The 72,089-nt window shown below is 36.0% G+C and overlaps 2 long non-coding RNA genes across 2 annotated transcripts in view; both read left to right on the top strand.

Annotated features, from left to right (window-relative positions):
- The first annotated feature begins 42,746 nt into the window (after nucleotides 1-42,746).
- LOC140619962 (uncharacterized) lies at nucleotides 42,747-54,144 on the top strand. Its single transcript, XR_012019719.1, has 5 exons — nucleotides 42,747-42,941; nucleotides 48,578-48,794; nucleotides 49,200-49,432; nucleotides 50,740-50,827; nucleotides 53,976-54,144. It is a non-coding gene; the product is annotated as an uncharacterized lncRNA (long non-coding RNA).
- A 16,638-nt stretch (nucleotides 54,145-70,782) lies between these two features.
- LOC140619963 (uncharacterized) overlaps nucleotides 70,783-72,089 on the top strand; it is a 4,350-nt gene continuing 3,043 nt past the window's right edge. The window contains exon 1 of the long non-coding RNA XR_012019720.1: nucleotides 70,783-71,647. This is a non-coding gene — a long non-coding RNA (uncharacterized lncRNA). The remainder of the gene's footprint in view (nucleotides 71,648-72,089) is intronic.

The following is a 72,089-nucleotide window of genomic DNA, read 5'->3' on the forward strand; positions in this document are numbered from 1 at the left end:
TATTCTCATCCTATATTTGCATTTGCAGTTTTTTGAACTTCTCTGCATTAAGTAGGTTAACTGCAGCCTAAGAAAACTTGACAAATATGGGAAGCAAAGCATTTAGCAAGACTCTTTGAAAATAAAACCAGATAATCATTTCAGTGATCAACAGAATTAATCTTAGTCTAGGGATAAAGTTAATAATAGTGAGACAGCAATTGAATGATGTTCGAATTTGATGTGTTCATATTAATTCTTCTTACGTTAGCTTTCTTGACAATGTCATAGCTGAAGAGCCTACATGCTTATGATCAAAATGCAGAAGTAAATATTGAGCCATATTTGACTGCATAGGAGTAAGTACCACACAGATGTTAAAACAAGAATGTCTATAGTTACCAGTTTTTTAAAAAAACTGTGTCTTTGTTTTGTACGTAAGTATATTAGCCATTTATTCTCTATTACAAATATTTCCCCCAGTTTGTTGCTTTAAAATTTTTTTGTTTATGTTTTATCTAAAGTTTGATTATATTCCATTCATGACTATTTTTTCTTTCTTTTCATTTTCCAACAAACATTAATTAACCACTTGTAACATGTCAGGCACTGTGGGAACATGGGGATGTGTGATATGCTAAGAAAATCTAAGAGTAAGATCCCTTTTATTTTCCAAGGCTTAGATCTATGAGTAGATTTTCATATCTTTGTAAATTGAGTAAAAGAGATTATAGCTATTTATTCAGGTAACCATATACTAGGGATAGGGAATATATGTAACTTTTTCAAGGATTATTGGATTTTGGGTCCAAGTTGTCTCAAATACCTTAGGACTCAATGTACCAGTGTAGATCCCTATTAGAGTAGGGCCACATGTGAATAAAGTAACAAAGGGAGTCCTTATCCAGGTACACCTCACTGTGAGAAATTTGACAGTCATTTCCAATTTTCCAAATGTATCATTGCAACAGACCTACTTACCAGTTGACAAAATTCTCATACTGGTTGCTTGACTTAACAATAAGAGACATTACAATAAAGTAAAAGCTATTATAGTAGAAAGGCTACATGAAACTCCCTGAAACAGCCCTAACCCTCTCAGCCAAAATGGTGCATCAAAGAAGTATTCTGTGCTGTATGTTGGTATTTTTATTAGAGTAGATTTACATAGTAATCTAGTTAACCATGGTATGTGGTATGTAAGTAGCAATCAATTGAGTGAGTGCCTAATGTGTTTAATACCCATCAAGAATTTATCAGAAGCAGTTCATATTCACAGAATTTATTCATGGTCTTATCCAAGAGGACTTGAACTATATTTCAACATTCTACAGAACAACACATTGATGCCATTGATGACAAATTAACTGGAGCAGATGGGCAAGAAGTGGCAAGTATTCTAGATGTTATACTGCAACCATGTTTGAGTAGCTGGGAGAGAAGTGGTAAGTAGAAATCTTGTCAATGCATCAGGCTGCAGACAAGGCAGCTGGTCATCTGTTCTGTAGAAAGAGGAAAGTGGCCTGAAGTAAAGACATTTAGAAATTCATGGGTGATGGTGTATAGCATAGCTAGTTAGTTGGGGAAGATGAGGCAGGGAAGTCCGAAGAAGTGGCATCTAAGTAGACCAATGGGAATGAACAAAATACCTTTTTTTTTAAATCACACCAGAGAGAATCCACTGTGGAAGAGACACTAAACAGCCAAGCGATAAGGATGAGATGGATAGTTGATGTCAATCCACCAGCTATCCACATAACTTACATCAATAGAAGTTCTATCTGAAGGGAAGGGAGTTTCTGATGGGTGGGGGTAGGAAAGACTTGATGACTATTAGTTTGGCCTCAAGACCAATTACAGCAATGGTAGCTGGAGTTTGCCTAACTAACCCTCCTCTCATAAATTCCCCTAAAATTTTGATAATCAGAAATTATCATCACATGTTTCAAACCCTGTAAGTATATACAATGTGCACAAAAAATGCTATGGCATATAAAATACTATTACATGTTTATTCAGGTCATATATCACGTTACGTTACATTACATGATTAATAGTCAATTGTTTTGTTTACCTTCTTGAATTTCATGAGCATTTGGAGGGATAAGTTATATATATATATATATATATATATATATATATATATATATATGTCAAAAGAAGCATCAGAAAATGGAAGCCATAAAGGCTAAACAAGCAGAAGCTCTCAGTAAGAGACAAGGGGAAAGAAACAAAGCTTTTATTCCACCTAAGGAAAAACCAGTTGTGAAACCAAAGGATATTTAAATCATACTTCTCCAATCTTCAAATACAATATGAGGTGGCTTTATAAAATAAGAAACAGATATAGAAGGTACTTAAAATAAAGATAAGAGAAGGCTTGGAAATAATAAAGAATAATGGAACTGGTTGGATCAGGAATTTGAAACAGTTATTGCACTGGCTACTAACACCTGAACTAGAATGTTTCTTTGAGAAAGAGAAATTTTTGACAACTGGGGCCTAAATGATGAGGAAAGTTTTATGTGACACCAGATACCATGCATTTGTATAAAAAAATCAAAAAATAATTTAGGGTGCCTGGGCAGCTCAATCGATCAACAGTCTGCCTTCTGCTCAGATCATGATCCTGGAGTCCCAGGATCCCTGCTCAGTGGAGAGTCTGCTTCTCCCACTACCCCTCTCTCTACTCATGCTCACTCACTCTCTCAAATAGACAAATAAATAAATCTTTAAAAAGTATTTTAAAACATATTCTTTAGGAAGAGTTCTTTATGATAATTACACAGTGAACTTTGAACAAACATAATGGAGATTGTCTTAAGTTGCAGACTTACAGGAAAGGAAATAATACTAATTTTTATTGAATGATTAGTATTTTTTAGGCATGTAAGGAACGATTAGGCATGTTTTATAAGTGATCTTAAAAAGAGTTAGAGAGATTATATGACTTATCCGATGTTATATAATTAATATGTTGTAGTTCTGAACTTGAATTCAGTCATCCAAAGCCTCTATGTGTTCTTTCTACTATATCAGGCTGTAGAATATAGATCGTGTTCTTGATATGAACCTTTTGTATATTGATTCTTTATTAAAAATAGCATCCTGAACTTAAATTTTGTAATAAAACAAAGGCATACTTGGTATATTTTAAGTTAGTGTTGACTAAGTATAACATCCTCTTCATCTAAGTTAATGTTGGTTGAACCATATGAAATTGTCAATATTAATCATTTTTTTTAAATTTTTTTTTAATTTTTTTTTTAAATTTATTTATGATAGTCACAGAGAGAGAGAGAGGCGCAGAGACACAGGCAGAGGGAGAAGCAGGCTCCATGCACCGGGAGCCCGATGTGGGATTCGATCCCGGGTCTCCAGGATCACGCCCTGGGCCAAAGGCAGGCGCCAAACCGCTGCGCCACCCAGGGATCCCATATTAATCATTTTTGATGCATATAAATGGTTCTATAATGTTTCAAGCTGATAGAAATATAGAGCTTTGAGAAGGAAAAAAGCAATACCTAATAGCTGAGCCTAGTATATGTGCCTCGAGGTTACAAGAAGCTGGCCTGGCCTTTACAGGTTGTCTGGAGGTTACCCATGGAACATAATCTACGTAGAGTCAGACAAGGTTCTTTTTGTGAACATGGTGAATTGATACAAAAACAAGCCCGCTCTTGATATTCATTTGAGCACAATCAGGTAGAAGGTCATTGTGTAGGGCATCTAGGTGGCTCAATTGATTAAGTGTTTGACTCCCGGTTTCAGCTCAGGTCATGACCTCAGGGTTGTGGGATTGGGCTGTGTAGGGCTCCATGCTTAGGGAGGAGTTGGCTTATCACTCCCTCTCTGCTTCTCTCTTTTCTCTCTCTGTCTTTCTAGAATGAGTAAATAAAATCCCCCCCCCCAAAAAAAAAGAAGGCCATTGTGCAAACCTCAAACATTATCAAATATCCCTACCTATCACCTAAGAGTGCAGAATGCTGCTTCTTTACCTATCACAGCCTCAGCTCTTCTTTACTGCCCCCCCTCTTTGTTTATAAAAATTATTAAGATACCTAATCATAATATTGCCTCCCCTTTCTAAGAGCACCCGAACTAGAACAAACTCTGCTTCCTTCAACACTCCTCCCAAATCACCTGAGACCCAAATCCTGGAAGTCCCTTCCAATTCCTTCTCAGTAAGACACCCCACAGTTCCCCACCATATGTGGTTTCCCTTGTTACGTACAGTGAATGAATAATCCCAACTTTGACTTTCAGGTGTATTGTTAGCAGGCTCTGGCTGCAGGGCATGGGCAGAAGAGGAGGTGCCCAAAATTCACCTGAGATTTGCTGCTTTAGACCAGGATCCACAAATGAGGAATAGCATACATGTCTGAGACTTCTTGGATGTCTAGCTGTGTGAGGCCCTGCTCTGTTCCCAATGATTTGGTCTGGATTGCTGATCATCATTAGCTCAGAGAATCTGGAAATATGTGACCCCCTTCAAGCAGTCTCCATCACATTGCTGCTGGGTACTGGTTAGTTTAAAGTGGATCTCTTTGACAAATATCTCAAATCATGTTTCCGAGTTGATTATAGAAAGATATTGTGGTGAGATGGGAGAAACAGAAAAAGGGATTAAGAGTTAAAAAAAAAAAAGGACACCATACTTTAAAACCAATGTAAACACATACTGAGATGACATTGGGAATTAAAATTAGGAATCCTAAGATATGCAGTCTGTAGGAATATGAGCTATGCAGACAAAGTTCAAACTGAGGAGGTAAAGCTACTTGTTAGTAACCCAAATGTAAATGGGATGCTGGTGTCTTGCCTTAAAAAAGCATAGAAGGTTTTATTTTGGCCTAAAAATAATTTAAAAGTGAGGGAATATTATTACTGACTATTTTGACCATAAAATGATTTCATTATGAAGTATAGAAAACATTTGGGGCAGCCTGGGTGGCTCAGTGGTTTAGCCCCTGCCTTCAGCTCAGGGCATGATCCTGGAGACTGGAGATCGAGTCCAATGTCGGGCTCCCTGCATGGAGCCTGCTTCTCCCTCTGCCTGTGTCTCTGCTTCTCTTTCTCTCTCTCTCTGTGTCTCTCATGATTAAGTAAATAAAATCTTAAAAAAAATATTCCAAACATAATATTTGTATATTGAACCCAAAGAGAGTGGTATATATCTATCACTCAACTTTGGCATTATACCATCTTGTTTTATCTGTTCTCCTATCCTTTTCCCCTCCCTGATGGATCAGCTTAAAACAAATCCAAGACATGATTTAAATTTAACACTTTAGGGGATCCCTGGGTGGCTCAGCGGTTTAGCGCCTGCCTTTGGCCCAGGGCGCGATCTTGGAGTCCCAGGATCGAGTCCCACGTCGGGCTCCCGGCATGGAGCCTGCTTCTCCCTCCTCCTGTCTCTCTCTCCCTCTCTCTCTCTCTCTGTCATGAATAAATAAATTTTAAAAATTAATTAAATTTAACACTTTATTTCTGAGATGAAATGTATGACCCTGAAGATAATTAGCCAAATGTCTCCATGTATTTGGAAGCTGTCTATTATCACATATAAGTGAAATAGTTTCATTAGTCTAGAAGAGGCTTTTACCTTCCTCCACAGGCCTATCTGCTAGGAAGGAGGGGGAAACAGTCACATTATTCAGATATAAACTATTTATTTATTTTTGTTTTGTTTTCAGTTTTTATATCCTATTATACTTTTTTCTTTCAAGTTTTTATTTAAATTCTAGTTGGTTAACATATAGTGTAATATTAGTTTCAAGAGTAGAATTTAGTGATTCATCACTTACATACAACATCCAGTGCCCATCACAAGTGCCCTCCTTAGTGCCCATCACCTTTTTAACCCATTGCCCCCATCTTTATTCTCACCAGCAACCCTCAGTTTGTTCCCTATAGTTAAGAGCTTATTTTGTGGTTTGCCTCTCTTTTCTTCCTTTACTATGTTCATCTGTTTTGTTTCTTAAATTCCACACATGAATGAAATCATATGGTATTTGTCTTTCTCCGAGTTATTTCACTTAGCATAATACACGTTAGCTCCATCCACATTGTTGCAAATGACAAGATTCCATTTTTTATGGCTGACTAATATTCCATTGTATATATACCACATCTTTATCCATTCATCAGTTGATAGACATTTGGGTTCTTCTCATTACTTGACTATGGTTGATAATGCTGCTATAAATATAGAGGTGTATGTATCCCTTCGAATCAGTATTTTTGTATCCTTTCGGTAAATACCTAGTAGTGCAATTGCTGGATTAGGGAGTAGTTAGTTCTATATTTAACTTTTTAAGGAAATCCATACTGTTTTCCAGAGTGGCTGCACCAGGTTGCATTCCCAACAACCATGTAAGAGGGTTCCCCTTTCTCCACATCCTTGCCAACATCTGTTGTTTCCTGAATTTTTCATTTTAGCCATTCTGACAGGTGTGAGGTGATATTTCATTGTAGTTTTGATTTGTATTTTCCTAATGATAAGTGCTGTTGAGTATTTTTTCATGTGTCTGTTGTATAGCTGTATGTCTTCTTTGGAAAAATGTCTTCATATCTTCTGCCCATTTCTTAACCAGATTATTTGTTTTTTTGGGTTTTGATTTTGATAAATTCTTGATACATTTTGGGTACTGACCCTTTATCAGAGGTATCATTTGCAAATATCTTCTCCCATTTTGAAGATTGCCTTTTAGTTTTGTGGATTGTTTCCTTTGCTGTGCAGAAGCTTTTTATTTTGATGAAGTCCCAATGGTTTATTTTTGCTTTAGTTTCCCTTGTCTCTGGAGATGTATCTAGTAAGAAGTTGCATGGCCAATGTCAAACAGGCTGCTGCTGTATTCTCCTCTATGATTTTGATGGTTTCCTGTCTCACATGTAGGTCTTTTATCCATTTTGAATTTATTTTTGTGTATGGTGTAAGAAGGTGGTCCAGTTTCATTCTTCTACGTGCTTCTAGATGCTGTCCAGTTTTCCCAACACCATTTATTGAAGAGCTGTCTTTTTTCCACTGGATGTTCTTTCCTGCTTTGTTGAAAATTAATTGGCAATATAGTTTTGTGTCCATTTCTGGCTTTTCTATTGTGTTCCATCTATCTATATGTCTGTTTTTGTGCCAGTACCATACTGCCTTCATGACTAAAGCTTTGTAATATAACTTGAAGTCTAGAATTGTGATGTCTCCAGATTTTTCTTTTTTAAGATTGCTTTGGCTATTTGGGATCCTAAAATGCATATTTTAGGATCGTTTGTTCTAGCTCTGTGAAAAATGCTGGTAGTATTTGAATAGAAATGCATTGAACGCATAGAAAGCTCTGGGTAGTATAGACATTTTAACAATATTTGATTTTCCAATCCATGAGGATGGAATGGTTTTCCATTTCTTAGTGTCATTTTTAATGTCTTTCCTCAGCATTTTATAGTTTTCAGAGTACAGATCTTTTAAAATAAACCTTTTGAATAGGTTTATTCCTATGTATCTTATGGATTTAGGTGCAAATATCAATTGGGTCAGTTATTTAATTTCTCTTTTTATTGCTTTATTATTGATATATAGAGATGCAACAGATTTCTGTACATTGATTTTGTATCCTGCAACTGAATTCATGTATCAGTTCTAGCAATTTTTTTGTGGACTCCTTCAGGTGTTTTTACATGGAGTATCATGTTGTCTGCAAATAGTGGAAATTTGACTTCTTTCTTGCTGATTAGGATGACTTTTATTTCTTTGTATTGTCTGATTGCTGAGGTTATGATTTCCCATCCTATATTGACCAATGGTGAGTGGATAGCCTTGTCTTATTCCTGACTGTAGAGTTTTCCTCCACTGATGATGATATTAGTTGTGGGTCTTTTGTACATGGCCTTTGTGATGTTGAGTATGTTCTCTCTATCCCTACCTTATTAAGGGTTTTTATCAAAAATGGATGCTGTACTTTTTCAAATGCTTTTTCTGCATCTATTGAGTGGATCATATAGTTTTTATCCTTTCTTTTTTTTAATGGTATACCAAGTTGATTGACTTACAAATATTGAAACACCCTCGCAGCCCAGGAATAAATCCCACTTGATCATGGTGAATAACTCTTAATGTACTTTTGGATTAAGTTTGTTAGTATGTTGTTAAGAATTTTTGCATCCATGTTCATCAGGGATATTGGCTGTAATTCTTTTTTTTTTTTTTTTTTTGGTTGATTCTTTTTTTTTTTTTTTTTTTTTTTTTAATTTTTATTTATTTATGATAGTCATACAGAGAGAGAGAGAGAGAGGCAGAGACACAGGCAGAGGGAGAAGCAGGCTCCATGCACCGGGAGCCCGATGTGGGATTCGATCCCGGGTCTCCAGGATCGCGCCCTGGGCCAAAGGCAGGCGCTAAACCGCTGCGCCACCCAGGGATCCCTTTTTGGTTGATTCTTTATCTGGTTTTGGAATCGTTATGCTGGACTTTTAGAAAGAGTTTGGAGGTTTTCTTTCCATTTCTATTTTTTGGAACGGTTTGAGAAGAATAGATATTAACTCTTCCTTAAATGTTTGGTAGAATTCCTCTGGGAAGCCACCTGGCCCTGGACTTTTGTTTGTGGGGAGATTTTTGATTATTGATTCAATTTCTTTACTGATTATTGGTCTGTTAAATATAGTTATATATTTCTAGAAATTTATCCATTTCTTCCATTTTATCCAGTTTGTTGGCATATAAGTTTTCATAATATTCTGTTATAATTGTATTGTGGTGCTGGTTATTATTTATCTCTCTTGTTTGTGAATTTTTAAAAATTTGGGTCCTTTCTCTTTTCTTTTTGATAAGTCTGGTTAGAGGTTTGTCAATTTTATTAATTCTTTCAAATGACTAGTTCCTAAAAAAAAAAAGACTAGTTCCTGGTTTCATTGATCTATTCTACTGAGTGTTTGTTTCTATATCATTTATTTCTGCTCTAATTTTAATTATTTTCCTTCTTCTGCTTGTTTTAGGCTTCAGTTGTTCTTTTTCTAGCTCTTTTAGATGTAAGGTTAGGTTGTGTATTTGAGATTTCACTTGCTTCTTGAGGTAGCCATGTATTGCTATATAGTCCCTTCTTGTAACCGCTTCTGCTGCATTCCAAATGTTTTGGAGTGTTGTGTTTTCATTATCATTTATTTCCATGCATTTTTTAAACGTTTTCTTTAATTTCCTGATTGGCTCATTCATTCTTTAGTAGGATGCTCTTTAACCTCCATATATTGGTGGTCTTTTCAAATTGTTTCTTGTGGTTGACTTTAAGTTTCATAGTGTTGTGGTTGGAAAATATGCATGGTATGATCTCCATGTTTTGTACTTGTTGAGGCCTGGTTTATGACCTAATATGTGGTCTATTCCAGAGAATGTCCCATGTGCACTTGAAAAAAATGTGTATTCTGCTGCTTTAGGAAGAAATGTTCTGAATGTATCTATTAAGTCCATCTGTCCAGTGGGTCATTCAGAGCCATTGTTTCCTTGTTGACTTTCTGCTTAGATAAACTGTCTAGTGCTGTAAGTGGGGTGTTAAAATCCTCTATTATTATTGTATTATTGGCAATGAATTCCTTTATGTTTATTATTAATTGTCATATATTTGGGTGCTCTCAAGTTGGGAGCATATTTATAATTGTTATATTTTCTTTTTGGATAGAACCCTTCATTATGACACATGCCCTTCTTCATCTCTTGTTACAGTTCTTTGGTTTAGATCTGGTTTGTCTCATATAAGAATGGCTACTCCAGCTTTCTTTTGATGTCCATTATGTGATAAGTGGTTTTCTATCCTCTCACTTTCAATCTGCAGGTGTCTTTAGATCTAAATGAGTCTCTTGTGGGCAGCCTATAGATTTTACTTATTTATTCATGAGAGATACAGAGAGAGAGGCAGAGACATAGGTAGAGGAAGAGGCAGGCTCGCTGCAGGGAGGCTAATGTGGGACTCGATCCCAGGACCCAGGGATCATGACCTGAGCCAAAGGCAGAAACTCAACCACTGAGCCACCCAGGTGTTCCAAATATTGTTTTTTTTTTTTTTTTAAATCCATTATGTCATCATCTGTCTTTTGATTGGAGCATTTACTCCATTCACATTCAGAGTTATTATTGATAGATATGAATTTAGGGACATTGTATTACTTGTAAAGTCATTGTTTCTGGAGATTATCTCTGTTCCTTTCCAGTCTTTGTCATTTCTGGTCTTTCTTTCCTACTCAGAAAGGCCTTTTTAGTATTTCTCACAGGGTGGTTTAGTGGTCATGAACTTCTTTAGTCTTTGTTTGTCTGGGAAACTCTTTATCTTTTCCTATTCTGAATGACAGTCCTGCTGGATAGAATATTCTTGGCTGCATATGTTTTCCATTCAGCATGTTGAATATATCATGTCACTCTCTTCTGGCCGGCTAAGTTTCTGTGGAGAGGTCTGCTGCTAACCTTTATTGTCTTCCTTTGTAAATTAGGGACTTTTCTCTTGCTGCTCTTAGGATTTTTCTTTATCTCTATATTCTGCAAATTTAACCATAATATGTCTTAGTGTTGGTCTGATTTTGTTAATTTTGACATTGCCCACAGTGGGGAGTGTTTGGACTTGGCCAGAGTGTGATGAGTTTTAACTAGGTATGCTCTGGTCTGCTTTTTAAAAGACACCTGATGCTATTTCCACTAGAGCTGAAGCTTAGCAACATTCTATGGTCAGTAGATGTGGTGCATGTGGGGGTTTGTGCTGATCTTCTGGGGACTGGCCTGCAACTCTGGTTGTCAGGCATACTTTTCCTAGTAAAGTAACACCTGCAGGGTAAAGGAGGGCAAGGCTTAGTTTAAGCAGGGTAGACTTCCACTGTTGGTGCTGTGCTGTTTATTGAGGTCAGTGTATGCTTACCTTGAGAGACTTGGTTGATGGATAGAGGGAATGGTCTCATCTTTCTCCCTTGATCCAGGCCCAGGGCATCTCTACCCATTGCTATCCAGAGAGCTCTCTCAGAAGAGTGAATCTCCCCTCATGTGTCCCAGGTGTCCCTCAGATCCCTGCCTTCACATTTTCTGTGCCTGGGTCATTTGCCTGCCAGGCAGTACAGTACATATGCATTCTATTTTAGGCAGGCTGGCTGAATTTTAAAACTCCAAACTTCAGGGATCTGGTATGGTGCAAACCTGTACTGTCCTCTGGAGGTCTCACTGCTCTGGGGATTGGTGATGGTTTGTGCCAGAAGGGCTGTTGCACCAAGGTGCAAGTGCTTAAGAGTTTGGAGTAAGGCACAGCAAAAAGGCGGTGCCTAGTTTAGCTGCCCACAACAGGAGTCTCTGCCCCTATGCTGAGAGGCAGGGGTGTTTAATGGCACCCATGGGCTCTTTTGTTCCCAGAGAGGCAAAGGCACCCACTTCTTCTAGCTGTCTTCCAAGAAGAGGGAACGGTCTCTCCCAGTGCATCCCAGGAGATTCTCAGATCACTCCATCAGCTCCCTGGGCTAGCCACCCTCCTTCTCCACAGGGGGAGCATGCAACACCTGCTAGACTCAACACCATCCATGGCACAGATCTCTAAAACTCCAGGCTTTGAGCTCTGCTGGTTGTAAAAACTCACAATAATCAGCCCCTTTCATTTTCCCAGTCAATGGCTTTCAGGGAAGTGTTCTCCTTGTGTGATCCCCATGTGCTCCCCCCCTCCAACCTCCTTTTCCTGTCTATCTCCTCTTTCCCCACCCAGCACCCATGGTCCTTTTCTCCCACAAATCATGTCTCCACACCTTCTATCATCCATGATGTGGCATCTTCTCTCCTTCTAGTTGTGAGGTTGTTCTATCAGTTCTCAGGTCGACTCTTCAGTGTTCAGAATGAATTTATATTTATCTAACAGTTTTGAGGGACAAAGCAAGCCTAGAGTCCTCCTACTACTCTGCCATCTTATCTCCCCACTCCTATTTAGATATAAACTTTAAAAGAAAGTAGCAATGTCATTATTTTTATTTATACTATTCGTTACTTAACTTACAAAAGACAGATATCTTACCTGGGTAAGTAACAATATTCTACAGAATCTGGGAAAAATAAAAAACCTTCTTAAATTGATTCCTTAATTCATAGCTTGGTCCCATTGTTATTGTCTGACTGAATAATCAAAGACTGATGAGAGATCAATAAGCAGTGAGTCATAACATTTTATTTTCTGTCTTTAAAAGTTGTACATGTTTGAGGTGCCTGGATGGTTCAATCAGTAAAGCCTCCAACTCTTGATTTCGGCTCGGGTCATGATCTCTGGGGCCTGGGATTGAGTTCTTCATTGGGCTCTCTGGTCAGTGGGAAACTGCTTCTTCCTCTCCCTCTACACCTCCCCGCACTTGCTTGCATGCTATCCCCCTCTCTTTTTCTCTCTCAAATGAATAAATAAATATTTTTTTAAAAAAGCTGTACATATTTATTCTAAACCATTTGGTAAGTAAATAAGAAAAATGTTGCTCATACAGTCTTTCTATAAGGATTTTGGTGTATTTCCATTGCTGATAAAATCTACTCTTGGGCAATTCTTTTGAAATTCCACTATGCATACTCTGTCATCCTCCCCATCTGTTGGTGATATTTCCAATTTTCTGACTCTGCCCTCTTATCCCATAGCACTTATCACTTTTAATTTACTATATATGTAAATATATTCAGACAATTTCTACTTTAACATTTTTTATACAAATCTATCATCTACCAATCATCGTCTATCATATATTTATCTTCTCACTTAGCCACTTCTTGCTTTAGACTTTAAGCTTGAGGGCAGAGAATTTTGCCAATTCTAACTAATATATCTCAAACCCTTAGAAGAGTGCTCAGCATCAAGTAGGCATTCAATAAATATTTTATTATTTTATTTTATTTTTTAAGATTTTATTTATTCACTCATGAGAGACACAGAGAGAGAGAGGCAGAGACACAGGCAGAGGGAGAAGCAAGCTCCATGCAGGGAGCCTGACATGGGACTCGATCCAGGGACTCCAGGACCACGCCCTGGACCGAAGGCAGGCGCTAAACCACTGAGCCACCCAGGGATCCCCCAATAAATATTTTAAAAAGACTTTCCCTAGATTCTTTTCTTCCATGTATATATGTAAACAAACGTGCACACACACTCACACACATGCACAAATCATTTCAAAATTAGAATCACAATGAGGTTTTAATTTGACTGGTTTTGTCTGGTGATATTTTATTTCATCATTAACTTTTCTACAAAAGGCATAATTTTAATGGATGCACAATAATCCAAATTATGCATTTATCATTATAATATCATTATCATGATACTTTCTAATCTTGGACAATTCCTATTTCAACACCTCTTTATGTAAGTCAAAATGCATATTTCCTATCATTTCCTCAAATGGCTACATGGATCATTCAGCTGTTCTGCATTATAATCATAATAAATCTCAATATCCTTTGTAGGACACTTAGACCTGTAATAATTAGCCTCTTCTCCCTCCCAATTTTATTTTTCCCTCTCTCTACATGATCTACCCTCCACTAATGTCAGGTTGCTTCTTTCCTCTTCTGACATGCCTCAGCTCACTGAGATGCATACACATTTTCTGAATATCTACCATGTGGCATGCATTTTGCTATATACTGGCATTCAAAGATAAATAAATATTTACAGTTTTAAAAGCTTTCTTTAACAATGTACTCAAATTCCACCTCGGGGCAAACAGGAAACCCTATTCCTGGCCAATCACAGCACTATTATAGCAATTAGCCATTTGTGATTTGTTTTGTCACCTGATTTTACCATATATTGTAAATTCTCAGAGAGCACTGCCTCAATCCATTTGGGCTGCGATCACAAAAATGCCATTTACTGGCTGGCTTCTAAACCACAGAAATTTGTTTCTCATAGTTCTGTAGCCTGGGAAATCCAAGATTGATGTGCTAGCAGATTTGGTGTCCAGTGAGAGCCTGCTTCCTGATTCAGAGACAGCCGTCTTATGCTGTGCCCTCACAAGGTTGGAGGGACAAGGGAGCTTCCTGGGGTCTCTTTTATAAGGATGCCCTAATGTTATTCATGAGGACTAACCTTTCATGACCTAATCACCTCCCCAAAACCCATCCCCTAATACTACCACACAGAGGTTAGATTTCAACATGTGAATTTTGGGGGGGACATATTCGGTCCTTGGCAAGCAGTGATTGCATTTTGTTCATTTGTGTGTCCTCATCACAACACATAGTGCCTGACATATAATAGACCTCAATTCATATTCACTGAATTATTGAATGAATGGATAAATAAATGAATAAAAGAATCAATGAATACTGTTCATAAGTTACTGTTTTTCAAAGCTCAACTGAAATGCATCTCTTCTAGTCCTTTCTGTGTTCCTCCTTTACCCCACAGCTACTGTCCTGTTTTTCCTCTCCTCTCCTCCTTATGCTTAGAGAGCACTTAGAACATTCTCAGCAGCATGTGCAGTACCTTTGACATTGGAGCAACTAATTTTTAATCCCTTATCTATTATTTCACACTTAGGACAGATTATTTTTATCCCCTATTCTCTTATTTTCAATAATAATCATGAAGTGAAATCAATAATAATAATCAGAAAAAAACAAATCAGAAGAAAGTAACAGACTAATATTTCCCAAAGAATAAACTCTCTAAGGTTACAGAGACTAATTTGCACACAAAATGAGAAAACGAAAGTAATTCAAATTCCATTTCTTTATTTTAGAATCTATCCTATCACTGTTCACTTCCAATCTAATGCTTAAATTCAAGAATATGCAATACTACAGGGGTTAGAGATGCAAAAAGCATCTGAAGAGAGATTAAATTATTCCAAAACAGTTATAAACTTCATCTCAAAATGCATATGTGTAACAGGCATGGTCTGTATAACCGGACTTTTAATTAACATTGATACAGTGTACAACATGTATTAAAGGATAAGAAAAAATTTCTAATTTAAAAGTTGTATGTATATACTATTAAAATTCAACAGGAACTACAGCAGTATTTTTTTTTTAATTTAGACCTATACAAGATTTTTTTTTAAGGAAGAGTATTTTATCTTTCACATTATTTAGAATTGCTGGAACATGATATTAATAAAATGGCAGACTAACTTGCGATCAGTTTGTTATTAACTTCCCTATAGACATTATACCCTCTTGTTACCTATACTCAGGGCAGATTTTTCTTACCACTCTACTCTCTGTACACCAGGTGTTTATTTTGACCTGTTACTTTTACCTTGTCTCTATTTGAAAGTTCCAGGAGAGAGGGCATACTGGATATCTTTTCATTCCCTTCCCTTACACCTTCCTGGTTTATCTTTCATTCTAGCCCTTATGGTTAATTTTCTGTATCTACTTTACTAGGGCATGGGGTGTCCAGGTAGTTGGCCAAACCTTTTTCTGGGTGTTTCTGCAAAGGTGCTTATGGGTAAGTCTAACGTTTTAATTAGTAAAGTAAAACATATTGCCCTCCATAATGTGGATGGTTCTCATCTAATTAGTGGAAGACCTGACTAGAACAAAATTATAACCCTCTCCTGAGCAAGAAAATTCTCCAACAGTCTGCTTCTGGAATTAATCTGCACCACTGACTGTTTTGAGTCTCCAGCCTGCTAGCCCACATTGCACATTTGGAGATATGAACTTGCCAGTCTTCATTATCACATGAGCCAATTCTTTATAATAAATCTTTTATAATCAAGAGATACGTAATGAAAATAATAGAAAATAATAGATATAGGGATCCCTGGGTGGTTCAGTGGTTCAGTGTCTGTCTGCCTTTGGCTCGGGGTGTGATCCCAGGGTTCTGGGATCGAGTCCCACATCAGGCTTCCTGCATGGAGCCTGCTTCTCCCTCTGCCTATGTTTCTGCCCCTCGTTCTCTGTGTTTCTCATGAATAAATAAATAAAATCTTAAAAAAAGAAAATAATACATATGTATATATAAATGTATATATGTCTATAAGACTATATATATATATATATATATATATATATATACATATGTAGGACTGTGCCACATAGACCTTGTTCCACATAGATCTCACTTTCTTCTTAAGGATGATATTATTTCTTTTGCTCTCTGTGATGATAAAGACCACAGAGACCTTTATTATTTTGATATTTCATGCAACAACAGACCAGTCTACTATATTTGTGACATCATGTTAATTGTGACTGTTGAAAGGAACTGGTAAATATTTTTGGATACCCTAATGAAGAATGCAAATAACAGTTAGATGAAAAAAAAAAAACAGTTAGATGAGAGATGATACCATACAATTTAAAGTCTTGTCATACTGGTGATATTTTTAGGTGTCTAATATTCTGAACCATGCTAAAAAATCCTCCATAAAATTACAGGGAAGCTTTGAACTTTGCACCTCTTACAAGAGAATTTTGATGGGCCTCATTGGATTTTCAAGGTGGCATACTATATTTGGGGATTCTTCTCCAGTTCATATGTCCAGGGCTTGGACAGCTTCCAATTTTGAGTTGGGTCCAGAGTAAGACAGGACAATGAGAAAGGTCTAGACTGAAGTTCAAGCTTCCCAATAACTTGTATTATGCAGCATATCAGATATTGCTGGGATGTATCTGTCATGGATTAAGATGCTGTATGGAGTCCCTAGGTTAGCCCAATTGAAGGGTCACAGTACAGACTACTATGGTTCTGGAGCAAGGCCATGCCTTCTAAAGAAGAGATCTATTTACCAATTCACATGCCTACAGGCAAGGTATCAGGCCCCAGTAGAGACTGAATACCTGATCATGGGGCAATGAGCTGTCCATCGTGAACTGAGCATTATCACATTCTTTGAGTCATACGTTTGGTTGGGCACAGGAACAAGTCATTGTATGATAAAAATGATATGTTAAAGAATGGATCCAAGATGACCCCAACGGGGCACAAATTAGTTACATGAACAAGTTGCCAGATTGCCATGTCATCTACCTCTGTTGCACTGATGCCTTTCTCTCCTCAAAATTATACATACCAATTTGTGGCATAGACAGTATACTGGATTGATAATATCATAGTTAAACTTCACTTACTGAGGATTACCAATAGATGAGTTCTCTATAATGGAGGTAGTTAGGAAATTGACTGGTATGATTTTTGGTGTTTCTATGCTTAGTGATAACTATAAGAAGATGACTGCAGCAAACATGACCTAACAAGATGAAAGAACTAGGGGCTCTGACTTCTTTGGAGCGCAAGGTCTGAGTCACACCAGCAATAAGCAATCCGGACCTGCTGAAGTGCTGGTCAAGAGTAAGAAAAACCTAGAATACATGGTGAAGGATGGAGATTATGAGTATCAATTATGACCTCAAGACCAGTTTCAATCACAAAGACTCTACCTCATTTCACCAACCATCCTATACTAAGTTTTTGCGATATTGAAGCTAAGTAATGCTGTGATGTTTTTATGACAGTTTGGGCTTAATAAAGGTCATAAATGATCTAAAGCCTACTACTGGTTGACTATATTGGATTTCTTGAGGCCTAACACTCAACTTGTATACCACTCTAGCACAAAGGTTCTCAAAACATGATCCCTGGACCAGTGGCAATAGCATCACTGTTCCTTCTCACAGGGTGATTCTAATGCATTCTAAAAGTTGAGAACTGCTACTCTAGTCACTGCTGTAGCAATGAGCATCAAACAAGTATAACCTGTCAGTATTTTATCAAAGTAATTGTTTGTGCATTTATCTGGGATCTCTTAATGACAATTCATTGTACATTGATTCATTGGAGGTATTCGTGGCAACCTCCATCTTATCTGGGGATCCCTCATGATGTAAAAACAAATAAAATGATCAGAGTTAGGAGTTACTTTTAAAGCTTAAGTAATATGTAGGTTTCTGTAATAATGTCAGGCATTTTGGGCATAAAAATGGAACATTCTTTGTTTGTTTTTTGGTGGAGGCTAGAACCTAGATCGGTCTGGGGTAGAGAGTTGGGCATTAAATACTTCTACCAGGCATTTTATACCATTCCAACATTCTACCTAAACCTTTGTTCTCTTGGGAATGAAATAAATATCCCAGTGTCTGATCATGTGCACCATTTGAAAAGTGATAATTTATCTAGGTAATTGGGTCACTTGTTTCATGTATGACTACTTTCTGTTAGTAATTAGCACTGAACAGTTTTATTGTAATCTTAAGATGGAGACAGCAACTTTGCTACAAAATAATGGTCATAACAACAAAATGCATAATAAAAGAGAAGTAATAAAAAACATTTGACATATATTTTAACAAAATTCTAGTTTAGATGACAATACTAGAATTCTTTCTGTCCTCAATTCTCATGTTGCACAGTAGGTACTTTATATCATAGGCCATCCCTCTGCCCGTGGAAAGCAGTGGTAATCCAGAAGATGTGCTGTTCCTCTTGAGAAGATCCCATAAGGACACCACAACTCTCACTATGGGCAACTGGAGGATTCTCAGTATGTTCTATACTAGAGAATATCATTTATAGTGTTAGTTAACACTCCATGGAAAGAACAAGCTTACCTAATTAAGTTAACTATATTTCAAGGTCTACTTTCACAAAAGAAAAGGTTTTATAAGTTCTTCAGAAAATCACTTATTCCTCACATACTTGCTTAGATGTGTACAGAGAAAAATGAAATGTATGGTGAAATGTACATCGTTTTCTAAAACACAAAAGGATTTATTATGCATTGGTTTTGGCCTGAACTTTAACTAGACAAGATGAGCATATGCACGGATTATTTGTTAACATTCTTTTCCCCATAAATCAATCACTTATTTTCATATGCAGAGTGGTCAGTGATCATGTCCCTTAAAATTACTTATATTAGTTACATTCCTTATGGTTTCTAATGAAAGCCTATGCTAAATTAAGGAAAGAGTTTTGGAAGAACTGGTTTCAGTTTAGGGTCCTGATTTTTTAAGAAAAGTATAAAGACGAAAAGGTTAATTAATCCTTTAAGAGATTCAAATGATTGTTTCTTTTTAGGGGCAAAAAAATAAATGGAATTCTAACATCAGAGGAAAATTTTTATCTTTTTGAGTCCCTATATGAAGATTATAGTAAGTAATCTCAGTTAAAATTGAGGAGATGAGTTTATAACATAGAATAATAAAAGTGGATTAGATATAAAGACTGATGTTATACTTCCTTACATTAAAAAAATATGTATATATTCTTGATACATGTGTTATTGACCATTACCATGTAAAACTATTGGGACAAAGAAATATGGAATGTGATTGAGCTTGTGTATTAGTCAGGGTTCTCCAGAGAAACACAACCAATATGAGACAATGAGAGAAAGAGAGTGAGAGAGAGAGAGAGAGAGAGAGAGAGAGAGATTTTATGGAGGCCAAGTCCTACAATCTGCTGTTTGCAAGTTGGAGACTCAGGTGTGGTTCAGTCTGGGACCAAAGGCCTAAGAACCGAGGGAGCTAGTATTGTAAATCTCAATCTAAGTCTGAAGGCCTGAAAACCAGGGGAGCTAATAGTAGTATTCCTAGTTTGAAGGCAGGAGAAGATCAGTATCTCAACTCTAGCTTTCAGGTATAGAGAACAAAGTTTTTCTTCCTTTGCCTTTTTGTTATAATCAGGCCCTCAGTGGATTGGATGAGGCCCACCCATACCTGGGAGGTAAATCTGCTTTGCTCAGTCTGCTGATTCAAATGCTAATCTCATCTAGAAACACTCTTAGAGATACCTCCACAAACAATGTTTAGCCAAATATCAGGGTACTCATGATCCATTTAAGTTCACACATAAAATTGAACATCACAGCTTACAAATAGTTTATATAAGAAAATTGGAAAATAATGACATTTTGAGTATTAAGAGAGGAATACATGATTTAGAAGTATTGAGAAAAATGTTCCCAAGATTAGGACTTCTACTTTTTTCAATGCTGCAAATCCAGTCCTCTCAAAATGCTTAGGGAGGGGCAGGTCATAGTAGATATTCAATTGATATTTATTTTGATAACAAATGAATAAGATAAAGATTTCATCTGGGAAGGAGGTATAAAATAACCTATGCATTGTTAAGACTTCTTTAGGATTTGAGCTGGTTAATATATGTAATATTTTGTCTGTTCAATAAAATAGAATTTACTATTAGTACGAGTTTCAAAAATACTGCAACAAGGAAATTTCAAATCCCGTGAAAATCTTCCTTTTTTTCCCCTTAACACTTTACCTCTGTGTTTCCTTAGTCCAGATTTTTTCTGTCAATATATAAAAAAATCTCTCCTCAATAAATCATTTAAGAAAAGGATGTTATTAATTTGTTCTTACCATCTTCCATCTCAGATCACAAAGACATTTTTTTTTTCCCCCTAAAGGGCCAAGTAGACATAACTGCTGAAGCTGGATGAGGGGTTCACATCTCCTTACTTTTGATGGGTTTGAAAATTCAATAATACATTTTTAAAAAGATTTTATTCATTTATTTGAGAGAGAGAGTGAGCAGAGGGAGGGGCAGAAGGAGAGAGAGAATCCTAAGCAGGTTCCACACCCAGTGTGGAGTCTGATGTAAGGTTTGATCTCACCACCCTGAGATTGCTGAAATCAAGAGTCAGATGCTTAACTGATTGAGCCACCCCAGTTCCTCTCAATAATATGTTTTTTAAGAGATATGTTAGAAGAGATGAGACTAAGTACTTAAGTACTGTGCAAATAATGTGTTGATAACAAATGCTCAAAGTGATGATTGAGTTCACCTCTCTACCAGTTTGCAGACTTGTAGGCATATATTAGGGGGTTGGGACCACAGTGGGCATGTGATACCCGTGTATTATTCAGTGTTCACTTTTGTCTAATATTCGTCACCTACTTTTGACATGGTTTCTCATAAAACATGTAGGCAAAAAGTTAAAATCATGCAGTTATTGATATTTAAAAATAATAAATATATATGTAAAACTCATGTAAGAAAGGAATTTTTGACAACTCACCTTTATTTAAGAAGTATACCAAAAGTGGCAAAGAAAGGTGAAAGATGCTTTTTTCTTTTGATTAAATGAAACTGACATTCTAGACCTATCAGTAAATATAGATCAGGATTGGAAGAAGTAACATTTATATTTTTATTGTGAGAACATAATACTATTAATATAAACATTACACTACCATTCTGTTTTTATTTTTTAATATTTATTTATTTATTTATTTATTTATTTATTTATTTGAGAGAGAGAGAGAGAATGAGTGGGGTGAGGAGGGATGGAGGGAGAGGGAGAGAATCCCAAGCAAACTCCTCACTGAGCAAGGAGCCCAATGTGGGACTTGATCCTATGACCCTGAGATCATGAGCTGAAACCAAGAGTTTGATGCTTAATTGACTGAGCCACCCAGGTGCCCCACTACCATTCTAATTTTTAAATATTTACACATTCTGTATATTTGCTGATTGGCTTGCTAATTGATAAGGTAGGAATACACGGTCTCAGAAATTGTTTCTACAGCATACATTTATCTATCTATAAGACAGGAAGATGATCCAAGTAGTATCTGTATTAGCCTGAAGAGGTATTTATTTTGTCACCAACATAGCCAAGTAATTTTTTTTAGTCATACATGTTCAAAGTTCTAGAATTTAATTTTGTGCACACTGGAGGAGTGCTAATTTTGAAAGATCCTTCAGCTTAATATCTTTGACACAATAAAGCAATTTTGTTTATAACTTTAAGGTTCAGGTCCTATTGATTGATAGTTTCCCATAGATCACAAATGCGTGTTTGCCAGGCATGGGGACATAGGAAAATGCCGTCCTTTTTATCTTCAACCTTGCCAATTTGGGGGGGGGCAACTCTTAACATTTGGTTGGCTCCCAGTAAAAAATCAAAAAGAGACAGAATCTGGGGCAGTTGGCTGCATGGTCATTTTGAAGAACTGTGAAAAATCTGAGATTTTAGTCTACTTGCAACCTAAAAAGTGAACCTGCCACAGTTTCATGCATGCTGTCAGAACACTTGAGACTCCTGGATCAGAGAAATAATTATTATTAGCAACAATAGTAGTAGCCAGAGTCTCAGTCTGTGCCAGTTCTCTGAGCCCAATTTCCTGAAAGATGAAGCAGAGTCGAGTGGCACCTGTATACTCATACTTAGGGGATTGGGTTACAGTAAAGGGACCTGAGCTCAAGGAGTCCAAATCTTTTATAAAGAGCAGTAAACCTGCCCCAGAGGGTGACACTATTTTTATTAAAAGGAACTATAAACAGAGCTGTCCTTTGAGCCTGAAAGAGAGACACAATCCCTAAGTTTCACCTGTTTGGTATACAGACATCCTTGGGAAGATAGTCCAGAGCAAAGGCAGTCCATGCCTCTGCTTACAGGATGTGCAGAAATGCAAGAGACCCATGGTAAATTGTCTCTTTGCAGACACAGAAGGGAAAACATTAAGATCAACATTTCTTCTAGAACAGTCATTAATTGTGTACCATACACTAGGCAGTGGGCTCAAACGGAGTAAGAAAGCCCAAGAAGGGCAAGAATGACTCTGGATGGGAGTGGAAGCCAGAAGAAAGTTGCTTAAGAAAAGGAACCAATAGAGGGAGGAAGACAGAGATGAAGAAAAGCAAACAGAAAAATCTCCTTAGGAGCCATTACTGTAATCTTGTAGACAATATTGCTTTTTCCCTTGTTCAAAGCCTTCTAACATTGACAATGCGTAGCTTTCCAACTGGGCTTCGATAAGCTATAACCTCAAATTCCTTAACTCCTGGACTTCCTTTGTTGTTACAAGGCCAGTCAACTCTAACCTGTTCTCCTTCTCTCTGTCCTTAGGCTTTTCTCCAAAGATATAAGGTCAATTTAATTCAATTTAACTGATTTGACCTGTTGGTGTTTATTGATTGCTCTGCCGCTGATTAAGCATCCTACCTGCTCTACTTCCTAATCATCCCCCGTTTCTTCTTCTCTTAGAGTTGGAAAGAATGACTCTCAGGCTGTTCAGGCCTCCAGGTCAGCGGGGAGATCCCTCCTTTAACGGAACTATGAGTAAAGCCATAGTTGTTAGATTGTCTTTGTGAAGAGACTCCCACTTCACTGTTTTTCATGTATGAATTTTGCAGAGAAAGGCATTGTGTTTATGGTATGAAGTCGGGAATGATTTCAGTTTCTTATTTTCTAGTGAAAGAAAGTGATTTTGTTAAAGGCAATAAATGACAGTCTTAATTTTATTTCCTGGGGGCAGATCTAAGTATCTTGGTGAAACATAACATTGCTTTTGTGCTTTTAGTTTAGGTGAGGATAGTTGCCCACCTTCTGCCTGAGATAATACACATTTATTGAAATTCAATGGCATTGGCTCTTTCTCCTACATCTGTGGAGGGGAAGTGCACATTTCATCTCCGACAGCTGGTAGAGATGAGTGGGGGAGTCCTTCCCGTGTGCACAAGAAACAGCAGTTTGGGCCCATCTGCTAATCAATCCCTGCTCCCACACTTATTGTGACTTGAGCATGTCACTGAACAGCAATTTTTAAACTACATCTGAAATGGAGTGACTAATACTTATCCTGTAGTTATTAATACATGCAGAACACTGTTTGTGTGCTAAGGAAAATAATAATTAGATTCATTAGTATTGATCATTAGAGAGCTCCTGAAGGTGGAACACTCCAGATGGAAAGGGGGAAGGGGGAAACAGTTCCCATTATCTCCATCATCTACACTAAATATGCACTCCAACTTTGCTTGCGCAGATAGTTTAAAAAAAATTCATTCTGTTCCCCCCAATTAGATCTAAACCCAATTCATTTATCCATTCATTTTTTTTCACTGAGCAAACACTAAAGTATAGGCTAGCTGAGCAAAGGGGAGGTTGGGAGCTGATCAGGGCTCAGGGAGCATTGAGAACATTGGGTTTATCTTGAACACTCAGCTCAAAAGTTTCCAAACTCCTTAGTGAATATTTCCAAGACCCCTCATCCCCCTTCCAGATCATTGTTTCTCCTCACTGTTACTCCTACACCGTAGTCTTGCACTGTCCCACTGTATTACATTAATTATTTAGATGCCTGTCTATCCACGTACATAATGAGCCCTCAGACCGTGTCCTTGACCTCTAGCACTGGGAAGATGCTCAATACATATGTGAACGAACTCATAAATAAATAGCATTCTGAATAAGTTAATGGCAATAAATTAATGACTTCTCAATAGAGAAGTCCAGAATGGGAATGAAATTGTAGCCTCGTTCAATTAGAGCAGGGTACCTGACATCTTTACCTGCACAGGCATGCTTCTAGGTGTGATCTAGAACAGTTATTTTATGGACACCAAGAACAAAAGGATAGGCCCTCTATGGGGGATTGGTCTGCTTTGGGGCCCTTTCTTTCTGCTAGGATTCACTTTGCCACTCTACTCATCCAACATTATCCTGTTGAAGGGAGTATGATTCAAGAGCATTCTTGCTCAGGACTAGTGAGTGATCTCGTGACTGTAGCAGAGGCTGGGAGGAAAGACCAACAGGGCTTCCAAACAAAGCAGACCACAGTGTTGGGAAGGGAACAAAGTAATCCAAGCCTCTTAAAGCAACCGTGCCTCAGGGGATGTAGTTAGTGAAAAGGGAATAAGAGCCCTCAAAATTGCAGGTCCCAAATAATCTCTTTCCCGAATTATTATAACAACCCTTTATGATGAAACTGGTAAGCATCAATGTCAAGAAACAGAAAGGAGCAGCTTTGAGAATCTTGGAGAATTAATTAATAGTAATAAATTCACATTTTATTAAGCATCTGCTATACCCCAGGATTAAGAGTTCTGCATGCTCTCTCAGTTTTCATCTTAAATTTAGACTCCATGAGGTAGGTGTCTTGTGTCCATTGTATAAGTGGAAATCAGGATCTCCAAGGAGTTAAACAGCCTACCTGCATTCCCAGAGTTTATAAGCCACAGAGACAAGGATGAAACCCGTGTCAGTCTGATGCCAAGTCCTTGCTCTTCACATGTTTTTAACGCTGCCTCCCCAGGTGCGGGGCAGGAAGACTGTAACTAAAGATTACTCCATGGTTTGAGTTGTGTCTAAAACTGATGGTATTTTCTGGCTCTGATAGAACAATTAGAAAGGACATTTGAGTAAAGATGCATTCATACTTTGTACATAGTAGTTTGTACTACATTTTAACGTAGCTCTTTAATATATATGATCAATAGACCATTAGGAATAAACTACTGTTTAGTTCACTCATCTTATAGTGGATATGTTTGTATTAGATCCTTCATAAACTTGCTGTGATAAAAAGAAAAAAAAACTTGCTGTGAGGATGATTTCAATAAATATTATTATTATTCACTATTATTTCTTATTATGTGTATTTGGTTAAAAAAGACCACCATGTTTACTTCTGGTAATGTATATGACTTTGTTTTCAGCTGTTTGAATAAACTTTCTGTGTTTGACCTGGAATGCTTTTCTTCTACCCTTAAAGAGAAATAGTGTGTTAATGAAAACAGTGTGTTATTCTTAGTTGAGCCCTATAAGTCAAACTCTGGGTAAACATTTTATACACAATATTTCATTAACTCTGAAATTACATCGAAATCAATTAATGCTGGATAGATTTTTTAAAATAGTTTTTGTTACTGATACGTAGTTCATGGATGAGTTCCAGAAAATGATGAATTTAAAAAAATTCTAGATGTGTTCCAGTGTGTATTTCATCCATTTCTCAATGGAGTCTATTACCCACTCTCTCACCCAAGTGATTAAAAATTGCTCTTCTACAGGTACTGATTCAAATCCTTTTTTGGAAAGGAGCAGTGTTCATTAGATGCTCTAAAATAAAATAATTGCACAAAAAGTGCTTCACCTGCATGCAAATTTGTAGCTTGTGTAAGGGGCTTGGGGAACAATATAGCAACAAGATCCTTCTTCCAAATTTAAGCCATACCTAAGTCATTAACAAATTCTTACTGGGAAGTTTATAACACACACTTAATGATGATAGGATTCTAAAGTCAATCCAGGGGACGAAAAGGTTCTCTTCTTTTTCCAAAGCCCAAGCAAAAAAATCCTAGGTGTTTCAAAACAAGGGAGCACCTCCAATACTTTGAGGCTGCGGGGTCAGTATTAAGCAAGTGGTAAATGACTTCTTATTGTCATTTTGTGCATATCGTCTATGCTAATCTTCTAATTTCTTTTTTTCTTTTTAACCAAGTATAGCGTCCAGTTTAAGATTTAGAATTGCCGATGATGCACAAAGGAAAGGGAATGGTATTATCTGATGTTAGTTGTAGTTTCTAGATGGAATCCAGAAAGAATTGGATAAAGGACTTTTAATACTTCTTTATCTAAGATTTTTCCTAGAATGAGTAGTTAACAAGAGTTAAAATTTTTTTTGCATCTCTTTTATTAAAAAAGTCAATTGTGATTTCTATCCTTATTGGTATTTTCACAGCACATAAAACAAAGTGTTTAGTTTTTAAAAATAATTTTATGTCATTTGCCTCACTGACCCTTCAATCTGGTGGTGAGAAAACCTGAGCTACGCATTACCTCGGTCAGAGTGATGGTCACATTAGGTCTTTGCGCCTTTTCCTGTATTTCCATTATCAAAGATGACCTTTTGAAGGTTCCTTTGAGCTTTGAGATTCTGTGATCCTTTATGCACTGGTTGTTGAAGAGAACCAGAATTTTAAAAGTATTTAAATATCATCTATTTCATAAGCACCAGAAGGTAACTTCTTGTTTAAGATTACCATGTTAAAGGGGACAGCAGTCTTTACATTAGGTCTCCACATCTAGTCAGGTAGTCTTCCCTGACACCTCTGACACAAGAAAACATGGATTTTGTTGCTGTGTTTCGTATATGAAATTCACATCTAAGGGTTATGTCATGAGTCCTCGGAGAAGGTTCCTCAGAATTGTGTTCTGGTTATGTGCAAAAGTACCTTCAGTTAGCTTTTATGAAGATGAGGATTGGGTTGTGATTTTCAAAGAGGTAAGAAGGAGAAGAAAGGAGAAAGGTGATACTTAAAATAGAAATAATTGGATTTTTTACATTTTTTTTAATGTATCTGCAGGGCTCTATGAAATCTCTTCACTTTATATGTCTTTGAAAATCCCTTTTTACTTACATTTCTATGGTGCAACTTATTTCTTCTGAATTAGGATCATCCATGCCTTTTTAACATATCTATTCATAGCCACCTTTGTAGACAACACCTTCTTAGTGTAGAGATCTATCAGAGCACTGATTTGGGAGTATGGTAGGAATAGGACAAGGAGACAATTATGCTGGGAAGATAGATGTTAAAAGAGAGAGGTGGGGATATGAAGTATAAGGTTACAAATGCAAATAACATCTTAAATAAGTTCCCATAAGCGGAAAAATAAAATAAATAATTATTATGGAATTCTTTTTTTCCAGGTATCTTGAGGTTAAACATTAAAAATATTTTTTGCTTTTTAATGAAGACAATCTGTGACTTAGAGACATGAATAAGAATTTTTAACTTGGAAATATCTTTAAAAATTCAAGCTAATTTAGTTTTTAATTTACTCAGAGTGATCTCATCTTCTTTAAGTTAAACATCGTTTCAAGGAGTATTTCCCTGTCTGATCATGGGTCATCTTTCTTTGAAATGTGTGACACAAAAAGTGTAATTTGTAAAATAAGTTTCTATGAAATGGAGACAGAGATAAATGAGCTCACAAAAAAGGAAAGAAAAATGGAGGAACCCTTTAGGAAGAGGGAAGCATTCCTGAATACAACATTTGTGGGAAAACGGTGCTAGTCATTCATTTTTATATGAATGAAGTTTTCTTTGGTTGTTTTTTTTTTATAGTAAATTAAAAAAAAACTCATTAAACAAAAACCTAGTCTTCTCAAGGGCTAGATGTGAAAAGGTAGACTTGTAGCATTCATCTCTCACAGACAGGCTCTAAAATATTCCCGTTTGTAAAGTTATTGTAGATCCCTATTTCAAAAAGATGTACTTTCCCATAAATAATATTTAGGAACCTTTGCCAAACTTTGGAAGTGGTATGGCTGTTAGAAAAAAAAAGAAAGAAAGCAACACATTAAAGCCACTGATCAAAAGTAAATCTCCCTTCTGCAGATTGGAAACATAGAAGTATAAGAATAAATGGGCAGGGCCATAAATACCTAAGAAATTGGGGTCCATGGAATGTGTACTTCTAGTTGTGCTGTTTCTCCATTAACAATCCTACCATATGTCTCAGATTTAGCTGATTTTATTTTCAGAAGATAAAAGGCGCCAAATCATCCACCACACTGGCACCTTTAATGAGCTGGGGTTATTTTGCCTCTTAGCTTACATGTGAAAATCAATAGAAAAGCTCACCCTTTTGCTTTCAGTCAAGTCTGGACACACTGGGAGTAGGGATGCAAAGTTTATTTGTGGTCCTATCATATACAATAAAGATCCTGTAATGGTTATTTTTCTGTCACCTTTGCTTGACCTGAAAAATTTTAATAGGATCTAAAATATCTCATGCTTGACCTATTACTGTCAAATAGCAATCAAGATGCTATGTTTAAAACAGACTTTAAAGCAGAATAACAACACATTTGCTAAGCAATATTGAATGAAATGCAGACTTCTCAGTAGTTTCCAGTAAAATCATTGTTAGGCTGTGTAAATACAAGCTTAAAGAATAAGAAGCCTAACACTTAGAAGGAAGCTTGACCCTTTACTTTTCATGCAAAGTAAATCAAAACTTTGAAAATGGGTTACCCTTAGACACGTGTTCTTAAAACTAAATACACGTGTATTTATAATATTAATGTAAAATTATATGTTCATTTATTTAACACGGGCACAATAAATTCTGAACTATTTTATGCTACCGAGTAGTTATTTGTAACATTTATAAAGTGCCTATCTGAGGAAAGTAATTATTAGAAATAAATGATCTAATCAACAGCAAATGTCACTATATTTTTAAGATAAATTCGGAGAATTTATATTATGCCATATTTGGTAGGAAGACAGAACGGGCAAACTTTAAATGCTTAAATCGATTACATTTTCTGGTTCAAACATTGTCTAAGTGAGAAAGTGCACAGCCTCTTGATTGTCAGATGCTTGTTGGCTTTTTTCCTCTAATTTTGCTGAGGTTATATGACGTTTGATATTTCGATTACTCATCTTCTAGAAGACTACGGTTAGCTATAGGTTAATAGAAATAGCGTACCACGACTGCATACAGTAAGTTTTGAATCTGCTTATAACATGTAAAAGCGCACCCTGCTAGGAACTCTACTATTCATGCTGAGGTTTAAACACTGGAATTGGGTTCCCAGTGGATTTTCACTTTCACAAGTACTTAATGCAGCTTTAGGTGTCTCAGGGGCAAACTGAACTGGCCACTGAATATCCTTTTTAAGGGGAGTTAACAATGGCTTAGTTCTACCTCTCTTGAAATACAGGATTCATGTTTTTCTCTCTTAAAATTTAGTGTTCCTAGAGGCAGTCGGGAACATTAGAGAATGAGACTGTATTTATCCATCCCAAGCTAGGTACAATGTAGGTGAGGGCAATCCAATGTTCCCTGCGGTGCTTTGTCAAAGCTTTTTAACCCTCCGCTGAAAGGATAACCACTTCAGAGTGAGGTTACAATTGAAACTCCAAACCTATTAAAAACTTGGGCCTTTACATTGGTGCAGGCTTTTGATTATAAAAAATTCTATGTACTTTTGAGGATGTACACTTCTGTGCGAGAGGTGATATTGTGAACCCTGGACTTATTACAGGTGCAGCCAATTCTAGGATTAGAACCCAGACCTTAGATCCTTTCTTTTTGAAAGAGATTGTGATTTTATTTTGGGCTGGAAGAGTTATGAGGCAAAGCAACTCAAGTTAAAGTCACAAAGCACACATATAAATGGTGCCAGGAAGACAGCCATCAGAGGAAGTATCAAAGTTACACATAGGATCAAAAATATCTCCTGCTAAAAAAAAAAAAAAAATCATGCATACATATACACAGATACATAAATAGGGCGTGCCAAAGAAGTCACTAAGTCATATTAGTCAGGATAAGTTAAGCAATGCTGTGGTAACAAACAACTCCAAAGTCTCAATGAATTTGAACAGATATTATATATTTCTCCTTTACAGGAGTCAAGGAAATCCTACAGGCATCTGTCTTCCACTTTTAATGATCCAAATTCCCCAACATCTCAATACAAATTTATTGCCTTTTTTTTATGGCAAGGAAAGAGACGGGGTAAATAAATGCACTCATCTGGAAATGACACATTGCTTCCACTCATGTTTCCTTGGCCAAAGACTGTCAAGGGGATTAAAAGACCACTTCCTCCCATCCCCGCCATAAGCTGAAGGGGGAGAACTGGAAATACCAGGGAGTAGCTCTGATATCTATCACATAGGAGGTGATAGAATTATAGGTAGGCAATCCAATGACTCTTTAACCATCTCAAACAGGTATTGCTGAATTAACAAATGTAACTGATTTTGAATAAAGGGATATTTTGACATTATTCCTAATGATGTCTCTATAAAAATCAATAACGTAATTTTTATCAAGACCACACAAATATGCATATTTATAAAGTACTGTGTTTCATTAAATATTCAAATGGCATTTCAATATTTAAACAAAATCCATAGACTAATTTCATTATTGTCACAAGCAGAATATTATATTGCTTGAAAAGTGCTCAATAAGATTGATTTGTGTTCTCTGTAAAATGTAGTCTCCACTGACCACTTGCCAGGTTGGGTTACAAGAGCCTTTCAAACCACAAACTGTGCTGTGGTCTTTACAATGCAATGCCTGGAATGCTTACACTAAGCTTTGAAACACTACAAAATATCAATGGCCAGTTCACAGCCAATACCTATCCAGGCGGAGGCACTTTGCTGCAGATCGTTTGAAGTAGCTATTACTGTAAATCAAAGGTTTAGTGTGTTCTTATTTTTTTTCCCCTTTGCCCTTCTGGAATATTCATAAACAAATTGTTTATCTCTGCACCCAGAAAATACGGCCACCTGGTAAACCTTTAGCCATCATAATTTAATCCCTCCCAGACTTTTAAATAACCCCCATCAATACTATTCATTATTAATGAAAGGTAGGATGATTCCTGGATGAAGTTTTAGTTCAGGCGGCAAATCGATACTTCTGACCATGTCTGTTTCATTATTGACAACGTCTACCCACATTTACTCTTATAATTAAGTTTTAGTTCAACTCCTAACTTTTCTCCAGTGTTTGAAATGGCTATATGGTGTTCTTAATTTCAGCTGCTGTTTCATCTTTCTCAGTAGGTGCCTATTTTATTGTTAAAGGTCATACTCATTTGTCTGCTCCAACAAAGGCAGCCCTTAAAGTTGGCTGTGGTTTTGACAGACAGTGGTCCCTATAAGTGATGGCCTTAAGGACAGAGCTGGCACTGGGAGTCAGTCACCACAGCAAGGGGAATAACAGATAACAAATCATGCCACTATTTTTCCTCCTGGCGTGATTGACGACAGCACAGCGGGTGTAACTTTTCAATGTCCTCAGATTAAAAACCCCTCAAACAAATGAGTTCTGAAAATACTGCCCAGAGGCATTAAAGGGAACTGTTGGGCTCAAAATACTTTTAAAAAATAGGTTTTTTTAAAAAAAATGTACAATTTATGGCCACTCAGTGCAATTATCTAATTTTCAGTGATACTTTCAATTTTATACACACAAAGCTCAGTTATAGATTTGAGGGGCTGTTGCATTCACAGATGTAAAGCTTTTCAGAGAGAAGTATGTAGTGCTTTGCAAGGCACAGCAAACAAAATTCTAAAGGGAAATTGGGTATTCATCAAGGTGTCATATGCATTTTGGTGAACTACAGATTATTTTAAATGGTATTGTTTATGTGGCATATTAATTAGCTCCTAACTGAATGGTAGAAAGAAAGATAATCAAATGACCAAGCTCTGGCTACATGTTAAATCACCTCTGTATTTTCCTGATCCATTGTTAGCATACCTAACAGCAGTGCAAAATAAAATACAAATATTTCCACTTAAGAATATTAATTGTACTTTTCCTAACATATTCTATTGCCAAATAATTTTGTTATTAACTGAAAAGTAGAAAATGTACAAATTCTTTATTTCTAGTTTTAAAAAATGCAGTCAGGTGTATTTGTTCGTATATACATACCTGTAATTACAATTACTATATATGATTAGGTAAATATAATATACAATAGTCATAATTTTATGTGTCTATAAAAATGTTGTGTGTATATATCATTAATGTGTATAAGCCATGAGAAAAGGATAGCGTTTGTCTGGATGTTTTAGCCATTTTAATAGTTTATGCCTGAGCAGCTTGCTGTAAACAGTGATTATGAGCCTCTCTCCCAGGAAGATTGATTCAGCAGTTTTGAAATGAGGCTTGAAATCTGTATTAATGTGGGTCTTAGGTGATCTAGATATAACTTGATCTAGCTGTAATTGGGGAACCAGGGTAGGCATGTTGACGGTGGATTAGCATTCTTAGGTCAGTGTTTTGTAGGAAGTGCTGCCTTTGGAGCCAGGTGGAGGACGGTTTGAATCCGGGTACCCTCTTACCAGGTATGTGATCTTCAGCACATTACTCAACTTCTCTGAACTTCAGCTTTCCATGATAATGACAGATCATATCTTGAAGGAGTATTGGGAGATTAATGAGCTGCTGAATAAAAGCATGTGGTCTTTACTTGCTAATTGTACAACTGAAATGCCTAAACCAACACCACTAAAAGTTTCAACTAGGGATGCCTGGTGGCTCAGCGGTTTAGCGCCACCTCTGGCCCAGGGCCTGATCTTGGAGACCTGGGATTGAGTCTCGCATCAGGCTCCCTGCATGGAGCCTGTTCCTCCCTCTGCCTGTGTCTCTGCCTCTCTCTCTCTCTCTCTCACTCTCTCTGTGTTTCTCTCATGAATAAATAAAATCTTAAAAAAAAAGTTTGAATTAAAGTACTTTTTTTGGAAGATAAGTGAACCTCTCCCTACCCCACAACCCCAGGGCTTTGGGCCATTCCAAGGCACCTTGAGAGCCACCTTTATGTATATAGATGAATTTGCCATTTCTCAGTTCCAAACTCTAAACCAAAGACCCAAATAAATCTAGTTCAGATATTAGCCACTCTCTCAAATCTTCTACTTTCCTTGGTCTTCCGAGTGAACGTAGGCCTTTGGTAATCACTCATTCAACACACTTCTTGAATCCTGACCATACACCAAGGCAGAGCCATACTCTCCACAGACCAGGAGCCATTCTAAGTGGAAGGGGGACTTGCTTTTCTTGTCTCACATCTCCAACTTCTTAATAATGTGAGACAGGGTGCTCTGATTTCTGGTAGTGCCTCACCTTTAAATAGCAACTATAACAAGTTTACCCATTGGAAGAAGAATTAAGATGAGTCAATATATATGAAATGGCACCCAGGAAGTGAGTTGCCCAAGGTCACACCACTGGGACGTGTTTGTTGGATCTGAATGCATGTACTGGAGTGCAGGCATTGTAGCTTTGCTTTTGCTCCGGTTGTTTATAACTCCCTGCTCTTACCTGACAGTGTAAATCCAACCAGAAGAGAATAATTAGTAAAACATCTGAATGTAGAAAATATCAGACATTTGAATATCTGAAAATAGATAGATCCCAGGAGGTAAGAAACATATTTAAAAATAAAATGAGGGCAGCTCTGGTGACTCAGTGGTTTGGCGCCGCCTGCAGCCCAGGGAGAGATCCCAGAGACCCGGGATCGAGTCCCACGTTGGGCTCCCTGCGTGGAGCCTGCTTCTCCCTCTGTTTGTGTCTCTGCCTCTCTCTCTGTGTCTCTCATGAATAAATAAATGAAAATACACTTTAAAAAATAAATAAAATTAAATGAAAAATATACACTATTTAAATATTTATTGACTTTTGGTATAAAAATGTACACAAAGAATCCCACTTTCTCATGTTTTCTAGTCTCCTTATTTTTCCAACACTGTGGGCAGTACTATTACAGATTCCTCAGTCCCTTCAAGAGGTATCCACAACTGTGCAGCATGTATGTATATAGATATTAATCCTATTAATTTGGATGTAGCATATTATATTCACTCTACTGCCCTCCTTCTTGCACTTAATTCTACATGTATTGTTATAAAATTATTAATAGATATTTAAATGTAGAAATATATAGAATAAAAAATAAAAGTCTACCTTTGACAATAATTGAAATTGTCTTTATAGAAGAAGATGGAATAAATAATATCCTTGTTCTGTACTGTGCTTATATTTAGCATGATTCATGTATTTCCAAAGTAGTATATGTGAAGTTAACTTGTTTTCTTAGTGACTGCTTAGAATTACAATATTAGGCTAAAATGTTTGTATCCCCTCTTTTTTTTTGATGGACATTTAGGTTGTTTCTAAGTTTTTAAACCATTTTCATAGCATTTCATTAAATATGTTTGTAGATATATCTTTAAACTCTTAGGATAATATTTTTGTAGGATAGATCTCTGGAAATTAGATTGCTGTCATAGAGTATGTGGATTTATTATGTTGATTCCATGTCAAATTTCCTTCCAAAATCTGTACCAATTTATGATACCACAAATATTGTAGGAGAATGTCTATTTTCTATACCCCTGGCAATACTGAACCATAGCAATTTTATAAGTATAGATTTCATTGATTCTTAAACATGTTTTCCCCCATTTTTCACAGCTCTAAAATTTGAATATGTTTTATAGTCCATGACATGTAATAGTCAAATTAGTACTTTCTTCATGGTATATAAATACATGGTCGTGTTTTGGGGCACCTGGGAGCCTCAGTCGGTTAAACCACTCTTGATTTTGGTTCGGGTTGGGATCTCAAGATTGTGAGATGGAGTCCTGCATCAGGCTCCACACTCTGCATGGAGTCTGCCTGAGATTCTTTCTCTCCCTCAGCCCTTACCCCAATGCACATGGTCACAGGATCTCTCTGGCTTTCAAAATAAATAAATAAAATCTTTAAAAGAATCATGATTATGTTTTATAGTTGATAACTTAGTTTCAATGAAATATGGCATGTTTCAATCTAACAGGTGGTGAAAATCAGATCTTGATGTCATTAGTGTTTTGTTGTATTAATTTCTAGTGAAGCTGTGCATCTTTCCACTTTTATGTTATCCACATGTAATTTTTCTTTTATAAATTGTTCATATCTCACTTAATTTTGTAATGGTAAATATAAGGAAATTATACAAAGGATGCAGAGTATTGAAAAGCATTTTGTGGGGAACAATTTTTACAAAACTAGGTACATCCAAAACTTCCCATGACCCAGTCAGTGTCTTGCTAGGGCAAGACTGTTTTCATTATGGGGATCTGTTCCCCCACAAAACATTATATATCTGTTTACAATGCCTATCTTGCTAGGAAAAAAGATTTTTGTTGTTGTTGTTGTTTTTTAATGGAGAAAGAGTACACTCTTTAGAGAAAAGTGGGCCCTCTTCCCTTTCATGAGAGACAACCTCTGTTTCCTAGAATGAGCACTTTCCTCTCTAAGTTAGAGTAGAACTAAAGCAGCCACGTTGGTTGCTTTTTTCCAATATTGACAAAATACACTGCTACTGGTGGAAAGAACCCTTTGTTCCTGTATCGGACATCCCAACTATTATCTTGCTGGCTAATTGTGGTAATATATATTTTATTAAGATTTCTTCGGCTTGATTCAAATCAACATTCCTTCTCCTGTCTATATCTCATGCACTTTTAGTTCTGTGGTTCTTAATGGGCATGATCCCCACTATGGGGATGGTTTGGCAATATCAGGAGACTTTTTTTTATTGTATTGATTGGGTGAAGAGAAGGGTGTGTAGCTACTGGCATCTAGTGGGTAGAACACTGGGATGCTGCAAAATATCCTATAATATATAGGACAGCCCCCACAACAAAGAATTACTCATCTAAAATATCAGGAGTCACAGTTGAGGAACCCTGCTTTAGAGTCTCATTTTAAATGGGCTTAACCTACAAATCATAGTGTTTGGAATTTCAGTATAGTCTCTGGGGATTCTCACCACCTAACCCACCCCCCTCCCACTCACACCCCTCCGCATAACACCTAAGTGATGTAACATACCTTTTATTAATAATAGTTTCCCACAGGAATGGTGCAGGAGGGTGGGGACAATGATGCCGTGCCTATAATTTGAAAAGAGCTCCCAAGTGATTTTGATACTGCTTCCTCCTCCCAACAGTTGAGTTACCACTGTAATTTAGAAGGTCTGAAGACAGTGATCGTCAAAGTACTTTATGTCCCTCCCCACCTCTTCTCTCCTTTAAGGTTTACCCACTTGCCTATCTTTGCTTTTGAAAGATAGAAAATGTCTTAAGTTAGGATTTTCTATTTATAGAATAGAGTATTTTTTGTTGTGCAGTGAATTTGGCCAAAATAGAGTATAAATTTTCTGAGAAATTAAAAAATGCACATACACACACATGTCATTAATTCTACAATATTACTTCAAAATTTGGACTAATAATCTTCTCTCTTTATAAAAGTGGGTGACTCTCAGGAAGTTGGTTTTATTTAGTATTAAGTCCTTTGACCTAGGTGCTCACTTCAAGGTCCCTAGTCTGTGATCACATGGGATAAACCACACTTTCTGATTTCTAAAGTTTGAGCCTCTGTTCCTACAGCATGAATATATCCATTCCTGCAGTTCTTATCAGAGAGTATCCATTTCTGTAAAGCCAGCCCACATGCACTCCAACCCCTACATCAAAGCTGGGAAGTGCCTCAGCCAGCCCTGCAGGGATTTGGAATCTGAGGATGGCAGAGGCCACACTGAGCTCAGCGCAGGTAGCACTCACCATCCCCATCGAAAGCAGCCAAGATCCACGCCTCTCTGCCTGTGTTCTCTGCCATCTGCCAGCATTTGCCCTTCAAGTCTCACATGTGGCAAAACAAACAAACAAACAAAAAAAAGGTCTGATTGTGGCACTGGGGAAGAGGGGAAGAACAGGATTCTAGGGGGAGAGGTCTCCACTGGTTACTCCAAATCTCTGCCCTCCTTGGTAGCCTTTCTTTCTGCTCTCATAAACATGTAGCACCCTACTGGTTTTTCCAGAAACTACTTTGGGTGCTCATTCTTACCTATTTCTGGATAGTGGTACCAATTCTTTCAAACCAGCTTTCAGAAATAACCAGTTTAGAACACCCTGGAGTCATTGGGAAATGGCCTGCCTCTCAAGCAAGGGTCATATAATATGTAAATATCAATGGCTTTGCTAATCATTGTATTCGTTAATCTATTCTCTTGGTATCTGATCATAGGAATAGCAATAAAATTCTGACATTAAATACAGATATGATAGGAAAAATCCAATACTCCTAGTATATTACAACGAGAGCTGAAATATTTTGCAAAATTGTCTTCTGAGTGTATCTCAGTGTGGCTTTTCAAACATGACATGCTCATCAGGCTGTAGCTTGAGTTCATCACAAAACAATTGACATGCTTTCCATTGAGCAAGGAGGGAAAAAGTGGCTCTGGAAATGTAACCTCCACTTTGCTGCTTTCCCATCCTTTTCATAATCAATTACAATTTGTTGTGGGTTTTCTTGTATTTTACTTTAAATCTACCTAAATTAAATAATCTTTTATATTCATATTGTTAGCCAGAATTGAGATATAAATATAAGGACTCTTCTGATTTAAGGCATTTGTTTTTATTTATTCTCCAGCATGCCATCTGTCAGAGAGGAAAGAAAACAACAACAACAACATATGGATGAATTCTTTTTGTTTATCTAGATATTTTGGAATCAATATGTTCCAAAATATGTTGCCAGACTACATGATGTTCTTGATTGCCAGTGCTTACATTTGGGTCTCTGAATTAACTTACACAGGATAAAATTTTAACCCTGCAAGATGTAGTCTATGTATCAGTATGAAAAGGTACATGCAATCATGTAAATTTTCATTTTCTAAAATCAAGACAGTGTTAGAGTAACTAGAAGTATTGAATTGCATGCTTATCACAGTTTCAAAAATGGATTGTTTTTGTAAAGTGGTATCTGAAGCTCCTTAAAATCTTCATATTCCTTTTGAGTTACTAAAGAAAGATTAAATTGCTCTCTGTATAATTTAGCGTAACACAAATGCTTTGTTGTATTATAATTGGTAATCCAAGTATAGTGTAAATGTTGACACTCAGGGCAGCCCGGGTGGCTCAGTGGTTTAGCGCTGACTTCAGCCCAGGGCCTGATCCTGGGGTCCTAGGAACGAGTCCAGCGTCAGGCTCCCTGCATGGAGCCTGCTTCTCCCTCTGCCTATGTCTCTGCCTCCCACCCCCCTCCCCCGTCTCTCATGAATGAATACGTTAGAAAAAAATCTTTAAAAAAAAAGTTGACACTCAATTGCATCACATGAAACTGCCATCTTTCTAGGTAAAAAGCGGGATGGACAAATGTGTAACTAAGCTGGAAACATGACTGTAGGCAAAAAAGCAAGTAGTTATAGATCTTTTTTCTGACCCAGCTTTTGCATCTTTATACAAAAATATATTATATTTATATTTTATATATTATGATTATTGTTATTTAAATTGGGGTGAGCAAGCATAGGCCCCTATGTGGCTAAATTTCTGCACACAGCTGTTAACATTTGATTATTTTTCTTCTTTTTAGAATTAAAACATTGGAGAAGATTCAATTTTGAGGATATGTGTGAACAGTAGACATTGGTGAGTCAGTTCAGTTCAGCAAATATTTACTGAGCAGGTACTGTTCTCTAAGCAATGCTGTGGGTTCGGGGGTTACACAAATGAATAAGACACACTAATGACTTTAGGGTGCTTACTTTCAAGGGAGAGAGATACCCATGATCATGCTTCAATGTAATGTGATAGTCCTCACTATTTAGAGCACAGACTTTGGCTCAGTGTCTCAGTTTGAATGCTAGTTTTGGTCCCTACAGGCTGAGCAACTTGAGCATTTCCTGAATCATCTGTGCCTCAGTTTTATTGTCTGTACAGTGGGGGTCATGACGGTACACATCTCTTAGCATTGTTGTAGCGATTAGGTAAGCTGACAGAGGTAAAACACTTAGTACCGGGAACAATGGAATCACTGTGTTAGCTGTTACCATTATTAATAATGAAATAGTGTAAGAATAGAGGATATTTGCTTTTCCCACGTCTAAAATATTTTTGTTAGGAAATGACATATTTTGGGGCCTTGTCAACTTAGCTAGAAAGTCACAGGCATTGCAGGCAACCTATTCTGGGCTCAAATCTTTATTAGTTCTTAGCCATGTGATTCTCAGTTTTCTTATTTGTAGAAATAGGGATAATCCTACTGCATTTTCATGGTTATCATGAGAATTTAATGAGATAATGTTTATAAAGGCTGTCAATGAGTACTAGCTATTAATATTTATTAGATAAAAAATCCATTCACATCTATGTGTCCCCAAAGAAAATAAGAAGCATTATGAAAAATGTGTTGCCATTCAATTAAAATAATTATATTATACTTTAAAAAATATAACACAATTTAGGGATTAAACAATTCTCAACATTAAATCTCATTTTAAGTTTGGTTGCTACTAAGTTCCCTCTTTTTCATCCTTACAGAAATGGTTTTTCTTATTTGCATAGTACTACATAAAAATTCTTACAAACATGAGATACTATCTTGTTTTTGCATTTTAGAATGGAAGCTGTCTACACAAATTTGTAATGTGATAGAGTTTATGCTAATTTTGCCATAAGTTTCATGGGTATATTGGAGGCTTGTTAATAATTAAAAAATTTTACTTCTTCAAGTTACAAATAAGTATTACAGTAAATACTTTCCAATCTTTATCTGACATGACATCTTACCGATACAGGCATCACAAAATAAATAATTTATGAAAAATATTTATTTAAAGAGCTGTAATTTACCTTGCATTTACCATATGCCATTCATCCAAGTAGCAATATAAAATATTCATTAGAGAAACTCATTAAAACAAACTTCTATACAATGAGGTGACGGGCCAACAAAAAACATCAATCATAGCAGGGCTTTAAGTTTTTATTAGTGCATATGGGCACACTAATATTTCAAAGTAGAAAATTATGAATATTTTGCTCTGGCTCTGGAATGACCACACCGCTGCAAAGACAAATTTGATAAGAGTATAACAAAGACAGGAACTGGTTTTTCTTCATTTGTTTTCATTTTAGTCAAGAAATCAGTGACAGTTCACTGAGATTTATTTTATTAATGATGAATCAACCTGATGCTATAATTAATGGGAAATCTATAGCTAATCTTAGAGGAAAAATAACTAGGCACATAATGATGTTTAAGCCTGGCAGAGCCGAACTCTGTGCCTCTGTCTCTTGAGTATGTGCGTTGCAGGCAGAGTAGTCACTGTGGATATTAGGAACTCCCTACCGCACTTCCAGGCACATGTCTAAGGAGCAGTGTTTACAGAGCACCGCAAACGGTGGACTTAAACAAACTGATTCTATTCACACCAAGTAGCTGCAGAATTACTGCATGGCCAGCTTAAGACACACATACACACTCGTACATGCATGCACACACACACAGACATACAAAACTTCACGATTCTAGTGAAGCTTCCAAATATGAACAGTATTAGAATTCAGGAAAAAAATAACAAGCTCAAATCAATACGTTTGCGGGATTCACATAAGCAGCATCGTATTTCTCTAGATTTCCCTATATAAACTAATTCACAATTCATTAGGAAGTTCTGTTAAGTCTCTGCTTCACATTCACTGCCCTTCTATTACACTGTTGATCTGTGATTAAATGTTCTAATAAAATTAACTGGCTTTGCTACAAACAGAACATCTGGAGCTATGTTTAATTTCATGTCAAACACACACAGGAAACACCTGTCTAGGTGAAGTAATTTTTTTTTAAAAAAATGACATTAATCCATCTGTTTTGGAAAACGGTGTCATGGTTGTCACATTAAAAGGTAATATCAACAAACACAGAAACCCTAAATTGCTTTGGAGCATACGTTTTCTAAAATTAACAAAAAATGGCTTATCCAAATGTTATTGTGTCAGTCTTATTTTGTGCTGAATAATAAGAGGCCTTCTTTAACTCAGCAACTTTCAATACCTGCGCTGTAAAACTTCCAGATGTTAAGTCAGTCTCTGTACTTAAAAGATTAAAACCACTGGTGTGATTCTTTATCTAAATATCTGTGCTGAGATCAAACTAACACAGTCCACTGGTTTCTTCATACAATAAGGTAGGCTTTACATACATTTTAAAGTGTATAAAAGCATGAATAAATGATTTTTATATGATGTCAATGAACAAGTATATGCTTTTCAGAAATTAAATCTTCACATGTATGTATAGTTAGCAGTGGCTTCTGATAGAAAGATGAGTACATAACGTAAGCCTGATTGAGAAATGGCAGTATGTTATTTATGATCGTTTTTCCTCCTTTCATTCAGTTTGTTTTGGTATTCTTAGCTTATTGGGTTCCAAAGTGCTTTCTCTAAATTTTCCTTCTAGTTTCTATTTCTTTGTAGAACACAAGTGGACTGCCAAGCTGGTAGGGTGTTTTTTTTTTTTTTTTTTTTTTTTTTTTTTACATGCTTTTTAATAACGGTTTAGTGACTTCCTTATCTTGTGAGTCATACTATTTTCTCATTTAAGAAAGGATGCAGTTGAAGAGTAAAAACACTAAACTTGACCAGAATCATCAGACCTAAAATGTCTTTAATACAGATGTTCTTTGCAAACTTTTGCATTGAAGTGCATCCTGAGGCAAAGCGGAAATTCTTGGTAAGGGGAGGAGGTGAGGTTGGTGAGGAGGTGAGAGGTTTAAAGGCACAGTCCACGAAGCCTGTCTTTATCTTGTGTACTCTTAAAAATGTAATAGGAATTTCTAATTCTACCCCCCTGTACTGCTATTCATGTAAAAGGGTGCTATTTTATTTTATGTTGTTTTTCTAAAATATTTTTAAAATAAATTTAATGTTCCAAGAAGACATGCCTTAAATCTCCCAGCTCTCCTGCAGCATGACTTCACCTACTCACAGCACCCAGTTTTGTGTCCTCAGAGCGTAGGCACTGAAGGAAATTAAGGGAAACAATTTTTTTAAAGGCCATCATGCCAGCCTGGAGTGTTCTGGAAAATTACAATAAGGTTTTATTTTAAAAGCATGGTTAGTAGAATGAAATGATACAGATTTGTTAACTATGGCTAAGAATAGATTTTATCACAGGTAACAATCTGAGAATACTTTTAAACTTAATTTGAAATGTTAGTGTTTAACTCTGTCAATAAATTATTGGTGTTATGGATGTTCATAGTTGTGACAGATTTTTATGCTGTTTACTTCTGGAGCGGCTGAGAGACATAGCAGAGGTGAAGGTTTTGGCTGACTCCTGGCTGAATTCTAACAGAAGTAGTTAGAACGTGTTAAAAAAGGGAGACTGAGCACATCTCTTAGTTGTAAATATTGCATATTAAAGCAGACTGGAGATATATAGCTAGGGAAAGAGTGGCCAAGTGTAGGAAGTACAGGTAGGAAGTAGAGGCATTGTAGAGAATGACACTCAAATGAATAAACTATTTCTGGTTGTCTAGTGACAAATTTTCCTAGGACCACATTGATGCTGAACTCCTATAATGGAATCTCAGTGCTAGTAAGTGTCATGTCATAGTCTCTAGAACCCTGAGTTCCACTGTCATATGTCAAAACTTTGTCCCTTGGCTAGGAGGGAAGTGGGGCGGGTAGGATCTTGAACTTCTGATGTGTCCACTAGCACAGCTCTCTCTGTCTCTCTATTTTAACTGAGTTTCTTTATGAGGTGTTTTTTTGTAGGTGGTCTTCTGCTACTGAAAATATTTGTTTGAACTATTGGTTTGCCCAAACATATATGTTTAAGTCATTTTAAGTTGCTTTCAGTTTTCAGTTGCAACACGTCTGATTCCATAAAAGGTAATGTTGTTACTGATTACTTGTGTTTTGGTAGTGAAACATTTTGCTGAGGATGACATTGATGCTTCCAAAAGTTATCCAAAGATAATATTTGTATCTATTATGATATAATGAAACAGTATTAATTACTTAGACCAGAGGTTGGCATACTTTTTCTGTAAAGTGCCAGTGTATAGATATTTTCAGGTTTATGGACCTCATGATCTCTGTCACAAACACTCAAGGCTACCATTGTACTGAGAAAGAAGATGAGAGATAAAACAAAAAATGGGCATGGCTGTGTCCCAATAAAACTTTATTTACAAAAGAGGCAATGGCCTGGATTTGGCCAGCAGGTTGTGGTTTGCTCACCCTTGACTTAAACTGTGGGAAACTATGGAAATCTATGGAAATTTTAGACCATAAAATCAATAATCATCATATAAATTAAAACACATGGATCTCAAAATTTGGAAACATTGCAATATTTTCTCAATTATATGCATGAGATATTGTCCTTATGCCATGAAAACATTATTTCAAAATTTTACACCTAACCCAAATTGGGCATTCTGAGAAGGTACTCAATTTCCAAATCTAAGTAGTAGAACTAAAGTAAATTTAGCCTTGGTAGTATGAACTGTTGGAGTAATGCAAAGAAAATATAAATAAATATAAAGTATGATAACTTTCATAAAATTGATGCAGTGTAAATTTGTGCAAAATAAATAACTAGAACAGGTAATCATAAACTGTCATGAATTCTAGGATAATTTGCTTGTTATTAAAGCAAAAGCTGATTGATTAATCACAATAAATACTGAATTTTCTATAAGAGAATATTAGATTGTTACTTTGAATTCTAAGAAAAGATAAACTAGTTGGGTCATTATAGCAAGAAACAAAAACAGAGAGAGCAAACAAACACAAAACAAATACCAAAACCAAAAATCTTCATAGAACAAATGATATGGAAGAAGCAAGCATTGTGGAAAATCCTAAATCTTCAGGTCTTGTTTCTCTCTTCTGTTGATGGTGGTCTTGGTGGTAGTGTGATGTCTCTTCTATGTCTAAATTTTCATAATTCAATTATATGTTATGATTTCAGGAGAGGGAAAATCAAAACAAAGTTTTCCAGAACAACACAAACAAATTACTTGGAAACTAAAATGATTAAAAATTGATGTCTGAATCCATTTAAGGAAACTTCCTTAATGTCTTGACATGGAACACTATATTATTTCAATTGTGTATCTCTTTTGCACAATAGTAGAAGCCTGGCAGCCAGTTACAGAATACTTCTGTCCTTTGCCTCTATTAGTTTTCACTATGAACCCTCTGTTTGGAACACTTTTCTTCTGGTTGTCATATATATGCACAGTCAGCTTGGCCTCCAGGACTGCCTAAACTGTATATTCTTGTTGAAACCTTCCCAAGGACCCTGGGCCTCTTCAAGGTTAATGTTGTTCATTTTCTCCTCCTTGAATCTTTGACATAAGTTTATTGTTAATGTGTTTTTACAAATGAGGAAATTGAGGCTCAGGCTCAGTGCCACAGCTGGTAAGTAATGGAGCTAGTATTCCACACCAGGTCAGTCTGACCCCAAATCTTATACTGCTAACACTGTCTTGTGAGAGACATATGACAACATAGGCCGGTAGGGATAAAGCAAAAGTAGTGGAGGTCATGACTTTTCTAATTATGAAAGTAGGGCATGTAGATTGAAAAATATTTGGGAATAGAGGAAAATGTAAAGAAGGTTAGGAAAACAATGTATTTCCGCAGATTTTTTTTTTAAGAGATTTTATTTATTTATTCATGAGATACACACAGAAAGAGGCAGAGACATAGGCAGAGGGAGAAGAAGGCTCCCCGCAGGGAGCCTGATGTGGGGACTTGATTCCAGGACCCCAGGATCACAGGGTCAAAGGCAGACACTCAACCACTGAACCACTCAGGTGCCCCTCCACAGATTATTTATTTAGATCATTTTGCTGTTCTTATTTTGCATGGTTTTCTTTTAATATATGTAATGAATACAATTTTGTTTCCTGCTTTTCTAACCTAACACACAGTAAGCAATTTGCATGCAGTAACATATTCTACATAAAATAATTTTCAATGGCTGCATAACCATATTATGTGATCAAAAGGATATAGCACAATTAGTTTCTGAATACAATGGTTATCTTCAATTTTCCCATATAAGTTTTATAGTATACATATAGATATATACTCATACATACACATCATGCTATTTTCAATTTTTAAAAACACGTTCTTAAAATTGGAATGAATGAGTCAGAAGCTATGAACATTTTTATGGTTCTTGATAGAAATTGATAAAATTTTTACTTGGATAGTACAAGGATACATGGATGGCACAGTGCATGGAACATTGTAAACACTCAAGAAATGATACCTATATTTTCAAATTGTCATCCAGAAAGGTGATGATAGTTTGCATTTCTATCCAGTTTACGTGGGCAGTCATCTCACGCTAAACTGGCTAGTACTGACTGCTTAAACATTTAAGGTGTCTTATTTAATTAATAATGCTTCCATTGTTATTTTACCTTGAATAAATAAATCATATAGGCCAGAAATATCAAACCCCACAATTTTTTAGATGATTTCCCTTTGGATTATCATTATTCATTTTTGAACAGAGGAGAAAATGATGTATGAAATTTCTCATCTGATCCTAGCAGTTTCCTTTTAAAATACTTCTTTGTTTACAGATGTAATATATGGGAGATATATCTCCTAACTGGAATATTCTGAAATTCTTTGCCTAGAATTCCTGGATATTTTTAGTAAAATTTTAGTAACTTTTTGAAACATATTTATAATGTTTAATTTTCTGTATTAATTTAAAGGCAAAAATAGTGGGATACTTTTTATTATTATTTTTGAACTATACACCAATATACAAAGTTGTTTTGAAAGTCTGCTAATAACAAATGAACTAAAAACCATCCTGTTTAAATTTATACTCTGAAATTAATTCAGGAATCTTAATTTCAATTTGTCATGGTTAAATTTGAGAAATCATCAATATTCAGCAGTTCATTATAAATAGCCTCATGTTCTTTGATTACCAATGTGTTATTTGAATTTGCATATGGTTAAGGTGTTTAGCTTTGTTTATTACTCTTTTATTATTTTTTCAAATGCATTTTTTCTCTCTAGTGTTTAGGAGTCTTAATATAATTGATGTTTATAAGACTTCTTTTGATCAAGGCAGGATTTGTTTAAAATACACGTGAAATAGCTATAGTCTGCTTTTCTCAAGTGCAGATGTCACTCTACCTCAGACCCAATAATTCTACAGTTAGTACATGGCCAATTTACTCCCGACAAATATCTGTGTTCTGAAGCTTTATTTATATCATTTGGTTTTCTACAGTTGGACTTACAAATTTATACCCCCAACAAATTTGATCCCATGCTAATCCATGGCATATTTTGATCATTCCTATGTAATAAAGTTCTTCTCTTTTATGTGGGAGGGAAAAAAATCTCCTGTCTAATACAAACAACATTATCTCTAAAACTGTGATACATCATCATACATGCAAAACCAAAGCTGCACTAGACTAGACTGGCAGATTAGATGAACCACTTCAATTTTCCATCAATCAAATTATGGTTTATTGTTCAGCTGAACTACCTCAGGCAACACAAATCTAAAAAACTGTCATTTTGGAAACATTACATTTTTTTCCTTGTCACATTATAACCCAAGCTATAGTCATAAAAAAGAATGTCATGCCATTACTGACTCATAATATCCCTTAATTTAAGAACAGCTAATTCATCTGTATATTGGGCTTGGTGCCTACATTTAAAGATGATAGCAATGTTGGGTTATATTATCTAGCCACATTGCTACCTTGGTTATTTCCAAGATAATGGTGACTTAAAAATTATTCAATTCAACAAAGGGTGGTTGCTGAAAATGGTAGCTTAATGACTAGAGTAGACAATAAACAATTGCAATTTTTTACTCATCTAAAAATTTAATTGGTTTGTGTGTAAAACGGAATTAAAATTTGATATCTGAAATAAAATAGTAACTTACTTTTAGTTTTCTTCATTTTTGTAATAGGGAAAAAGTGAGTCATCAGTCAGGTTGGAAGTTTAACAAAAACGAGAAGCAACCAAACTCTAATATCCAGAATATTAAAACTCTGATTACATTCGGTCTCCCACAAGTGTATCAATACATTTTTTGACATTTATTCTGTGACATTCCTCTTAGGTTGAGGAATGATCATCGATGCCTTTGCATTTATAAAGCTTTTCTCTCAGCTCACCTTAGATGTATGAAACAAGCTGATGGCATTTCTATAGCCAGAGATATTTAGTTGAATGCATGCAACAGTGATGATTGCTTTTCTTTGTAGCATAGGTATTACAATTTGGAAAGTGAGGAGGGAAAATGACAAAATAAATTTTATTCTCAAAATACAATTCCCTCAAAATTGAATGAGATATTTGTGCAATAATGAACCTTGTTAAAACCATGGTGGCTTCCAGTTGCTGTAGACTCATATTTATACTTAAAATGTGTTCATGATTACTTGAAGGCATAAACCCGTTCAAGAAATAATACTCATAAATAATACATGCTAAAGCCCAAAGATAATCAGACAAGTTATAAGAATATACCTCCCTCCACAAATGTATGTCATTGCTACATTTCATGAAAGGCCACTTAATTGACTACCAGATAAAGGAATAAACCTGCTAAAAGAATAGATTTACTGTGCACTGAGGCAATGCATTTAAGAGGTCTCCACTGAATAAAAAACTAGTTCCATTGGCTGAGCGAAGATATGTTCTTGAACGCGTTGGGACTTATTAACTGAACTTTTATGTGCCTTTTATGCATCATTTATTTTTGAAAAATCAGGAATTTTCATGATAGCAATTACTTATGTACCAAAGTCATGCAAAATTCCTGTGGTTGGTACCACAAAATTCACCCCAAGGAGGGACCTTACCCTCTTTTTAACACCTCTGGAGTTTAGGACAAAAAACAAGGAAGTGATATAACACCAAAGGAGGTGTATATGGCTCCACCGAATGCTGTGGGTTTTCTGTAAGAAAGTAGCTTGAAGACCTTCTGCTAACTCTTCTGGAGATTTTATTTTATAGGCATGGAAGCCAAAAAAAATATTGAATCATTTTTTGCAAATATGAGGATCATAATAACTCCTAACATTTATTGAGAGCTTACTATTTGCCTAAGCAAATGTGTAACATTTGGTTATTTGTATCCTTTTTTGTGCAAATATGTCTATGTTTGGCATGACTGTAAACATCTTCATTCTGTCTTATTTAGCCAAGATTTGTGTTTGCCTGCTCTGAAATTCATTCCTCACGATAAAAGTACAAAAACTACTGGCAATAAAGCTCTGTGTTTGGTTCAGCTTCACTATAAAACCCAGTGTTTCTCAACACTGTGTAATTAAATGCAAATGCTAGGTTATAATTATATTATGGGTGTGACTAAAACAGACCAAGGGAAGGAAATTCTTAGTTAAATCTGCTTCTACCTTGTTGTTTCTAGGTTTCCTGTGGTTTCTTCGCTCAATTTTTAAATGGTATTTGATCTAAAGAATCTAATTTAACTCTTCATTTCATTCAAGGTTTAACTGAATGTTCAGGTTTTCAATCTCCCAGATGGACCCCGGGACTATATGGATGAAACAGTCTTTTTCTCCTGATATCTTGCAACATTGCGGTCCTGTTTATTTTTTCTTGTTGATGGACAAACAAATGGTTGAATGGACCAGCGGTGATTCTGTTTGAGGCTGGGAACCCTTCATGAAGAAGAGTGCCTGGTGTGGCTTGCTTCTAAATAAGGTTCGTGTTGTCAGACTCATCCTTCTCCCTCCTTTCACTACACCTTACATCTGCTCCCCACCTCTTCTGCCCCTTCTTTCTGTTCCCTTTTTTTTTCTGCACAGATAGTAGCAATAGTGGCATCAAGAATAATTAGTTACTGTAAAAGTAGGATGGTTGATAATTTAAAAACAAACAATCCTGGCCATTTTTTTTCCTAATGAAAGTCAATTAAAAAGCTACTAACAGATGTATGTGAAATTTTTAACACCAGGGAAAGTAGCTTTAAAACTGTTTGTCTATTGTTTACTATTTTCTCCCAATGCTTGAGGGGGTGAGACCTGAGAAAGAGGCTTTCTGTGGACCGAGGTCCTCAGAAGCATCTGTAGAGCTGTCTAACTACTTCTTCGAATACTTGCATTGCAGAGCCACCCAGATCTCATTTTCTGAATGTGCAAGTCTGAGATCCAGAGCTGTGGAAAGACTCAGGCCATGCCACACAGCCTTTGAAGACTAGATGAAGATCAGTTCTTTGACCCTTAGGTTAGAGTGCTTATTCCCACATTTTGGTAGTTCTTCGATATTGGCCATCAGCCTGGGGCTGACCCATGAAGAAGGATGTCTTCGTCCTCAGCTAAAAGAAGAAAAGCCACAAAAAGGTGATTTTTTCATAGAGCTGACTGTATTTCATTAAAAAAAGAAGTGTCTCAAACTTTGGTGTGGCAGTGTCTGTTCTTGTGTGAAATGGTGGTGAAAGCAGTTTATGCTTGTTTTGCCTTTGTTTGTTTTTAAATGTCTTTTCTTGGCAAAATTAAAATGTTGGCAACCCAATGATGGAACTCATATATTTATTTGAAATTTCACTGCTCCATGAAATCTAAAAGTCTGGGAAGCAGGGCAGTAGACTGCCTCCTTCTCTTTCCCCAGTCCCAGATGGGCACTGCTGTGAATCCCTCCTTCTTTCAATTTCCTTTTTGGCAGAATATGTCCTATGATTTTTGGCTACAGGCTGTGGAAACCTCCATGGGTGGAAGGTTAGCAGGCTTAGGGTTTAGACTCAGTTATGCCACCAATGAGGCTGCCGCATCTGTCAAGCCATTAGCCTGGTTTTGGTTGTTCTTATAAAAATGAAAAGGTTGGTTGAGCTAATTTGAGAATTTTGAGTTCCTTCTCCTTGTGTGTCTTTAGAAGTTTCAAGTTCTATTTGTGAGGCAGGGTTTATAGAATAGCGTTTCATTAATTTGAACTAAAGAGACTTGGTGTTAAGAAAATGAGGATGGGGAGAAGTAAAGAGATAGAGGATTCAATTTCATTTCCATGAAGACAGCAAATTCTGGTGACCAATATACAGAACTCCAAATTGTTTGCTCCATTTATTAAAGCACCCAGGTCTCTTTTTGGTCCTTCCTTTGCTTACATTTTGGTGCTCTGTGTGTCTGGCATTAGTTTACATAATTAAATTTGAATTTATGCACATTGAAAATTTCCCTAAATGTCTTCTCTTTGTGTATATATTGTCATCTTGATAGAAAGAACCTGGAATCTGGGGCTAAGAGCTGAGTTGGGAATCTAGTTCTGTCATTTAATTGTTAGGTGACTCCAAGTGAATTCTCTGACTTCCTTTATGGAAACTTTAATAAATAAATGAGATTATAATTATGAACACAGGTTGTAAGTATAAAAATCTATGTAAATATCAGGCAGGCATATTATGCATCTGATCTGTATTTTACACATGGTACACATGATGGATTGATATTACCTGCCTAAGTTTATCTACATATTCCACAGTTTTTATGGAATAACTACATGGCCTAAGGATTGATTGATTTTTACTTTCTCCCTTTCTTTTATGGATGAAAAGTAAAACATAAATGTCTCTCTTTTTTATTATGAAAAGTCTTTTCTGTGTAGTCCCTCTATGGATTTGTCTACATATTTCTCATCTTTTGGCTTTTTCTCCTAGGCTCAGGAGTCACTGAATACCCTCAACTCATTTAAGCAATGATGGTCCACTTTGTTGTCTGCAAAAAACCCACAAGTTTCTTAGTAAGGTATGCCAGACTTTTTATATGTTTACTCCAAAATATATTTCCAGTCTTCTTCCTTGCCCTCTATGCTCTGGATAGACTTCCCAAACTGCCCTGTGAACCATTTTTAGGGTGGAATTCCTGCCTTACCACTCATCTGGCAAATTCCTACTCATCCTACTCCATTCTTCTTCTAACTCTCCATTCTGCTTCTAACTAAAAGCATTAGTCTTTTTTTCTGTGAACCCCCTGTATCCCTCTCTGATATCTTTATGTTGCAACATATATGTATTACACTGTAAATTTTAATAGTATTATTCCTTATAAGCTAAGAATAGTGTTTCCTGAGACTTTGTGTCTCTTGTTGCCTATTAAAGCATCTGGTAGATAGCAAATACTTAGTACAGGGTTGTAGGTTTATCAGTACAACAATATCAGTACAGATGTTGATATTTTGTCACCTAGGTTTTGTCTAGTAAATTTCAATTAAGACATAATCAGGGGACACCTGGGTGGGCCAGTCAGTTGAGCATGTGACTCTTGATTTTGGCTCAGTCATGATTGCAGGATCCTGGGATTGGCCTTGAGTTGGCCTCCACACTCAATAGGGAGTCTGCTTGAAGATTCTCTCCTCCTTTCTCGGCTTTTCCTCCTGCTTATGTGTGCTTTCTTTCTCTCTCAAATAAATAAATAAATCTTAAAAAAAAAGAAGGTTATGGTTAGAGGTTTCTTTTCCTTGCTTTTTCTTTTCTCCCAAACAACAAAATTACTAAATTCAATCATTTGCAATGTGGTATATTTGGTCATATTCCGTACTAAATCACTAAAATATGTGACTAATTATTTAAGTTTATCTTGTTCACATGCATCAACTAGGCAGCAATCCAATTAATTGTATGGTGGGCAATTTTCAAAAGCTGATTTAGACTCTCAAAATAAGGGCATCTTCTTCACATCTCTTAGGGCTTCCTCTTCATTATTAAGTGTAATTGTAGTTAAATACATTATTTTACTTTTTCATACTATTATGAAATTATACAATACATAGTAATTCTTAATGAAATTCCATGAAAAGATGGGAAGAGGAGGACAGAAAAAATCCAAAGGTTTGCTGATTTCTAAAGAGAATGCATACTTTTTGAAAGCAAGATGGTCAAAATTAATTTTAGGAAAACAATCTTGCCCACCCACTAGTAAGCTTTTGCCATTTAAATGTACCAGGTTTAAAATAATTAAGAAATGGAACAGAGAAGGACAATATTGGTAAATTAGTAACAACAATATAACTAAATTGAGGGATAATTCATAATGTTCCCACCCACTGACTTAAATTTTTTTAACTCGTCATTTCACAAAATAAATTTGGAATGGATTTGGATAGTGATTTCCAAACATTCCAAACATTCAAATATTTGCTTCAGCTTGATTTCTTCTTAAATCATCATCTGCTAGATACTAATAATTGCAACCAAAATTGAAGGCCAAGTCAGAAACAAAATCATTTTTTTTAATACCTTTGACCTAATTTATTCAGTGTGTCTTCTGACTGCTATGCACGTGAGTGTGTGTGTGTGTGTGTGTGTGTGTGTGTGTGTGTGTTGGTACAGAGGTGGGGTCAGTGATGAAGGAATTGTGAACTGGGTCTCTTTAACAGTTTCCAAACCCCAAAATCAATGCCTTTAATTTGGTTGTTTATCCAACCTCTCCCAACTACTTCAAATCTTTTAAGGAATGTGTGTGAACAAACAGAATGACTGAGTATCTTAATTATTTATTTGTTTATTTTTCTATCAAGGAACACCTCCATCATAGTTTTGGTTTCTTGAGAAACAGACTCTGAGAAATGCATGCAGCGTGTTTATTGACAAGTGATTTGAGGAATAAGTCTTGTGAAGGAGTTAAGGAAGCAAGAATGGGCAGAGGGGGCAGTTGAATTGTAATGCATTTGCAAGAAAGGCCATATTAGAGCTCATAAGAAGCTCTGGACTTGAGGTGCACTTCAGAGATGTCTCAAATGGGGAAAGGGAGCTAACTATGTCATCTAGTCATTAGTTATGGATTTCTCCTCCTCTGTAGGCCTTCCTCCTTTTCCAGGTAAAATAACTAAGGCAGCTCTCCTTGGCCAAGGACAATTCCTGGGAAGGGACTAACTATTATGTCACTGACAGGCAATATCTGGGGAGATGGATACTTTGGTCCTCAAAGGAGACACCTAATTCATGCCCAACAGCATCCACTGCAGTTCTCCAATGAAGTATCATCCCTGCAGTGTCAACCTTGAAGCAATGACTAGGTGAGGTCAATAAATACCATAAGCTATTTCTGGATAATCTCTATTAATTGTCCCAACTCTAGAAATATCCAGTTTATCCTTCCTCTCCTTAGGTTGTTTTTTAGTTCATAATAAAACATCATAGATAAGGTGGCTTATATACAACACACATTTATTTCTCATAGTTCTGGAGGCTGGGAAGTCCAAGATCAAAGCTCCAGCAGATTCTGTGTCTGGTGAGAGCCTGCTTTTTCTTCATAGATGGCCATCTTGTCTCTGTCTCCTTACATGGCATAAGGGCCAAAGGAATTCTCTGAGGATTTATTTTTTTTTATAAAGACACTAATTCCATTCATTAAAGCTCCACTATCATGACTTAATCACTTCTCGCAGGCACTGTCTCCAAATACCATCACAATGAAGAATAGATTTTAACATATGAATTTGGAAGGGATGTAAATTTTCAGTCTATAGCAGATAGTAAAATCCTTGAAGCCTGAGTTAGATCTATTATTTTCTTATTTCTTTGAATTTTTCCCATTATGAATAGCTGAATGACTCTCTCTCTTTATATCTACCTACCTATCTATCCATATATATATATAATTTATTTTTATTTTATTACATGTAGATAAATAAAACAAAAATAAATAAAAATATACAAAGTCAACTGGTCAATGAGAACCTTTACCTTCAGGAGATATGTGAAGGAGATGTATTCAGTGCTCTTCAGTTAAGACACATTTTTCTTCCATTTTCTTTTTCTTTCTCCCTGATTCAAGCCATCATCTTTCCTATAATAAAATCATGCTCTAGTGTGTTTCTCCCTCAGAAAATATATTAATACATGATGAGTATTGTAGGTAAAATGATGAGTATACCAAATGTCCTTTTTTTTAGGTAGAGGGGCAGGAGAAACAATGGAAGAGGAAGAGAATCTTAAGCAGGCTCTATGCCCAGCTCAAAGCTTGATGTGGGGTTCCATCTCATGACCTGAGCAGAAATCAAGAGTTGGATGCTTAACTGACTCAGCCACCTGGTGTCCATGATATCCATGTTTTAATCATCAGCATGTGTGAGTATGTTTCCTTACCTGGCTAAAGAGACTACAGATGTGAATAAGGGAAATATCTTGAAATGAGATTTGACTGCCTTATTCAAGTGGGTCCACTGTTAATCATGAGGATACTTAAATAATAGAAGAGGGACATAGAAAGTTAAAATCAGAGAGAGATCTGAAGATGCTACCTAGATGGATTTGAAGATGGAGGAAGGGGCCACAAGCTTTTGAATGCAAGTAGCCCCTAAAAGTGGGAAAAGATAAAGAAATAGCTCCTTGCACTGAACTTCTAGAAGAAATACAGTCTTAGAAACACCTTGATTTTAGACCACTGATATGGATTTTGGACTTTTGACCTCTAGAACTACACAGTAATGAAAATGTATTGTTAGAAACCACTAACTTTGTAGTAATTTGTTATAACAGCAATAAGAAATGAATAAAATGAGTTTTGTCTACTTGAAGCTATATACTGGACATTTGTATGTTTCTGTAACAGTAATTTCTTGTTTTTCAAAGTCCAAATAAAGAACAAGACTTATTAGTGAAACTTATTATTGGAAACTATATTTCCAATATAGTTGGAAATATGAAAGACAGGAGATCCTTTTTAGTTTGATAGATACCCTATGTTTATCGTTCTTGGTGTTTTAAAACATTTGAAACAAAATTTTAAAATAATCGGATTTCACATATAAATCTGGATTTCCAGCTTTAAAAATAAAAAATCAATACTGAACCTGGATTTTCAGATAGCATCATCTTTTTATAGTTGAGTGGTAGCTGTGCTTGTGAGACACAGCATGACCTCTCTAGATGGCCATACTCTCTACCCTCACACAGATGTGCTTAGCCCTTATGCCTGGACCACAGAACTCAGCCTGGCTTAAGGAAGGGGTTGCCCCTTCCTTTTGTTTAGTTGACAATGTTCTATAAAGTGCCATATTGACTTGGCATTGTTAAGAAGATTTTAAAATTGTAAATAAAATTGATATATAAATTTATTTTACATTAATTTCTGGAAATAACTATTTTTTTTTAATTCTCTTTGGCTTCTAGTTACTTAGGTTTTAGTTGAAACAAGAAGCAGTTTTCTTGTTCTTTATTACAGATTCATGCTTCTGGTTAAAATGATACCTAAGATTTGAGGATTTAAGGGAGAGATGCCAAAGGTCATATTTGCTGTAATATTTTTTTATTAAAGTATAGTTGACATGCGATGTAACATTAGCTTCAAGAGTAAGACATAGTGATTTGACAACTCTATACATTATGGTGTGCTCACCACAAGTGTAGCTCTGACACCATACGACACTATTACAATCTCACTGATTATATTCCCTGTGCTGTGCCTTTCATCCCCATGACTTACTCATTCTGTAATGGGTGCTTAGCCTCCCAATCTCCTTCACCCATTTCTCCCATTCTCCTGAGCCCTCATCCTTCTAGCCACTATCAGTTTGTTTTCCATATTTATGGATCTGTTTCTACTTTTTTGTTTTGTTTATTTTTGAACAACAAATGCACCAAGAACTTTCTCTGAAAATCTTCATTCAGGAAACCTTGGTGAGTGTCTGGTATTGAGAGGCAGTCTCATGTAGTTAAGAACATAGACTCTTTTAGTCAGCCTGCCTAGGTTCAAATCCAAGATCCACTACTTACTTAGTAACTGTGTGTTCTTGCTCAAGTAACTTAATCTCTTTTTAAATTTCCTCATCTGCAAATGGGGATAATACCTGCCTCCCAGTTGAGTATTAAATTACTTGATATATGTAGAACGTTGAGAATAGTACAGGATACAAAGCAAATATTTACATACCATGCACTAGTAGTATTTTACCATCATTCAACTTAAATTACTACCAGTTTACTTCATCTAATACATGTGTCTTTCTTTGATTCTAAAATTTTTTTTTAATTTTTTAAAATTTATTTATGATAGTCATACAGAGAGAGAGAAAGAGAGGCAGAGACACAGGCAGAGGGAGAAACAGGCTCCATGCACTGGGAGCCCGACGTGGGATTCGATCCCAGGTCTCCAGGATCGCGCCCTGGGCCAAAGGCAGGCACCTAACCGCTGAGCCACCCAGGGATTCCCTGATTCTAAAATTTGTAAATGAGATCAACAACTTATCACTTTCTTTAATCTAGTGACTAGTTTCTGAGATCTTCTGACTTGACTCTATAGGACTGTTGCAATAGTGGAAATTTCCCATTTATTTGCATGTTTATTTTGTAATTGACAAGAATATGTCTGGAGTCAAGGGTAAAGTTAGTGTGGTAAGTGCACCTGGGGTTTATATACTCTGAATTGATGATTCTCCAAGCAGGGATTCACTCTCTGTGTTTGAAATTATAAAAAAATATAGCAGAAGTGGGGAAAGGTTTTATATATTCTCTTAGCTGCAAAACATTTGGAGCCCAGTAGGCAGCATGGGCTGTTACTTGGGGATTTTTTTTTCCCTTTTAGCTGTATACATTGATAAAACTGAATATCAAGTGAAAGTTTTAAAGTAATATCTACCTTTAGACATTATTTTAGTCATATGGCTGAGATAATGTAACAGTATGTGTAACTTGTCCTCCTTAAAAATGGTTGATCTTAGACATAGGAGTCAAAAGCTAATCTGGGCTAATTTATAAGTAAGAATCTGGAGTCCACATGTTTTTTTGGCTGAACACCCTGGAACAAGACTTTGTCTTTTAAGTGTTTGTTGTGTGACCTTCTATATCTAGAAGTTTTGCCTTTGGTTGTGAGCCTTAGCTGTACTTTATTGAATAAAGCTATAATGTTCTATTAAAGAAAGGTTCCAGAAGAATCATTATCTTTATAACCAGAACAGATATGACTTGTTAATTTCACTTATATTTTTAAGAGTATGACTAATTCTTCCTGCTACCTATGGGTTCTTTTTAAAGAAAATAAACACTTCCATGTATGTAGTAAGGTTACCAAATTACCTTAATGGAGGTTATAAGACTTACTTTATAATTTACAGAAAAAAATTTGAAGTTCTGAAAAGTTTTTAATTCCCAAGATAGCTGTTTTACTGTGGGCAGTAGATGTTAATAGGAGCCACTTTAGTGACCACAAGTTTTCAATGGCTTTTCAATGTCCTGAACTAATTTTAAAATGTGTACAAATTAAGGTTGAATTATTTGGGACAATATTTTTATCTTAATCATTTAAGTATAGTACAAGAGAAATCTTTACTTGCAGTGTTGCAGTCCTGTGGCTCCCGTAATATGCCATTGAGAAACACAACTATAAAAATATCAAATCAACTTTTGGTACTTTGTCAAAGTGAATGGAAAAAAAGATGATTTAAGAAAAAAGCTTTTCAGTGATCTATTTTTAAGTAATTCAATCTCTACTGATTGAGAATTTAAAACTAAACCTGGCATCTTATGTACATAGTAGAAAGAAACCTAAGAGTTAAAAGAGCTAGTGAAAAAATATTTAAACAAATTATACTTTAGAAACATCTTGAAGAATTCCCTGTCCATGGGACTTTTCACTAAATGTCCATGGGACTTTTCGCTAAATTTTGACATAGTATAAGCTATAATAGCTTTTCAATACAGATACATGGAATTGACATTCAATAAAATGATGTTGTTTTGGATAGTGAGAAATAGAAAAAAAATCATATGTTTTCCATAGAAGATGAGACATAGGCCATTGATTTTTTACCTCCCCCTAAACACTCAAGATGCTATATTGTATTGAGATAAAAAACAAAACAAAAGAAAACAAATCCCATGTTTAAAATTTTTATTTACTAATATTTTGTGATTCTACTGTGACTCATTTCATTGTTTATTTTATGTTTCAAGGACATAAAGAATCTAAAACTTTGTTTCAAGGACATAAAGAATCCAAAACATGAAAAGTTTGAAATGACTATAGAACACAGGCTAGATCAAGTAGGAAGTGAGACAACAAGGTACTAGCATATAGGAAGAATGTAGAAAGGGACATGGCTGGCTGAGCTAAAAAGACACAATAGGTGCAATGCCATGATGACATTAGTAAGCTGGAGGCATAGAGGTTGAGTTCAAAAGTGGAAAGTTTGGATTGAAAGTATCAAGGATGCCTGGGTGGCTCAGCGGTTAAGCGTCTGGCTTTGGCTCAGGTCATGATCCTGGAGTCCTGGGATTGAGTCTTGGCCTTGGGCTCCCTGCTTGGAGCCTGCTTCTCCCTCCACCTGTGTCTGGCCTCTCTCTCTCTCTGTGTCTCTCATGAATAAATAAATAAAAATCTTAAAAAAATAAGAATAGGTATCAGAGAGAACGTGTGCCCAGATGTGACAATAGCACCGAGTGACTACATCACAGCGGAGAGAAGGGCCATGGAATATGGATGCTAGTGTGTTGTATGGATGACTCACAAATATGATGATTTCACCAGAGATTGACAAGATTTGGAACAGCCCAGAAGATTTGACCAGTGTCTATAATCTTAGTAAAAAGCATGTCAGTACATGAGAGTTTTTTTTTTAATTTTTTAATTTATTTATGATAGTCACACACACAGAGAGAGAGAGAGAGGCAGAGACACAGGCAGAGGGAGAAGCAGGCTCCATGCAGGGAGCCCGATGTGGGACTCGATCCTGGGTCTCCAGGATCACGCCCTGGGCCAAAAGCAGGTGCTAAACCGCTGCACCACCCAGGGATCCCCGAATTTTTTAGATAGTACAGCCTATTGCCATCGGCCCCCAAGGAAAATAGAAGAGTAATAGGCCTTAAGGTTCTTAAGACTCAATCATCTTCCCAACTTAGAGAATATTTTGAGTAAGTAAATAACTAAGTCTTATCCCAGGTAGACAGTGTTTCCTAAAAGGACATCTCAGCTCTCCTAAACTTAAGGCAATGAGGCAGGTATAAAAAACATACCACGGGTTTTCTTCTTAGGAAGTCTATTCCCTGAGTGTACACTGTTATTATTCATGACTACTGTTGTTTCAGATAAAGATATCATCTTGTTTATCAGTAGATCTGACTTTGTCCACTCTCTTGCCTTCATATGCCGGTTTGGTTCCTCCAAAAGGTAGACAGAATTACACATGCAAGAGACTGCTCAAAATTCCTGTGAAGGATAAAAGGGGAGGGAGCAAGAAAAGGCAGAGAAAAACCTCAGACCTCAATGAGTGTCTGACACCTTAGAGAAGAGAGAGACAAAGGACTGGGTCAAGTGAGCCTCGGTCTACTCAGAAAATCTTGGCCAGGTTGCTGGGATGGCCAAGAGCAAAGGTTGCCCATTTGAGTAGCCCTGTCTTGGCCAGATCTGACCTGCTCTAGGACCTCCACCAGCTAAGCTCAGTGAAGCTTGGGAGCAGACCATGTGTAGCATGGCTTAGGTGTTAACGTCACAGGTGAGTGGATGGGTGGCAGCTGGAGGTTGCCAGCAGAATCTGTAGGGGCAGCGTGTTTCCTCAAAGGCAGATCTAAATGTGGATGTCAAGGGCATCACACTTTTAGGAACACTTTTTAGTGTTTTTTTAGCTTTTTCTTTTATTCCCCTAAACATTGCCTCATGTCTTCCTCCCTCTTCTGTGTTCATTTTTTCCCTTTAAATTCATGTATATACTTTAGTAATTTTTCAGTGATGATCTGTGTAGAAAATTATATCCCTTTGTGTAAAAACATCTTTACTTTTATATGGTAGTTTACTTGGGAATATATTTCTCATATGATACTTGTTTGCTCTTGGCAGTTTGAAATCGTCACTTCTGTTATTGCTTCTGCTCTTATGGATGAGAATCTGCTCTTTGTATAATTGTTGCTTCTTTATTGAATCTGTCTTTTTGTTCTCATTAGTTTTAATATTTTTTGTCCTTATTAATTATCAGTCTCACTAGATATATCTCAATGTGGACTTATTTTTATTCATACAATGTATGATTCTTGTATCTGAGTATCAATATGTTGCTTCAGTTCTATGAATTTTTAATCTTTACTCCTTTCATACTTCTTCTCCCATTTTTCTGTACTCACACTTTTATTTATTTATTCATTATTAAACATTTTATTTTGGGAGCACCTGGGTGGCTCAGTGGTTGAGCATCTGCCTTCAGCTCAGGTCGTGATCCTGGGGTCCTGGGATTGAGTCCCCTCAAGCTCCCTGCAGGGAGCCTGCTTCTCCCTCTGCTTATGTCTCTGTCTCTGTGTGTCTCTTGTGAATTAAAAAAAAATCTTTTTTAAAAAGGGGGACACCTTTGTGGCTTGATCTGTTAGGTGGCTGTCTTTGGCTCTGAGCTTGATCCTAGGGTCCTAGGATGGAGCTCTACATTGGGCTCCCTGCTCCGTGGGGAGCCTGCTTCTCCTTTTCCCTCTGCCTGCCACTCCCACTCCTGTGCTCTCTCTTTCTGTCAAATAAATAAATGAAATCTTTAAAAATAAATTTAAACAGTTTTAAAAAAAGATTTTATTTTTAAGTAATCTCTATACCCAATGTGGGACTCAAACTTACAACCCTGATATCAAGCATCACATGCTCTACCAACTGAGGCTTCCAGGTGTCCCTGTATTCACCACTTTTAACCATTAACTATATATTACATCCTACTTATTCTTTTCTTAACATACCTCAAATCCCTTCATATTTTCATGTCTCATTCTATGTAGGTTTCTCAGACAAAGCTTCCAACATTGATTTATTGTTTAGTTGTATTTAATCTGGTTTTTAAATTATTTATGGAGTTTCAAATATCAGTGGCTTTCTTTGTTGTTGGTGGTGTTATTGTTCTAGAAATCCCATCCTTCCTCATAGTGTGCTGATCTTAATGAGGGTTTCTAATTCTCTTTTATCTTTTTAATTAATGCTTATATAGTATTACCTTTCAGATAATTCAAGTTCTAAGAGCACGAATGTTCATATTATTACTCTGTTTTATTGTGTAGTTTGTGATTCTTTTCCTGTGAATTTACTTTCTGGTCAAGTTGACTCCTTTGTCCTTCCTCACCCCAAATCTTGTGGGAGGAGACCTGAATGGTTACTGCTAATGGTGCAGAGGTTTCACATTCTGAGGTCAGTTTACATAATTTCTTAGTTTGGGGTACCTGTGTTTTGAGTAATATAGATTCAGCCTCCATATTCTTGTGTAGAAGAATACAGGGATTTTAATTTATTTGGAGAATTTTTTTCCTGTCCTGAGTCCCAGATGGAGATAAGCATCCTGTCTACTTCCTTAAGCTACTGTATTTTTTTCTAGTCTATGTATGTCTAGTCAGACTATTAGAATTCCATGCCTTACTCAGACTCAAGGTTTTTCTTGTCTCCCATTAAAATACTGACTTCTATATGTTAGGGTTTATACCCAATAGGCTCTTCCTTGATCCCTAAAATAGGAGCTTGGTTATTTACCATCCTGGCTATAAATTCCCTTTTTAAATTTCTTAACACTGATCCTTCCTATATAGATAGCTTGCTAAATATTTTTTTTCAATTACATATTTATATTATGTGTTCAAATTAGAGGCAGACCTGCTCTGTCATCTTTGACATAACTTTTATATGCTCCCTATTTTTAACAAAATCTTTGCTAATGTTATGGTAACTTTTCAAAATTCTTATTTTAAAACTTTATGTGCTCAAATTTTAGAACCTTAGGATACATTTCTAGTTTTCTTCAGACTAGTTGAAGTTCTTTTTTTGTGTGTGTGCATAGAGAAAATTCTAGAAGGAATTAACTTAAAAATCAACATGGAATTCTAAAAGAGAATTCTACATGACATTGTGAAATGGGTATGTATATTAAAGATGTGAGTAGAAATCTCGTGGCTTTTGGATTCTATTCCACCTGAAAGATTTAAAAGTATGAATAAAATGCATAGAAAAACATTACTACATGCCTACATAGTAGAATTTTAAAAGTTTAGTAGCTCAATATCAGTGTCAGGCCATAAAAATTTACTTAAAATCTTACCCTGTTTCACTCTCATGCAGTGGTTAAGGGCATGACCTCTGGAACCCCTTTCCTGGGTTAATTCATTATGTGACTTTGGACATATTTTTAAACTTCTTTCCTCCCCCCTTTTCCAAAAGATTTTTCTTATTTGAGAGACAGAGAGCATGAGCTGACAGAGGGGCAGAAAGGCAGAAGGGTAGAGAGTAGCAGACTCCTCACTGAGCAGGGAGCCTTTTATGGGCCTTGATCCCAGGACCCTGGGATCAGGACCTGAGCCCAAAGGCAGATGCTTAAGTGACTGAGCCACCCAGGGGAACCCAAACTTCTTTCTTTCTCAATTTCTTAATATCTGTTTGTACAATAGTAGTAAGTTCCTCAGAGAGCTATTGCATTAAATTAGAACATAAATAAAAGACTTCTAATTGCTGGCTATTCTTATTGCTACTTCTATGGCTATAATTAGTGGTTCTCAAATTTGGTATTCTAGAAAAGAATAAAAAAGAAAAATAAAACAAATAGAAGACTTGCATAAGGTATCCAACATTTTAATGACAGTAGAAAAATAATTACTACCATCTACTATCACATATATAAGATAAATATTTTAAGACATAAAAAAGTGAACAAAGGTAGCTTTCTAAAAAAAAAACTCATTACAATGTATTTATTATTCTATGTCACCATGGAACAGTGGAAATTTCATCATGAAGCACCAGTATGAGATTTGAAAATCTTTGTTTTAAACATCTTTGACTGGAAGGCAGGATAAATTGTATGCCCAGGGTGTTCTACAATAGCTTTAAGGTAATAGAGAAATATCCTTTTGTAGTTTAGGGATAGCAATCAAATGTCCTTGCTTAAAAAAGAGAACTAAATTAATCTGAAAGCATCAATTAAGGAGAATCACTTAGAAATAAATTGTTCAACTATAATATAAGAATTGACTATGTATAGGTCTAAAGAATAATTAATATTCCATTTTGTAAAAAAAAAATTGTACTGAGATGACTTCAAAGTAATTGAATACAAAGAAGGAAATCACTCAGCACTCTTCTGATTTGCTAAAATATAATGCTCAGGTCTGCACTCCCCACTCCCCAGCCTAAAGGAGGATTAAGGAACTTAGGGGTTCATATGAGCAATATAAGACTGAGTAAGGGATAAGAAAATAAAATGAAAGTCTTGAGTAAAGGACATGGAATTTAAGTTTTTTTTTTTCCATGAAAGAATATGGCTGAGGATCATTTTAGGAATTATTTTCAACTATACAGAGGGATTATGGTGCCAAATGAGGGTAGTTACTATTATTTTTTATGAGATTCCAAGTTGACTGAAGTTTAGTCCAGAGGAACTGGACTATCTACTGCTATTCACCCACACATCAGTTGGACTCTGTTGGATATACCCTTTGTGTAAAATACGAGGCCAGTTTGCTAGGATATACACAGTGATTAAAGATGAAAGATGTGGGATGTGATTGCTTCCTACTTTCATGGTGCTTTTATTTATCTATTAGGGACATTGATATGTATACACATTACAATGATAGAAGACATTGTAAAAAAAAGCTCTATGCAGATGAAGAGAACCTTTTCATTGAAGCAGTTAGAAGACCTCATGAGAACATTTCAGATTCATGACAGGAAGGGAAAAGACAAGTGCTGGAGAGAGTATTTACGTTCACTCAATGGTAGATAAGCTTATATTATTAAAAAAAAAAGCTTATTTTGCTTGTAATACAATGGTATTATAAGAAAATATTGGAATATTAATGTGAAAGAATAGATTGGAGTCACATTACATGTATTATAAACTAATTAACATTATAAATTAGTTAATATTATAAACTCGGGAGAATCATTTATTATATTTTGTGTATTTTAAGAAATATTTTTTTTCTTTTTTAAAAGATTTTATTTATTCATGAGAGACACAGAGAGAGAGAGGGGCAGAAGGAGAGGGCAGAGGGAGAAGCAGGCTCCCTATAGGGAGCCTGATGTGGGACTTGATTCCAGGACTCTGGGATCATGACCTGGGCCAAAGGCAGATGCCTAACCAACAGAGCCACCCGAGTGCCCCTAGAAATATTCTTTAAAAATTCAATTAAAAGATCAATGTATTTTACCTAAACAACAGAAAGTTGTTTTTACCTAAATTTTACCTAAGTAATAGAAAATTGACTATCTGGAAACTATCAAGGTTTGACATCCAGTACACACAGTATTATAAGAATTCAGAACACTTTTCTCTTTCCCAAAATTGAAATTGCCAGACTTAGCAAATAAAATTATTGTATATTATCTGGCAATCCTATCAACAATGTATTTGGCTCTGTCAGTTCTGTGCTAATGGCTCTGTCTCTTCTGAATTTTTTTTTTTAAAGATTTTATTTACTTATTCATGAGAGATACAGAGAGAGAGAGAGAGAGAGAGAGAGAGGCAGAGACACAGGCAGAGGGAGAAGCAGGCTCCATTCAGGGAGCCTGACATGGGATTGGATCCCAGGTCTCCAGGATCAGGCCCTGGGCTGAAGGTAGCTCTAAACCACTGAGCCACCGGGGCTGCCCCTGTCTCTTCTGAATTAATGCCGTCATGAGTTGAAATATTTAAAAGTGGCCTTTCTTTGGTTTTACAGGATGCTAAGAAACTCATGATAAAACTGATACTTTGCCAGTTTTTGTTTGTTTGTTTGGTGGAGGGAATGTCAATAATTTGCCTTATAAATATATAAATCATCTCTATTTTACATTAAAATTAACTTTTATCTGAAAACTAGTGTAACTATTGTACTCATGTTAAAAAAGTAGGCAAAAAAAAAAGGAAGGCAAACTATATAAAAGTATATTTACTAAATACTGTCCCCTTCCAGAGCCAACTGTTTATCAACTTGTAATCCTTCTGTTATTTGTGTATTTAAATGTATATATGCACATCTCTTTACACACATGGGAGCATGTTATATATATTCTTCTGCATCTTGCTTTTTTCATTTGACTTATCTTGGCAATTTTTCCATATGAACAAATTATAGCTTTACGTTATTATTTTTAATTGCTACATAGTATTCTATTATATGATATACCTTTATTTATTTGAACAGCTTCCTGTCGATGGCCTTTGAGTGGCTTCCCCTTACTGTTTATTTTGCTTTATGTATATAATTGAAATAATAGCGATAAAGCTATTATTTGCTATCTTTGTTTAACGTTTTCCATGAGCATGTTTTCACAGTACTCCATAAATGAAAATGCTATTTCTATTTTTAAACACTTTGCAATTTAGATTTAGATTTAGAACACATGCACACCCCAGTGTGCATCGATTGCCTGCTGTGTGCCAGCCCCTTTCCTGTGCTGTCACTTCTCATTCTCCAAGGGTGGATTAAGCAAGTGTTGGAGGCGTAGCAGTGACCTGGCCATGCATGCATACACTTTCCACATGGCCCTCAGCAGCCAGGAGACACCTGATTCATTTTCTTCTATGGTGATTTAGAAAGGACAAGTCACCTGACCAAATTCAGGGAGCTTATAAACTGCAAAGCCTAGGTTCCAGAGCAGTTTATTTAAAACACACTCTCAGTGATAGTAGAATGTCTCTGATTTCAATATTAGAAGGGGATAGATGCTGTCAAGTAAATAAAAAATATAGCTATGCAAAGGAGGGTTTTATAAAATATCTTTATAAAAAGGGCTCCTAATCCCAATAATTTGCTGTTCCTTGGCTGCAGAAATACAAAACATTTTTACAGGTCAGATAATTGTGATTATATATCTGTCTCTGGAAGACCTTTGCTTCCGTAATTTCAGTAATTGCAGACAAACATAACAGCTTCTTTCTCTCCCCTCCCTTCCTCAACATAGCTCATATGGGTTTCTTATTAATATTTCAGGATGGATTACAATTAATCATTAGCAGAGGAGATCAATCTCTATAAACCCCACCCCGAATTTATCATAACATAAACGCTATAGAAGCAATTTCATTTTTGTTTAGTGGAAGAAAACATGAAGAGTAGATTTTATTAAATACCATACTTAAAGGGTCTAAACGGTTGGTTAGGTGGATAGGTGATAGATAGAAGATAGATGATAGATAGATAGATAGATAGATAGATAGATAGATAGATAGATTATAGCTTCTTTAAACCTTTTATATATAATTTTGAGCGATGAGTTGGATTTTGAAGATTTCCGGTATAGAGCGTGGAGACGGACTGGCAAGAAAAAGAACTTACAAATGAAGAAAATCATGACTGCCAGAAAGGGAAATGTTTTTATTTTTATATAAAAATCATACAACATTAAGATTGTATGCAAAACAAGAGATCACATATTAATTCCCTCTCATTAAACGGACAAGAAAACCAAGACATGGTAATGTTGAGTGTTTTCCTGACTCACAAAGCTAATTTGTTAACATCAAGGCTAGGATCCAGGGTCTCTGTTGGTCTGACTTAAAAAGTCTTATGCAAGAACCATTCATAAATTTCAGGAATTACTTCTTAAACTGCTATTCCATATATTCCTGTGTCTCTAAGATTTAGCTAAGTTCTTTTTGATCAGCACAGTTATCAATGTTCTGGATGTGGATGATTAGATTGCAAGACTGATCTGATCTGTTCATTTTGAAGATTGGAATAACTGGTCAGTGATCCACTAAAATGGTCAGTGATTATTTTAGCCAGTAGAATGACCAAATTGGCAATCAGACATTATAGCAGTTAAAGAAAACTAACTAGGTATGTTGAGGGGCATCATATGACTATAGTGCAGTTTTGGATTTTGATTAAAAAGATGTGAAATTGGAATGCCCACGCCATGAAGGATTTGGAATGGGAATAAGATTTATACCTATCCATGTAATATTGTAATAGCACTTAAATAAAAACCACCATCAAGCAGATGACACAGGATTTATTCACTATCCCCTTACTTAGAGGAGGCTGTAAAAGAGTTATATTAAACAGCTATGGTATAGTGAGAATACTGGACTTCATAAAACCTGGATGTAAATCTGGATTTTGATATTTACAGGTCTTATGACCTTGGAAAAGTCATTAAATAAAGCTGTAATTTTATACTGATAGCTTATTGACTTATTGAAAAACTTAAACAAGATAATATATGCATAAAATTATTTGCAAAGCAATTTGGATGTGTTAAGTATTGCTGTTATAGTTGGTAGTGAATCCTAGTCAATCCTTGGATGATACTGAATATCAAACAATGACTACTGAACATCTGCAGGTGTGTTTTATGTTCTTTGAGCAGTGTTTTTTAATTTTTTAAAGAGATTTTATTTATTTATTTTAGAGAGAGATGCACACAGAGCATGAGCAAGGTGGGAAGGCAGAGGGAGAAGGAGAAAATCTCAAGCAGACTCCCTGCTGAGCAGGGAGCCCTACTTGGGGTTTGAGTTCAGGAGCCTGAGATCATGACTTGAGCAGAAACCAAGATTTGGACCCTTAGCTGAGCCACCAAAGTGCTCATGAGCAGTGTTGGGTTTTTTTGTTTGTTTGTTTTAATTTATTTACTCATGACAGACAGAGAGAAAGAGAGGCAGAGACAAAGGCAGAGGGAGAGGGAGAGAAGCAGGCTCCATGCAAGGAGCCTGACATGGGACTTGATCCCGGGTCTCCAGGACCACACCCCGGGCCGAAGGTGGTGCCAAAGTGCTGGGCCACCGGGGCTGCCCATGAGCAGTGGTTTTTAAACCATGCCCCAGACCTCTAGAAACTCTAAGCTACTTTCAGAAAATCCTTGAAATTTCATCATAATATTTTTGTTATTTTCTTTTTTCATGTAGGTTGGAATTTGTACACAATGCTGGAGCCTTAGAAGTCCTGGTTTCTTAGCATGAATCAAGTAGCACCAAACTGTATTAGAGGTCATAATATTCTTCAAGGTTATACCCTTGAACCTTAAAAAAAAAAAGCCCTCATCTGTTATAAACTCCATGAGTCTATAACAACAAGGGAAATGACCTATAGGGTTTGTTGTTGATAAAATTTTAACTTTTGAGGAATTTTAGAATTTTGGAAAATTTCTATCTGCCATTATGAGCTAGAAAGATTTCCCATACTTACTGAAATTTCTAGTGGGATCATGATAGTAATAGTGAGTTGATTATTTTTTGATATCCTATAATGAAATGTGTCAATAATTGGAAGGTCTGCATAACCCAGTGAACCAATACTTTCCAACAGATTAACTAATGAGTAATAAGATTATACATCAGTCAAAAGTCTATTAAGAATGAAAGATAAATAATGGAATTTAGCATAAAAAGAATGGAAAGCTATTGATATGATTTTGAATTCCACATTGCAACTTTTAAGAAACTACTACTTGTTGATATTTGGTATATATTAAAGAAGAATATCCATGATTAGATGAAAAGTCTACTTAATGAGTTTGTCTCTTTCCCAATTACAGATTTGTGAAAGGCTGGATTTTCCTTAGATCCTCAACCCAAACAATATATTGCAAGATCGAATGTAAAAGAAGAAATGAGGAATTCAGTATCTTCTATTAAGGCACACAGTAAAGAGATTCATATAACAATACCACTTTCCTCACTCTTTTTAATTTTGGAAAAGATTATTATCTTAGTATAGTATATTATTCATGTTAACATTTAATTAGTCTACAGTTGTTATTTTTAATGAATTACTGAATAGCTTAGGAAAAAATTTGTTTTACTTTAATATGCTAAATATCAGTAACTATAATATACATAAACAAGTGCTATTGTCACCTTGATAATTTTTAATAGTGTAATTCTGAGACCAAAAAGTTTCAGAATGTCTGTCCTAAGCTGTCATTACTAGGGATGTTTGAACCACCATAGTATTGACTCCTCAAAGGCCTTTCATAGATGCATAAGAATGGACAAAATTCCTAACTACAAGTTTTCTGTGTGTCTTCTGGGGCAGAATTTCCCATTTCTTGTTATTTTGTTTGTAGACCCCATCTGCCTAGTTCATCTTCATAGTTATATTGCTTCCACAAAAATGCAGGATACAAATGGGACCTTAATAAATCTATGTTGGTTGGAAGCATAACTGAATGCATGTAGACATTCACACCAGGGGCATTCTGATCAATAAATATGAAAATCTCATAGCCACCAGAATGATGTGGGTAGTGTCAAATGAATGAATATGTCATGAACATGTAGCTCATGATTGCTGTGGATTTTGTTGTTTGAAAATGGAGGAAATAATGTCACCCTATGTCTACTTGATTAAAAGCTTCATGAAAGGGGATTTTAAAAGCAAAAATGGGTGCTTTTAAAGCATCAAGAGCAGTAAGAAGAATAGAAGACTAAGAGACAGTATGAAATAATATTCAAAACAGTAAATAGTTTAGTGAGAGAGGAAGACAAACTCATTTACAGAGAAGACTAAGGAATGAAAAGCACAGCTCCTAGTTGAAAATGTAAAACTGAGTCAGCTGAGAAATGATTACCTGTACAGACAGACAAGAGAAAAGTCTATGGAATCTTGTGAATTTGGAAGCAGTGAAGTTGGTTTCATGGTACTTTGAAATCTAGGGCACACACTTCTGAAATGAGAGCTCATTCACCTAGCCCACTATCTTAAGCAGCTTAATCAAAACTTAAAAAAAATTAAGAAACTTTTTTTTTCTGAGAAGCAATTTTGAAGTGGGTCCTGAAATAGAGGCTTGCCTACTGATGTCAGATTATCCAACAGGTGAAAGAGAAGCCATTTCGTGATTATTTTATCAAACTGGCTTTAAGTGAGCTTATTTTTAGGGAATAGAAGGGGAGAAATATTTCACTTTATACTTGAGGTATTTGAGAAAAAATGACTGTAATTCCACTTTGAAAAAGGAATTTCTATTTATTTCCTTATGGTTAGCTAGATGAGTGTTATTATGCTTAACAATTTTTAACATAGTCCAAAACAGAGTATTATAAAACAGACTATTTGATGTATTGTTCAGAATTTTTTATGTTAACATTTGGTAAGAAAGCAGATAGTATTTGTGTAAAATCTCACCCCAATTTATTGGTAAGGAATTATCATATTCAAGGGAACTTTAGAGGCATATAATTAAATGTACATTAATTTAATTCACTTATGTCATTTTTTCATCACAAACTATCATGATTTTGTATTATTTCATGTATTATTATTTCATGATTTTAAAAAATCCCCCAAATAATCTCAAAACCGCTGAAATATTAACAAGCCTTTCTCTCCACTCTTGAAATGCCCTCCACTATGATAATCTATAAAAAGAGTTGACTAAATATCTAAATGTAAAAATCAAACCCTGGTTTTCACTTAAGTATAGAGACCATCAAGTGATTTCATACCATATTTCACTGATCTATATATTTGATTTGCTTTCTATTTTATCTCTTAATTTAATGATGTCCTTATACATCCTTCATCCATTCTTACTATTGAAACATATTTTGTTGTGTATATGCACACAAATATTTGTGCCATATATGTGTACGCACATTTTCTATTTTTTTTGCACATTTTATATTTTTGATGGAGTTTGTGGTTATAACTGTTAATAGTGCCCTAAGCAGCAGTGATGTATACACTTTAAGACCAGAGATAAAAGCAATCTTACATATATCTATACATATCCAAATGTAGATTCAAATATTTCCTCTCAAATATAAGGAGATAAATCTATATCTATGTCTGTATCTATTGTTCTACAAATTTGTCCTTTGCTAGAAGATGATGAAGAAAATGTAATCAAGATTGTGCTTTTGGTAGTTTCCCTTTTAGGCAGAGGTGAAAACCTCGAACTAACTTTAAAGGTCAAGTCATAAACACACCTGTGCTCTAAGGTGTGCCCTAAGTCTCTCAATTCTGTGTGCCTCATGAATATGGCAAAGCCCTCAGCCATTCTACTAAAAGAGACCAATGAAACATGCTGATTTTAGATTCAGTGAAGCCCAGTTTCTCAGGATAACGCACACACAGCTCTGTCACTCTAATCTATACAGGACTCTAATCTATACAGGACAAGAACTAGCCTGCAGTCGGAAGCCCAGCCTGTCCTTTGGGCATTGTGTCTGTAGCTAACAACCTTGCTAGTTAATATAACAGTAGCTTATATAAGTTATGGTGGGAAAAACCCTATGGTAATGTGCATTTTTACCAGTTAGTAAGAAATCCTCTCATAGAAACAGAACGTAATTAATTTGACACGAGCACATGTCATTTTGCTATTTTCCTATGGTAAGGGGAAAAAAAAAGATTTTACAACTCTGCTTGCTCCCTTCTCAAACTTGGATAAGCTACTTCAATTTAAATAAGTATTTCAATTTGTTTTTGGTATTATTTTTGATTTTCCGATTTCAAATATACATCCAGTTGTATTCCTACACAGAAAGAAGAGACCTTGTCTAATAAATGTGAGCCTTGTCTAAGAAACACCAAGAAAACAGGCAAGAAATAGTATGTACTTTTCTGTATGGATGTTAAAACAATATCACTAATATAATTTTGGAAAGAACTCTCACTCCTGCTGTTTGGAAAGCAAATGAGCTAATGCTATAATTTCTCTTCTTGATAAGATTCATCAGCGGTTGATTCCCAAAACTGCATGGTAAGTACATGCACAAACGTAATCAACCAAATCATTAGCATTTGTTAAAGAAGACAGTTTCAAACTGATGGGCAGCACTAAAGAAAGATATAAATCTCTTCCTTTCTAAATCCTATTTGAACGTATACATAAACTGTTTTGCAGTACAATTAAATATATTTTTACTCTTTCTATGAAAGAGACATCAATATATATCCCGCCCCCAATACACAATGGTAAAAATACCGTTTTGGAGCCTACTGAACTGAGTTTCAGATTTATATGAAATAGCAAGTTGCTTTAAAAAAAAAAAAAAGGCATTGATGTCTTAGCTTGACATTGTTTTAAAGTAATAGATCAATCTCTAATGTTCACTTGCATTTTGTTATAAAGTCAGTGTTTATGGTTTATCATAAGGTGGTATCCTTAAGGCCCCTCAGGAAAGAATTCTATTTAAATGTTA

This window comes from Canis lupus, chromosome 28 (genome assembly GCF_048164855.1).
Source record: "Canis lupus baileyi chromosome 28, mCanLup2.hap1, whole genome shotgun sequence".
Classification (NCBI taxonomy): Eukaryota; Metazoa; Chordata; class Mammalia; order Carnivora; family Canidae; genus Canis; species Canis lupus.